The 61,305-nt window shown below is 34.2% G+C and overlaps 5 protein-coding genes across 5 annotated transcripts in view; all 5 read left to right on the top strand.

The window, feature by feature from the left end:
- The first annotated feature begins 14,287 nt into the window (after nucleotides 1-14,287).
- LOC130238875 (parvalbumin, thymic-like) lies at nucleotides 14,288-17,468 on the top strand. Its single transcript, XM_056469992.1, has 5 exons — nucleotides 14,288-14,409; nucleotides 16,152-16,207; nucleotides 16,319-16,451; nucleotides 17,235-17,344; nucleotides 17,440-17,468. The coding sequence occupies exons 1-5, from the start codon at nucleotides 14,288-14,290 to the stop codon at nucleotides 17,466-17,468; spliced, it is 450 nt and encodes a 149-aa protein (XP_056325967.1).
- A 1,152-nt stretch (nucleotides 17,469-18,620) lies between these two features.
- On the top strand, nucleotides 18,621-20,591 carry LOC130238023 (parvalbumin-2). The gene is made up of 5 exons (XM_056468900.1): nucleotides 18,621-18,728; nucleotides 19,198-19,268; nucleotides 19,373-19,505; nucleotides 19,662-19,771; nucleotides 20,335-20,591. Exons 2-5 carry the CDS (start codon nucleotides 19,208-19,210, stop codon nucleotides 20,358-20,360), a joined length of 330 nt encoding a protein of 109 aa, XP_056324875.1. The 5' UTR covers nucleotides 18,621-18,728; nucleotides 19,198-19,207; the 3' UTR covers nucleotides 20,361-20,591.
- Nucleotides 20,592-23,397: 2,806 nt separating this feature from the next.
- pvalb3 (parvalbumin 3) lies at nucleotides 23,398-25,625 on the top strand. Its single transcript, XM_056468901.1, has 5 exons — nucleotides 23,398-23,507; nucleotides 23,866-23,933; nucleotides 24,280-24,412; nucleotides 25,155-25,264; nucleotides 25,357-25,625. The coding sequence occupies exons 2-5, from the start codon at nucleotides 23,873-23,875 to the stop codon at nucleotides 25,380-25,382; spliced, it is 330 nt and encodes a 109-aa protein (XP_056324876.1). The 5' UTR covers nucleotides 23,398-23,507; nucleotides 23,866-23,872; the 3' UTR covers nucleotides 25,383-25,625.
- A 5,412-nt stretch (nucleotides 25,626-31,037) lies between these two features.
- Nucleotides 31,038-33,359, top strand: pvalb9 (parvalbumin 9). Its single transcript, XM_056469573.1, has 5 exons — nucleotides 31,038-31,246; nucleotides 31,535-31,602; nucleotides 31,732-31,864; nucleotides 32,439-32,548; nucleotides 33,127-33,359. Exons 2-5 carry the CDS (start codon nucleotides 31,542-31,544, stop codon nucleotides 33,150-33,152), a joined length of 330 nt encoding a protein of 109 aa, XP_056325548.1. The 5' UTR covers nucleotides 31,038-31,246; nucleotides 31,535-31,541; the 3' UTR covers nucleotides 33,153-33,359.
- Nucleotides 33,360-43,181: 9,822 nt separating this feature from the next.
- Nucleotides 43,182-61,305, top strand: part of ccz1 (CCZ1 homolog, vacuolar protein trafficking and biogenesis associated) — a 30,455-nt gene continuing 12,331 nt past the window's right edge. The window contains exons 1-14 of the mRNA XM_056469709.1: nucleotides 43,182-43,306; nucleotides 43,891-43,966; nucleotides 44,083-44,179; nucleotides 46,450-46,547; nucleotides 46,636-46,729; nucleotides 47,284-47,364; nucleotides 48,160-48,207; nucleotides 48,319-48,402; nucleotides 51,564-51,739; nucleotides 53,907-53,988; nucleotides 55,588-55,649; nucleotides 56,292-56,403; nucleotides 58,866-58,899; nucleotides 59,495-59,612. Coding sequence (XP_056325684.1) covers nucleotides 43,953-43,966; nucleotides 44,083-44,179; nucleotides 46,450-46,547; nucleotides 46,636-46,729; nucleotides 47,284-47,364; nucleotides 48,160-48,207; nucleotides 48,319-48,402; nucleotides 51,564-51,739; nucleotides 53,907-53,988; nucleotides 55,588-55,649; nucleotides 56,292-56,403; nucleotides 58,866-58,899; nucleotides 59,495-59,612 — 1,100 coding nt within the window. The 5' untranslated portion in view covers nucleotides 43,182-43,306; nucleotides 43,891-43,952. The remainder of the gene's footprint in view (nucleotides 43,307-43,890; nucleotides 43,967-44,082; nucleotides 44,180-46,449; nucleotides 46,548-46,635; nucleotides 46,730-47,283; nucleotides 47,365-48,159; nucleotides 48,208-48,318; nucleotides 48,403-51,563; nucleotides 51,740-53,906; nucleotides 53,989-55,587; nucleotides 55,650-56,291; nucleotides 56,404-58,865; nucleotides 58,900-59,494; nucleotides 59,613-61,305) is intronic.

Genomic DNA, 61,305 nt, shown 5'->3' with positions numbered 1-61,305 from the left:
CTTATGTTACCTCTTCTCAGCCAATCAACATGGAGAATGGCTCTGTCTCACGAATTAACGCTCCTGCTGCGCGTGCCCATGGTTAGATCAGTAGTTTTCAGTTTGAGGTTGATCTTTTAAGCAATAATGTTAAAACAATTATTGCTGTAAAGGAAGGTGAGAAGGACAGGGGAGTTTACCTTTGATGTTCTCGTTTTATCCCATTCAAATGCGTCATGTGAACGTGTTTTTTTCCAAAGTTAATCTCATCAAAACAAAGCATGCACACCTCAGAATGTGTTAAAAATTCGGGAGGCAACCAGCACTATTTTTCAGTCCATGACGGCATTCAATTTGTACAGCAAAATGAATCCCTCAACATCTGGCAACATGCAACATTCGATGACAGCAACTCAGAGGTGAAGTTTGAACCTTCCCACTAAGGTATGCATAGTTTTTTTTACGTATTGTGGTTATTTGCATGTTGTGTCAAAACGCTATTTGTTTAGATAATAGCTGTATACTCTCTGTGTGACTTGTATACGATAATTTTCCTCCAAATACGATAATTTTGAGGTTCTGCTATGATATTTTGACATTTCCAATCTGGCAACACTGCGCCCCTACAAGCAAATATCAATGTACGTGTGGACATGGCCTAAGATTCTATTTACTTGACAACATTTTCAGCAAAATGCTGGAAACCTTTTGTTCTTTTACATGACAGTAATGTTTTTGGGACTGAAAACACATTCACTTGAAATCAAGTTCCATGCTGCCATGGGCATGTCTGTGTAAAGAGCTGAAATCAAGCATCTTTAAAAAAAATTATAATGTCATGCGAGTATATGGTATATGTTGAGGGAAGTGTGGAAGGTAAACACGAAGAAACACACAACAATGGTGGAGTACAAATACCTTGCTTATGTACGCCTCACATTGTTTTATGTCACACATACCCAGGGGTATGAATCATTTCGGGCTTGACCGTGTGTGGCTTAGTTATGTTCAACATTTCTCCAGAAAATAAATTTTCTTCTTTTATAAGATCATTTATCTATCAGAAGCTCCAAACTAACTATATTTGGAAAGGTTGTGAATATTAATTCACACAGAGAGAGAGCGTGCAGAGTAATAATACTTCAAAAAATATTTTAACAAATTGAGTAGATGCCTTAATCTTTTCAGCTTAAGAGGTAAAGAGGTTTATTTTCTAGCTATCTTTAATCTACCATTATTGGTCTCTCTTCATCTCCTATTTTCAAAATAAGAGTCCCACATACATTGTAAATTTAATAAAAATAAAAAACCTGAAAAGTCACATGTACATAAGTATTCACAGCCTTTGCCGTGAAGCTCTAAATTGAGCTCAGGTACATTCTGATTCCACTGATCATTCTTGAGATGTTTCAGCAGCTTAATTGGAGTTTACCTGTGGTAAATTCAGTTGATTGGACGTGATTTAAAAAGGCATACACCTGTCTATATAAGGTCCCATGGTTGACAGTGGATGTCAAAGCACAAACCAAACATGAAGACAAAGGAATTGTCTGTAGACCTCCGAGACAGGATTGTCTCGAGGCACAAGGCTGGTGAAGGTTACAGAAAAATTTCTGCTGCTCTGAATGTTGCATCTAGCACAGTGGCCTCCTTTATCCGTAAGTGGAAGATGTTTGGAACCACCAGGACTCTCCCTAGAGCTGGCCGGCCATCTAAGCTGAGTGATTAGGGGAGAAGGGCCTTAGTCAGGGAGGTGATCAATAACCCACCCGATGGTCACTCTGTCTGAGCTCCAGTGTTCTTCTGTGGAGAGAGGAGAATCTTACAGAAGGACAACCAATGGTGCAGCAATCCACCGATCAGGCCTGAAAGGTAAAGTGGTCAAACGGAAGCCACTCCCCGCCTGGAATTTACCAAAAGGCATCTGAAGGACTCTCAGACCATAAGAAACAAAATTCTCTGGCCTGATGAGACTAAAATTCTTTGGAGTATATAGAAGGCATTACGTTTGGAGAAAGCCAGGCATCGCTCATCACCAGGCTAATACCATCCCTACAGTGAAGCATGGTGGGAGCAGCATCATGCTGTGGGGATGTTTTTCAGCAGCTTGAACTGGAAGACTAGTCAGGATAGAGGGAAAGATGAATGCAGTAATGTACAGAGACATCCTGAATGAAAATCTGCTTCAGAGTGCTCTTGACCTCAGACTGGGGTGATGGTTCATCTTCCAGCAGGGACAATGACCCAAAGCACAGCGCCAAAATATCAATGGAGTGGCTTCACAACCAGAGCCCAGACCTAAATCCTATTGAACATCTCTGGAGAGATCTGAAAATGGCTATACACCATCGCTTCCCATCCAACCTTTGAGGTACTGCAAAGAGGAATGCGAAATATTCCCAAAGACAGGTGTGCCAAGCTTGTGGCATCATATTCAAAAAGACTTGAGGCTGTAATTGCTGCTTAAGGTGCATCAACAAAGTATTGAGCAAAGGCTGTGAATACTTATGTACATGTGATTTTTCAGGTTTTTTATTTTTTATAAATTTACAACAATTTCAAAAAAAACTTTTTTCACATTGTCATTATGGGGTATAGTGTGTAGAACGTTGAGGTAATAAATGAATTTAATCCATTTTTGAATAAGGCTGTAACAAAAAATGTGGAAAAAGTGAAGCGCTATGAATACTTTCCGGATGCACTGTATACCTAGGTATATCCAGATTTTCCTTATATGTCACCTTTAATCTTTTCAGTTATCTGTGCTTCAAAACAAGAGAATCTCAATCTCTGAATAAACACACATACAGGATGCCCAAAGTGCTCCTCTGGCAACAAAATCACTGATGCTGGAGTTTCCTTCAACACACTCATTCAGCATCAGGATATTGTTCTCAGCAGGCACCAGAAACACACACACACACACACGCACACACACACACACACACACACACACACACACACACACACACACACAGTCCCATTAAGCCAAGCGTGGGGAGGAGCGAACATGCAGCTGGTACTTTCATAACACACATGCCAAGTAGGTACACGGAGCTTCACGTTTCTTCATGGAGAATTGCATACACTTCATCATAGTTTTCCTCCAATCTTCTAAAACTGATGACCCAACAGCTATTAAAACGAGAGCGAGAGGGCCTCTATTGGAGCAGATTTATGAGGTATTACTTCTAAACAAGCGGTTTATTTTGAAATATGTTTCTTATGAGGAAAATTTGTGAATGAAAGAGACCAGTTGTGCCATCCAAGCTAACTTTTAACTTTTAAAGTGTAATACATTTGAGTACAAGTCTTTGTGAAATGTGACATAATAAAACACCAGACTCAGCGCTCGGCTCATATTCCGCTGTCAGTGAAAAGCTCTTCTCCGTCATGGCTTTATTTTTTCATAAATCACTGGCTGGTATGTGCTCATCCTGAAAGAAGTCGCTACACTGTGGCAACAGACCTTGTAGGGGTCCCGAAGCCTAGCACGCTGCCAAAAAGGGAGGAAGGACACTATTTTAGGTGAATTTGTGCTGATCTTCCCACCGATCGACTAGTAACACTTCACAAAAAAAAGGGGCCCAGAACCTCACGCTATCCTTTTACACTCGAAGAGCAGAATCATCATATCCCTCAAACAGATGATAAGTGACACCAAACAATCCATGAGAGCTGTGTAATTGGATGCCTTTGGGCTTATTCTGAGCATGCAAATCAGAGCCAGTGGCGCTGAGAGTTACATGCCCCACTACAACAGCAGCTCCATTCGTCTGGTGCCCCACAGCATTCTGGGTAGGGGACAAAAATGAAACGTCAGCCTTGGCTGTTGTAGCCTTTTTTGGGAAAGTCGGGAAGTGCCTCGTACAGCAGCTCTGGTGTACAGACGGTCTGAATAGTGTGAGTAATTCAAGAAGGATTTGTAAACACAAATACATTACCACCTCCTGCTTAAATTAAAACGCTGCCTTACATTGCCTCTTTGATTTATGTGCGCAGAAATCGGTTCAAAGACCAACCAGTGAAATTTATGTTTAATGACAATTTTTAATCTGCATGGTAAATTTGAATTGCCATATTTTTAATGAAAAACTAAATTATTTTACATAAATAATTTTATGACACAAACACAATTTCTCTAACGTAATCAATCAAGTACAAAGCAAATTCAAATGCTGTAATTTAAGATCCTGAATTATTAATTTATTAATTTATTTACTTATATATATATATTTACTTATATATATATATATATATATATATATATATATATATATATATATATATATATATATATATATATATATATATATATATAAATATATTTATTTATTTATTTATTTTATTATTTTTTTTTATTTTATTATTTTTTTTTTTTGGACAAATATGGACAAACCCAGCACTGAATGAATTGACAAATGAGCATTTTTAGAGTGATTCCGTTCATGTCATCATGTTTTTAGTTTGTTATTCCTTTGAATTTATTTTCTTGCATAAATAGCTCCAAATTATTTGTAATAATGTAAACTCATATTATATTTTTAAAATACCATATTGTATTTGGTATTGGGTTTTGCTATATTTTAAGGCATTTAAGGTTTTGTTGTATTTAAATCTTTATTTTGAATATTTTAGATTTTTTTATATGTTTATATATTTTATATATATTCCTTTTGTATCCCAACCCCCCCCCCCCAACCCCATCACCCCCCACCACCCCCGGTTTTTCTGTTTAATAAAGAGAAGATTTTTTGAACATATTTATAAACATAATGCGTGTTAAATAACTAATTTCTATTAACTGATTTATTTTATCCTTGCAATGATGACAGTACTTACTATTTTAGACACTAGTCATTCATTCATTCATTTTCTTTTCAGCTTAGTCCCTTCATTAATCTGGGGTCGCCACAATGGAAAGAACCGCCAACTTATCCAGCATATGTTTTACACAGTGGATGCCCTTCCAGCTGCAACCTATCACTGGGGAACTCAAGACACTAGTATTTAGCTTAAAGTGACATTTAAAGGCTTAAGGTTAGTTAGGTTAACTAGGCAGGTTAGGGTAATTAGGCAAATTATTGAATATCAATGGTTTGTTCTGCAGACAATATAAAAATAAGTAAGCTTAAAGGGACTAATAATTTTGACCTTAAAATGTTTTTTTTTAAATTAACACTGCTTTTATTCTAGCCGAAATAAAACAAAAAAACTCCTTCTCCAGAGGAAAAAATATTATCAGACATAATGTGAAAATTTCCTTGCTCCGTTAAACATTATTTGGGAAAATTTAAAAAGAAAATTCGAAGGGGGCAAATAATTCTGACTTCAACTGTATATTATTTTAATCATATAATTTTTCTTAGTTTTTTAAATAAATTATTTCAGTAGTAGTACTTATAAAACATTTCTTCTTGGAAACTTACGTTTTATTTTCTTGAATATATTTTATTACAGTCAAGGTTTATTTTATACCAAGTAAAATTTCTTTCCTGTAATGGTTTAAGGTTTAGTTATTGATAATATCCCTGTTCTGATGGTGGTCTGATCTGGCACAAGGTGTGAACTACTGAACAGTTTAAATTAGACTGGTACAGCAGATTGGCTGGTAGCCACATTAGAGATATCTGGAACAGAGAGGCCAGCTGAGGCAAAGCCACTTGCTATGACATGACGGAGAATGCAGAATTATGAACATTTTCTCTGACACTAACTTACCAGAGGCCAAAAGACCAAACATTATATGCTCTAATAATTAAGATTTATGCAGTTTACACATGCAAATTTAATACATAAAATATATTAAAATTAAATGTGCTTTTTAATTATTAAAAAACACCCAACAAGTTCAAAAATGTGTTTGAAGATGGAGATGTTATATGATAATAAGTCATGTAAATAAAAATGATTAACTTTTTTTTTTTAAGACTCCCCCTGGTGGATCGTAAAGTGAACTGTCAAAGATTTTCATTACACTTCACTTTTTCTATCACTCTTACAGAAGACCAAGAAAACATCTATTTAATATTATAGATCAGCACACTGATTTGGTGTAATACTGATAATAAATCAGACCAAAACTTTACAGATTGAAAAAACTGCATTCTTATTTGTCAGCTTTTCATCCTTAATCTAATCCTGCATGGCAGCTATATAAGGGCAGGGATGTTCGGTAGATTTTGCTATATGCTGTGTCACTATAATTTAAAAATAAAAAAGCTCCGTCAGTCTCGGCAGTCTGCCTGCCTTTGCCCTGGAGTTGTGGATCAGGTTTAGTTGTGCTGCTGTGAGGACAAACTGTACAGGGAAGATGATTTCATTTAAAAGTTCAATTCTATACATTAGATATATGATCTCTCTCTTTCATATATATTCAGAAAGACTTATGAAAGGTGTGCATAAGTTGAGCCATAGATTTTACACTGAAGAAATTAGATAAGAGAAGGGTAAACATAGAGAAAATCTGCTAAAGAAATTGAACACTTAAGTTCCCCAGTTATTTTGGAAGGCACCCAGAAATCATTAAATTCAAATGGATCCCCTTACTTTGTCTGTTGTGAGATTTTTGTTTTTAAATGTATTTATTCTATTGCATGATATAATGCTGATCTCATTAGTTTCATTTAATCTGTTGTATTGGACGAATTATTCCAATTAAATCAAAAATTTATTAATTAATTTTAAATAAAAATAAATAAACTGAGGCAATATTTTGTTATTTTAGGATCACTAAAATACTAATATATTTGTTTTATTTTTTTAACACCTTGAATTATCTGAAATTTTCCTGTTTTTTTTTTTGTCATTTTACTTTTAAGATGTTTTTTTGCCATTTTGTTGTGCTTATATTAATATATATATATATATATATATATATATATATATATATATATATATATATATATATATATATTATCTTAAATATGCATTCTTATATTAATGCAATAAATTATAAATTTACAAACAAACAAATAAGGACATTCTAAAATATTTTATTAAGTGTATTATTTTATATATCAAGAGTTTAGATGCAAAAACCTCTAAATGCCGTCTGAAATTTTCCCCTAAAATGAGCATTTTTTCAGCCTTATATGTGTACGTTCAGTTATTTATCTTTAAAGACAATGAAAATAACTTATTCATCACTATAAAAGTAAAATTACTGAACGTAAACACATGAGTCTGAGAAAAATTATAATTTTAGAAGAAAATATCAAATGATATTTAGAGGTTTTTGCATCTAAACTCTTCATATATATATTAATTGATATCATTCAGTTTATAAAATCTAAATTCAGTATATTTAATAATCACTTTTAGGAGACCAAACCTATCAGCATGTTTGATATTGAGACAACAGTGTTCATTCATGCAGCAGTACACGCTCAGAAATAAAGGTATGCAAGCTGTCACTTTTTCAAAAGGTACACATTTGTACTTGAAGGGTCCATATTGGTACCTCAAAAGTATATATTAGTACCTAAACTTTTTAAGAGAAACACTTTTATACTTTTTACGTGCTAATATGTACCTTTAAGGTATTAATATTGACCTTTTAGGTACACATTTGTACCTTTTCAAAAGGTACTACCCCAGTGACAGCTCATGTACCTTTATTTCTGAGAGTGTACGTATATCTTGCTTGCTTATGTTTAGCTTATTTTCTGTTTGTCCCTCTTCTCTGTGTTTACAGGCTTGAGTTTATGCAGAGAAAAGTGTCATCTTTTTTTAGTCTTGCAGACGTCTCACTTACTGGAGCACTGAAACTGCCACATGAGACCTGTACAAGGCTGACAACATGTATGTGATCTCAAAATAGAGAAAGGAAAAAACATTTGTAAAATACCATAAAAATGTGATGCCTGGTTTGTATCTAGTGTCATTGCTGTATGCTGCCATTCTGCTAAGTGTGAAGTCTATCCAAGAGATACTGTCATACTCATAAAACCAGAGCCAGGGCTCAGGGAAACCCCAAAGACACTGTACAAGCACAGGGACGATTGCAGACTCGTAACGCAACTGGCATCCCTGCTCCTGTTGCAGACGCACTGCATTTCAGGCCAAAACTCACTCAGTGAAAGAGCCTTGCCTACTTGGGACACACATCCACACAAATAAAGTCACACTAAGTCACACGTGTTTAGTGAGTTTAGAGTTTAGTGGGTTAGCACAGTTAGCACAATGCTAAACATTGTGGCATTCTTTAAAATGGTCAAGAATAAAACGGAGAGCATTTCATCTGTAAACATCTTTTCCCATGATGCTTTGTGGTTGCAGCCTGTTTGGTGAGCTGCAAGAGTTGGTAATGTTGATGTTAAGTTGTTCCTCAGCTTAACTGTATGTTAAGCTAAGCGCTGCTGCTAGCAGAAAAAGCTTACAATTACTCATTAACTGTTAAGCCTGTTTTTGCATTGCATCTTTCTCAGCACTCAATATATGTCATCAAGATGTTGTTTAAACCTTATGGAATTCATTCAGTACTAATCCAAACCATTACTGATTCAAAACAATAAACTTTATGATACATTATGAGTATTTTGAGGTCTTATTACTTATATAAATTAAACAACTTTTATTAAATATTATGAAGAATGTGGCATTCAAACACCTTATCAGACTGATAAAACATAAGTTATTTGAATAATATATCATGTTTTGAAAATGGGATATTCCTTATTGGTCTGAATCTTGATCCTGATACTGATAAAAACATGATCTTTTATGGAGTATTATAGAATATTTTGAAGAGCAAAGCATTTATAATTAGTCTAAATAACGATCCAAGACTATTATGTTTTGTAAAATATTATGGGATATTTTGAAGAACTGAGCTGTCATAGTACTATCTCAAGCACTTCACTTACACTTAAGGGAATGTTAAAGAATATTTTGAGGAAGGAATTTTCTTTAATCCATGCTTAAATAGCAGCAGAACAACAGAGCATCTCAACTTTGGTTTCTCTTTTGAATGGGCTTTTTAGTACACAAAAGCTTTTTTTAAATAGCGGATCAGTTCAAAATACATTGGAGAAATTAATTGAATAAAAACAACAAGTTTAAAATGTTTACCAAAACAGGTTTTTGCTTACTGTATTATCTTCTTTTTATTTGTGTATATATAGAAATATGCTGCATATACACATATATATTACATCAAACAAGTTTGGATTTTACATATTTGGATTTTACATATTTCAATATACGTGTCATTTATGCAACATATATTTCAAATTATTACAAAAAATCCATGTATATATATATATATATATATATATATATATATATATATATATATATATATATATATATATATATATATATATATATATATATATATATATATATATATATGTGTGTGTGTGTGTGTGTGTGTGTGTGTGTGTGTGTATGTATGTATGTATGTATGTATGTATGTATGTATGTATGTATGTTTGTATGTATGTATGTATGTATATATACACACACACACACTTAAGCACACACTATTACTATTGGAATTACAAAAATTTATGATTTCATATAGAAATATATTTAATTTATAAAAATGTGTGTATGTGTTCATATATGGCCACATATATAAAATAGCTAATATATTTGAACATATATGTACCTATTTGAATTTCCCAATTGTTGAGAAAATATGTAAATGGACATTTCTGCGATATTTTGCATATATTTTATATATGCAAAATCTAAATTATGTCATACATGTCCCAGATAGCACATCTGGCCCAGATATGGCCCACATCCTCCACATGTTTCTGGCCCACATACCGCAGAGAATGACGGCGATGACTCAACCATGATTGTGGCTGACATAAGAATCCAAAAGTCAGCCACAACTGGACCAGATCTGGGCCACATCTCAGAAAAAGCATGGCGCATATCTGGGCCATCTGCGGCCCATGCACTTACTCAGATCTGGCCAGCTGCTGCCCACGCACTTTCTCAGATCTGGCTCAGATCGGGTTCAGTTGTAGCTGACTTTTGAGTTAGATGTGGCTCACATCTACACTTGGTGCTATTTAAATCACATTAAAAAGGAATGGTTCATTTAAATTGCTTTATTAAAAAAAAGACTTTAAATGAAGCATATAAATTGCTAAATAATATATAATCTGCATATACTACTATATATCAGATTTCAATGAGACCAAAGAACCGATCGAAAGTCATGTATGCTTGCAAGAACATCCGGTTAATAAATGATGACATTTGTTCAGTACTAGTCCAGATCTTTACATTTTGTGAATTATTCTAAATACTTCAGAACAGGACATTTATTATCCTCATCAGTCTGAGTACTAATATAAATAAACTTTATTAAATATTATGAAGAATGGAACATTCATAATCTTTATCTATCTCAATACTGATTCAAAACATCCGCTTACTAAATGATGACAAATCACTCCGTCAATTTTGGGTGAACTATCACAAACATGTGGCAGAACCACACTATAAGGCCTGTACGCATGTTTGCATGTCATTGGGAAAGACTGGAGCTCCTGCGGGGGCTTTTCTAATTTTCAGCGTAACGAAAACAACTGCTCACAAGCTTTGTTGGAGACACGACAGAAGTGTCCAGCTCTGTGAAATGACACATGAGTGGTGTTACACAACCGATCCGAGTCTTGGCCATGTCATTGTGGAGGTCCAGGACACTCGCTGGCCCCTCGCCACTTTTACAGGACCCCAAGAGGCATATCAACCATCAACACAAGGGGAATTCGCAGCCTGGCAAGATATGCTCCTCAATTAGCGCCTTCATGTACTTCACGGAAGTCAATGGGCACATGACTCACGTGCAGTGACGGGTTTGGAGGGACAGGTGTTGCGTAAGGCATCGTTTCGTTTGCGTGTAAATCACACGGAGAAAGAATGCCCAAATGTGCTCTAAATGTGTTTGTTTTGTGGCCACCTTCAGATTTATGGCTAATGATGTGATCTGGGCTGAGGTCGCCTGGTGGTGTCCATACATGCACACACAAACATTCCAACCTACACTTGGTGTTGAGTGATTAATGTTGGGGAAGGGGAGGAGCAGGAACTGAAACCGAGGCAGCCGTCTTGGCTAAATCTGAGAGTCCCATCGGCATGCTTCCATCACAGCTGGTCAGCTGGAAATAGATAGAGATGCAACTGAAGCCGAGAGATGGGGAACAGCGCAATCTCTGCCCTCGTTTGAGAAAGACACGATCAGCCATAATTAGGGCCAGCATTTGAAAGACATTCTCATCACAAGAATTCCTTCATTGTAATTGCCTAAAGCTTTGATGACAATGCTGTTGGCGGATTCGGTGCAAACGATGATACATCAAACGAGCTGTAAATCTATCAAGCGAGGCTTAGTGAGAAATCTCAGTCTGTTACTGAGAAGCTTGGCTTGGAAAAAAGCGTCTCAAAATAAAACAGGGCGTGTTCCAGACGTGTAATGATTTAAATACAGTAATTGCTGCACATTGCTCACTTATCAGCTTATTAATCATGTCTTTTAACTACACACTTGACAAATTTAAGAAGTATTTATTAAAACAACCACAGGAATGAGCGAATGAATGCACACATGCAAAGTGCACAACTTAACCTCATGATTTGAAGAGATATTTCATGCACACAGCTTTTTCCCCAAATCTGTCTTTCATCTGCAAAACACAAAAGAAGGTACTTGGGAAAAAAATTCTGGTTTTGTTTATACAATGAAAACCAGTGATAATAACATCATCGAACACCTCTGACTTTCATTATAATAAAAAAATATGCTTTTTTAATTTTGGCAATCGATTTCTGCAAAACGTTTTGACATTCATAAAGTATTCACACTGTAAAAATGAAGTTGCAAATAATATAAAGAGTATGTTTTACAGAAAAGTACTTCTGTAAAATAGAATTTCAGTTTTTCTACTTACAAAACTAAAAATATTACTATTTTAACTATTGTCAGATGAGTTGGGAACTAGCTTGGAAGCTTACAATTTGGAAACTTACAATTTCCTTGTTCCCAAACCACACTCCTAACACTGCCTCTCATTGGTGGAAGAGCGAACCGTACTAAAATGTACGAATGAGATTGTACAAATTAGCCTCTAAATCAAAAAGCTATAAATTGTATATTTTTATCATCATCAATGTCTGTTTGAAGGGTAGCAAGGGCCAGACAGAATCTTCAGACAATTTTTCTTATTTCTGCGCAGAATATTGTAAAAAAAAAAAACTGCAGATTTATGCGGAATGATTTTAGGAGTATCGTAACTGAAAACTTAATATGTTAAATTTAACATAATACACTTTTTACTTTTATTTAATTTTACAATGCAAATCCAATTAGATCCATTTATTTGGTAAACAAAGCAAGTCTCTTATATGTCTACCACATATCTACTAAAAGACAGAAATTATTACTTTACAAAATATATTGTAAGTAAATCATATAAACATTTTCATATTAGTCAGTAATATTACTGAAATGAATAAAAAAAAAACTGAATAAATTCAAATATACACACATTTACGCACAACTAAATAAATAGACTCAATGACAGGATGAAAATCTGCAGATTTCAGCAGGCGCAGATTCTGTGTGGGCCTAGCCGTAGCACAGAAAAACGTTAGGAAGTTAGAAAACAGTTATGACGCAGAAACACAGTCAAATAATCTCTCTTGTAAACTATTATATTATATAAATATAATAATTGTATTGTAAAGTAATCTACATTTTGTGGTTTGTCTGTGGATTCAACAAATGTATTTGTAAATCCAAAAATATTCCAATAAATCTAAAAAAAATATGAGGTGCAAAAAAAATGAGAAAGCACTGCTTTAAATCACATGAAAGGACAAAAGCAACACACTCTAAAACGTGCAAAATATGTTTTCTTCTCGACACATGTTTGTACCTTATCTACTAATAAAACGTCCATACATACAGTTGAAGTCAGAATTATTAGCCCCCCTTTGATTTTTTTCTTTTTAAATATTTCCCAAATGATGTTTAACAAAGCAAGGAAATTTTCACAGTATGTCTGATAATATTTATTTTTCTGGAAAAAGTCTTATTTGTTTTATTTCGGCTTTAGTAAAAGCAGTTTTTAATTTTTTAAAAAACATTTTAAGGTCAAAATTATTCGCCCCTTTAAGCTACTTTTTTTTCAACAGTCTACAGAACAAGCCATCGTTATACAACAACTTGTCTAATTACCCTATCCTTCTTAGTTAACCTAATTAACCTAGTTAAGCCTTTAAATGTCACTTTAAGCTGTATAGAAGTGTCTTGAAAAATATCTAGTCAAATATTATTTACTGTCATCATGGCAAAGATAAAATAAATCAGTTATTAGAAATGAGTTATTAAAACTAGATATCTGCTCTCCGTTAAACAGAAATTGGGGAAAAAATAAACAGGGGCTAATAATTCTGACTTTCTAACTGTATATTCAAATGTGTGCTCATATGCAACTTTAAGGGATAGTTTTCTCAAAAATGAAGAATTAACCTTTTTTTTCACACTTGAGTTGTTCTAAACTTTCTAAATTTTCTTTCTTCTGTTTCCACACAAGATATTGTTGGGTGGAAAACTCTGCTGGAGGAAAAATGTGGTGGAAAAAAGCCACCGACATCCATAGTAGAAACAAACAAACAAAAAATAATGTGTCAATGGTTGCTTTTTTCCCAGTATTCTTCAGTACATCTTGCTTTGTGTTCAACAGAAAAAAGAAACTTAAAAAGCTTTGGAACAAGTGGCTGAATTCTCATCTTGGGGTGAACTATCTCTTTAAGGGGTAAATAAATTACTGAGTTTTTTGGTAATGTCCCAATCACAAGCTGTTGTACCCTTAAAAGTACAACTTTTTTTATAAGCTCAACATGTTTCAGTATTTAAAAAGCTATAGCATTTTGTAACAGTCATGTAAAAAAAAAACTAATAGTATGAACAAGCACCACTAACACAATATATAATATTCACAATATACTTCCCATCAAATATAGATTTACATAGTCATTAACATTATTCTTTATAATAAAAACAACAATTAACAACAATACAAAATAAAAATTTACAAATTTGAGTCACCAAAAAAAAAAAGAATATTCTAAATCACCTTAACTTACCGGACAAAATCTTTAGTTTATCCCTTTAAGAATATTTCTAACATCACATTGCTCCAGACACTGGTCAGTGCACCTGATGTAGTGTATAAACAAGAACAAAGACAGCTGTATCATTGAGAACACAAAAGTCCAGCCCTGATCTCCTATGATTCGCTGTCACTCAGGAAACACGGCCTTCCTGCAAACAAGAGGTAGTATGGAGCGGGACAAGGCCACAGGGGCAGGTAGCGGGATGTTTTTGTCATTGCTTTGGCCCCTGGTTGGCAGCACACACAAGCAGGCAGCCGTCCATCCTCAGGAAAAGAGCCTGTGGAGGAAGTGAAGCTGACGTCACAGCAGTTCACAGTCTGCCTGCTGTAGATCAGCACGTGCACAAAGACAAAGCTCTCGGTAGAGTAAAGTAAACACACCAAAACAGGTGGACTTCATCTTATTGTGCGATTTAGCTTTCAGCCTTTGATCTTTGAGAAGAATAAACACATTTCTCTGAGCGAAATTCTCCATTTCAGGGTCATCGCCTTTAAAGCATATTTTTCAGGCACACATCCAATAATGACAGCGAAGCAATAACAGGATGTTTACAAAGATATTCACTTTAAAGGAGCACCACTTCTTTTGGACTTGTTTTACAAGTCATGCACAGTTAAACATTTTGTAATCCAGTCAGTCAAGTATGGCGGGAGCACTTTTAGCTTAGCTTAGCATAAATCACTGAATCGGATAAGACCATTAGCATCTCACCCATACTTTTTTAAATCAATTTAATGCTTGTATCTTCTGTAGTTACAGCATGTACTAAGACCGACATAAGATTCTTTATTCTGATTATTCTGGCATAATATTCAAGGAACGTTGCTGCCGTACCATAGCTGCAGCAGGCACTATGATATTATACAGCGCCTGAAAGTAGTCCCCAGGTACACTGTAAAATATTTGACCTTAAATCTACAGTAAATAACATTACTTTCACAGTAAGGTACTGTATGTAAATTCACAGCAAATTACTGTGAGGTACTTCATAATAACAATAATTCTGCCTGTACAAGCATAAACGTTAATGTGTATTAATTTCTATGTTGAATAAAATATTAATGGTGTTTGAATTCCTATAACTAACGTGCAAAAGATATAGCCATTTTTACAGTAATTTGCTGTAATCATGATGCCTGCCTTAATTTTACAATAAAATTCTGAATCCGTAAAATTTAACAGTTAAATCCTGTAAAGTGATACTAATGTAATTTTCTGTGACAAATTACAGTAACATGTTGTGAAATTCTGGGAATTTATTACAGTGTAGGTAACTACGCTGTGTAATATCATTATGCCTGCTGCAGTCGTTGCACAGCAGCAAAGTTACTTGATTATTATGCTGAGATGATGTGAGAATACTTTTAATTTTCTACAGAAGAGTCAAGCTTTAATTTGGAAAATTATCCAAACTTTTTTTTGGCTAATGGTCTAATCCGATTCAATGATTTATGCTAAGCTAAAGGTGCCCCCACCAGACCTGGAGATCGTCTGAATGTATTAAAGAATTGTAATACTCAACTGTTTAATTCTAAGTGACTTGTAAAATAAGTCTATTTTCAAAATAAGTAGAGTGTTCCTTTAAGTCAGTGAAAAATAATGGTTGTCCCACATCATGTTTAATATAAATCATCAGATTTTTGTTCTTCAGTGTGACTTTCTATGTGACTTCAGTGTGAAAATTAAACCACACTGAACTGAACTAAACTGAACTTAAACTCTGAAAACCGGACAGAACGTTTCATTTTACTGTAATCGTTTATGTTACGCTGCTTTGACACAATCTATGTTGTGATAGCACTATTGAATTAATCAGATGTTTCCTTGTTTCATCTGTGAGGTGATTTTCTTGAGTAACAATCACATTGACTTGTCCTGCTGGACAGGTCAGGTGGTGTAAAGTACACAGCTGCAGCTGACATACAAACACGGATGGTTTTTGACATCACATAATGATGTTCAGACTGCAGTATTTTCTCTTAGAATCAGTGAAGATACCATTGCAAGTGAAGGCCTCAGAATTTGGTCAGATCTATTGGGATCTTGGCTGCCTCTGATATTTCGACTGCCATTAATGCATGTAAAGGTGAAGTATGAATAGGTCACTTCTGTGAATCTTCTTAAACTGAACATTGTGGCAGGAGTTATTTAAAAACTGTTTGTGTTTTTTAATGAGATTCTTCACCCCCTCTTGCAGTAAAGGATTCCTTCATCCCAAATGTGTTTTTTGCAACAGTTGGCTTGTCAAAAATGTATTCCCCTGAGATAGAGAAGGTTTTTAAAATGTTGGACCAGGACAAGAGTTGGTTCATTGAGCAAGATGAGCTACAGTTGAGTACTTTCCATTTATTATGTATGACTTTGTGTCTAGAAGGGAAAATGATGTTAAATCCGAATGGATAATAGTGGGCAGTTCTGTCAAATGTCACACATAATGGATACTCCTTTAAAGGCACAATAGGTTAAAGAAATCATTAGAATATCCAAAAACTTCCAAAACAATGTTATATAGCTTGCTGACTTGTGTACTTACATTAGCCAAATGTATCTGGAATGTTCTAATCCAGAGAAATAAGCTATTTTAACTAGTGACATGGACTGTCGCACTTGTCTCTCATCAGCAATTGCTTCAGCACATTTTATTTTGACAGCTTTCAATCTTAATTTGCTTGATACTACCATGATATAAGATTTTAATACGTCAGCTCATCCATACACATCATTTAAGTCCTATAGGGTGTAATGGAGATGACAACTGCCATGATTCCAAGCTTAGTCACAGTCATCAAAATTTACTTCTATTTATATGATTACACGCCCTCTAGTGGCGAATTTTATGCCTTAAAATAATGCCTGTATATTATCTATAAGAAAAAGACAAAATGCCTGAAGATTTCCAATAATTCTGACATGTTTTAGTGTAATCAGTATTCAAAATGGCAGCAGTTGATTGTATGAAACAAGAGGGAGCAAGTATCGAAAGCTGCACAGGTCTAATTTAGATAGATATACGTATACACAATTGTCATGGAGAACAGCAAAATTTAGGATGGATGGATGGATTTATTATGGATGTTGATCAGTAGCACATTGAATTATATCTAATTCTTTAGGTTGTTTCTGCACTACTTCTCGAAAGAGGCTCGTGTGCTTACAGCAGATGAAACCAAGGCTTTTCTCGAGGCTGGAGACATAAATGGAGATGGGAAGATTGGATGGGAGGGTTGGTATCAAAAATACTCAGACAGCTTATTTTATAAATAAGATGTGATATGTATAGATGTAAGAGATTCATCTGCATCTCCTTATTTCCTGTAGAATTATCAGCCCTTGTTAAGGCTTCCTGAGTCCAGCTATGTGTGTCAAACATGGTGTAAAGAAAGGGTTTTCTGGGGCCTTGTCAGTTATCTGAACTGAACTATATCTGCTTTAATGGAATGTTGTTGTGTGACCTTTCTGCAAAAGAAATGTAATACAAAATAAATGATCACACAACACTTGTTGCATGTGCATTGTGAATATGTTATAATATGTACATCTTAGAAATAACTTTGAGTAAAAGGTAGTTCTGCATACCACTGATTAATTTTCTTCTTTAAATGTTGTCATTTAGAACATAACATGACGATTGGTCAGAAAAAGCTTTGTTTTTATATGTTTAAACTCATTTTAGATCACAAAATTCCAATGTTTTAACTTGAATATTTAATTATATGTTATTTATTTAATTTGTTTTTATTTGTATTTTTGTGCATTGGCCATGACAGTCTTGAATTCAATCAAGGTATTGAGAAAGCCTCCTTCAGAGTGAAAAAAATCTTAAGTGTTTAATCATATTTGCCAGTAATGTGAAACTCTGAAGCGTTTGCTTCTGCAGTCCCCCAGCTGTCCCAGAAACTGCTTAGCATCATCTTACTGCATGTATAGAAATTATATATATAGTACAGAAACTGTAAATGCTTTAACACCCGTTCCTAAGAAAATAAAAGAAAAAAGGTATAAAAACAAAATTAAACAATAAACTTGGTGTAAAATACCTGAATGAATGCTGAATTAAATAATAATTTGCAACAAATAATAAGGAATCCCAATGATTTAAGACATATAAAAATACAATGTTGTTGAGAATTAGTTCAATAGAAGAAAAGATAGATAGACAGACAAATAAATAAATACCTTTCAAGCAATATTCACCCATAGACTCCAAATATGTCAACAAAAAATGTGGCAAACATTTACATATGAGGCAATACGCATTTAATTTGATATGACGATGTAAAATTGAAACTAATACGAGAGTTATGTAACAAATAATTAACATAGAGACTAAATGTGATTTAAATGTGCTCTGATTTCCAAGCATATTCTAAGCGCTTATGTGGACTAGGGTGTCTCTGCTGCGTTTCCCATAAGGAATCAGAGCATCATCCCCTTTTGCGAGGATAAAAATAGAGCTATATGACTAGTGGACACATTTTTTCGAGACTTTGCTGAACCTAAGCAAATGGTGTCCGTTACAACACCACAGACAAATGTATAAAAGCAGGGCCCGTAGCTACTTGGGTAGTCGTCGCACATCTGTGGAACAGTAACAGCGCAGCGCAACGGTGAGTTTCCAAGAGACCTCAGGATCATACAACAGGGCTCGATCAATTTCTCTAATCATGGAATACGATAAACGAAAAAGAAGGAACTAAATGAGGATGTAAACGGACTTTGCGGCAGGACTGAAAACGCGAAAGCAACAAAGCAAACAACCAAACCAATCCAAACCGAGGACCTGCTACCTTCTGAGTCTTTGGATGAGCTTGAAATGATTGTTTATCCTTTCAAATAACTTTTTCGTGCTTTTCATTTGGTTGGCATTGCGATGTTTTTACTGAGATCATATAATAACTGTAGGAAGATTTCTTTAATGAATTCTAACTGATGGAGAATTTAGATGATGTTTGTTGGATCAACTTCTTGGTTGCTTTAAAATAGCTTAATTTATAAGAAATGTTATTGGATGTTCAAGTTTATGTGATTTTACATTGATCGACTGAATCCTCATCTTGTTTTTGGTCTTATTTACAGATAAATCAAAATGGCCTTTGCTGGAATTCTCAAGGACGAGGATGTGGCTGCAGCCCTTAAGGATTGCGCTGGTAAGACATGTCCATCATATAACTCTCCAAAAGACGAATGGTCTTTTAATAATGCTAATAAAATTCCTGATTTTTAATGTGTTTTCTTTGTCATGTTTTTCCAGCTGCCGACTCTTTCAACTACAAGAACTTCTTCGCCAAGGTTGGCCTGAGCGCTAAGTCTCCCGATGACATCAAGAAGGCCTTCTTCGTCATTGACCAGGACAAGAGCGGCTTCATTGAGGAGGATGAGCTGAAGTACGAAAGCGCAAACTTACAATTAATGAGCTAATTCTTGCACATTATATTATATTATATTATATTATATTATATTATATTATATTATATTATATTATATTATATTATATTATATTATATAGATCATTAACTAATTCTTCTCTTCAATGTTCCCAGACTGTTCCTGCAGAACTTCTCCGCTGGTGCCAGGGCATTGACCGATGCTGAGACCAAGGCTTTCCTCTCAGCTGGCGACAGTGATGGCGACGGCAAAATTGGAGTTGATGGTACTTAATTTTAAATTCTAAAATACTTTTAAATTATAATCTTTGTTACATAATACACTATTCAGTCTTATCTTGGTGAAGCAATCAAGCTTAAAGGGAAAGTTCATCCAAAAATGAAGATTTGGTTTTTACTCAAGTGGTTCCAAATCTTTATGAGTTTCTATTTTCTGTTGACTACAAAAGAAGATATTTTGAAGAAAGTTGAAAACCTATAACCATTTCTACCATTTACTAAGGAAAAACAAATACTATAATAGTCAATGGTTACAGGATTCCGGCTTTCTTCAGAATGGCTTCTTTTGGGATTAACAGAAAATTTTTCATTTTTACGGGAACTATCCCTTTAACAGATTTTGCATCTTGCAGTTATTTTTCTCAATTTTATAGCTTTTTATAGTTTATTGTTTAAAGTAAACCAATAATTTGATGACCCACGTAAATGAAGAAATGAATAGATGGTGCTAGTCAAGACTTGAAAGCTTAGAGAAGAACTCTAAACTTTAAACTGATATAAAGGAGTTGTTAATATGACTCTAATTGCTTTTCTCCTTTTGTTTCCACAGAGTTTGCTTTGCTTGTAAAGGCCTAAGCATTCATGGACCCTTGCCTTCGGAACCAGAGCTCTGCTTATCATCTTTTTTATATTTATTTATGAATGCCCTGCAAACTCGTCCTCCCAAAGAACCATGTTCAATGTCTTGAAAAGCTATTTATTATTAATGTTGTTTCATTGCATTGTATTGTTCTGTAAAACCCCATCCATGTGCAAACTTACAATCTCATTGCACTTTAAGAAAATAAAAATATATTTGATTTAAAACATTCTCTCCTCCTCATCTTGTCTGAGTCTCACATGTGCAAGAGAAAAAATGCTTAGCTTTAAATTCTAAATTGGTAGAACTCTTTTTGAACTAAAAAAAGGTACAAAGCGGTCACTTTGAAGCTAAAAGGTAAAGAATTTCCTCTAGATGGTACATTTTGGTATCTTAAAACAACATATTTTTAAAAGTAGATATATTATTTGTAAAATTACAGCAACAGTGATAGCTTTGTCTTTTTTTTCTAAGAGAAGAAAGAGTATCATGTACAGTGTTAAGTGATATAAACATGTAGGCATTGTTGAAATGACAGATATAGGGAATGACCTCTGCTTAGCAGCATGAAGATTTGTAAACATGCACAATTAATCATGAAAAACAGAAAGAAAGCTAATGAGCCTTGTGCAGGCGTCACTCTCAGCTCTCTGTGACTGAGTGAGAGTGTCACTGTATACCCAGAATCCACAGGCATATCACATACACATACTGTAACATGACTGAAGCACGACAAGTGAAGCTTACCCTCCCCAAGAGTTTAGCCACTAGCAGCACAGTTCTAAGCACACTAAGAAACATTTAAATGCCTCTTTGCTCTTTGAAAGAAAGTTTGGTCTCTAATATAATGTCAATAAGCACAGAGTAAGAATTCAGAATTACAATTATGGCAGATGTGGTCATCTTTACATAGTTAAGGCTGTCTGTGCTTGATTACAATTCTGTGTAATAACGCAAAGTAGCGTAATCTCCTGACTAAATTATTCCTGCCCTGACACACCTCAGCCCAGAGTGTAATAACAGTATGCAGTTGCTGTACAGCCTAAATGCATTCATGCCACCTCTGAGAATTAAACTGTCTGTAAAGACACTTCATTTGCACTTCAGAGGCATGTTTCACCTTTGCAGTGTAAATCTGCCATTAGAGGTTCACTATTTCATAGAGATATTTCTAATATTATTTTAAACGATGAATAGTCTCTAAATTCACTTTGTCGTAATGTAAAAGACTGCTGAAAGGGAATGTTTTTCCTTCAGATAGTCTCGTTTGTCATTTCATTACACTCTCAGAAAAAAATGGAACAGGGTTGTACCAAAGAAGATTCAAACCCTTGTCACTGAGACGGTACCTTTTTATGGAACTGAATTGTACTTTAAGACAAAGAAACAAATTTGTACCATTGCAGTTTGTACCTTTAAGAACATGATTTGTACCATGGGAAACCAAAATGTACTTTTGATTTTTAAAACCAGCAGATACATTATTGTACCTTTATCAAAGGTACAAATCTGATCCATAAAGGTACCACTACAGTGACAAGTCACTTTGCACCTTAACAGTATCAAAAATGCTCACCAAACATTTATTTAAAATGCCTTAAATGTTTAGTTTACAATACCTATAGTTTGATGTTTTACCAGTTGTTTGTATTATTGTATTATAGAACTAATAATTAGTGTTTTTCAAGTTTCTTTATATACTTTTAAATGATGATTCATGTTTTAATATGGAAATTTCTCATAAAATCACTTTGCCTTATGATCACAGAACATTACCATAAGAGGTCTTTTCTGTGCTATATTAGGTAAAATTTTTACAGAGGTACAAATCTGTTCCTCAAGAAACATTGTTTGTACCACCGTGTACATTTTTTTCTGAGAGTGCAACAAAGCTTATCTTTCCCCAATACACCAGACATTGTCATAATTTTAAATGAGAGTTTTAATATTAGAGACTAATATTATTATTAGAGATTGTATGGTTTTAATCATAGAATTGTACTTTAAGGTATCAATACCATATAGGACATTTTATTTAATTTTTTATTCAGAATTACACGATAACAAACAATAGCAAACAATATTCGCAACACAATTGCCAGCATAAGAACTGAAAAGAAGACTGCAGAGAAGAATAAGAAGTTTATAAATTCAAATCCAGCTTATTGACTGTTTTGCAACATGTGAAAAAGCCTTACAAATCAAAACGCATGTATTGTTTTCATAAATGCAACACGTTTAATTTAAATTCAGAATTACACAATAACAAAGGCAAAGCATCAACGAGCAAATAATACAATTACCAGTATAGGAACTGAAAAGAAAACTGCAGAGAAGAATTAGCAGTTCATAAATTCAAATCCTGTAAAGGATTAAGACAAGTGATAAAGCCATTATGAATCACAACACATGAACTACTATACTGTTTTCATAAATGCAACACGTTTCCTTTTCAATTCACTACAAAATGACATAAGCTATATTCGTCAAGAAAGAGTATCTGTTTGAACAATGCTCAAAGTCTAGACCTATTTTACCATAGGTCTAATCAAAGCAACTGCAATGGCTTCAAATGAAGAAAATATAACTAAGACGCAGAGGAGCGAAACCTGCAATCATTGACTGTTTGCTCGTGTAAAATAAACACACGTTAGAAGTTCTAACGATGCATTTACCTTTCACTACCAAAGCTAACATTTAACGGCCAAAAAAGTAAGTATTATGGGTTCATGGATTCAGGCGCTTCCTCGTTAGACTCCAAGCGCGTCGAAACGATTTGCTCCATTACAAAACTAATGCGAACTCTCTCATGCAAAATGAACTTATCTCTTCCCGTTCGTCTTCAAAATCATCCCACAGCGGGCTTTCATCGATATCAGCATCGTATATTATTAGCCATCGCGAAATTAAGGACTTACACATATACCTTTTAAGCATCTTCATTTTAGAGCATATAAATAGAACAGCCTGACTACTGGACAAGTTTTTTCAACCAACTGCCCCTCTTGCGGTATCCATTACATTATGCCTTATATTTCGTTTGAGTAGAGGTATATAAGGTGGAAGCCACGGAGTTGGTGCTCACTGCAGTAGCCAGTTTCATCCCTGCGAATCCAAACCCAAAACCCCGAAGACAACCAGAGGTGAGTCTCTTCACTGCTGAAAGAAAGAAAACCGAACATGACGAGAAACATCTTCCATATGACTTCTGGAAAGGATGTGTTTGACGTATTAAGTCTCTGCCACCTGGAGTGGGAATCATTTGTGTCTTGGAGTTTGGACGTGTTGGGATATCACTCTTTATTAAGCTGTTTGATTGCGACAAGACTGGGTGGGATTTATTGCAGGCATATGCAATTAATATGGCAGCAAATGGAAGCTAATCTTTTCTGAGTGTTTTGTTGATGGAGAATTTATTCAGTATTCTTGAAATATATTTGTGTATTTGAATTCAAATGTACGTTTATCCAAAAAAAATGAAAACCTCTGACATTTTTATAGGCTAACCATGGCATTCGCTGGTATTCTGAATGAAGCTGACATCACTGCAGCCCTGCAGGCCTGCCAAGGTAACAGGCATAGACTACAACCGAAAGCATGTCATTTTAAACCCACAAGACATTATTTTCCCCATGGAACACGAAGGCAGAATGTTACAAAATGACAGCCTTGGTCACTATTCACTTTCATGTATGGACAAATATTTATTGAAAGTGAAAGGTGACTGAGACATTCTGGCTAACATGAAGGAAAAAATGTCATGTGGATTTGAAACGACATGAGGGCGAGTATTTGATGATTTATTTTTTTTTTTTTTTCATTTTAAGGTCTAAACATTAAGGAAATTTATACTTTTGCATCAACAGATTTGTTCCTCTACTATTTAGCTAAAAATCACATATTATTATCTTTTAGCTGCTGACTCCTTCAACTACAAGAACTTCTTCGCCAAGGTTGGCCTGTCCGCCAAGACTCCTGATGACATCAAGAAGGCTTTTGCTGTCATTGACCAGGACAAGAGCGGCTTCATTGAGGAGGATGAGCTTAAGTAAGCAGAATTTTTGATTGTGCTGGGATACTGAAGTCACCAGGGAATTGAAAATAAAAGATTCTTATCTCCTTATATGCAATATTGGCATATTTATTATAATATTATTATTTGCAAAAATTGTGTGGCCTCATAATCTCTTACTCTTGTAACATGGGAGGGGAAATCTGTCACAACATTGACCATTAGCATTATCTGAAAGTTGATTGAATACACGTTCTATAGATAATCTAATCTAGATAATCTAATCTAGATAATCAATCTAAATACTAAAATGTAATGTTTAAAATAGTCCAAATTAAGTTCTTACCAATGAATATTATTAATCAGAAATTGAGTTTTGATATATTTTCAATAAGAAATTTACAATGTTTTTTATGTTATTTTTTAAGTTAATCTTTGCTTACTATTCTACTGATTTTTGGCATAAAAGAAAATCAATAACTTTGACCCATACAGTGTATTTTCGGCTATTGTCAAAAATGTATCTGGGCAACTTAAGACATAAAAAGGATCCAGGGTCATAAATCAGAATAATCCAATGCTTCATTAATTCCCAAATCAGTAAAATTAAGCCCTGCCATACTTTTTTTTTCTTGCGATTTTACATATACAGCAAAATAGGAAAGAACATACTATGGTGACTTCTGTTTCACACAGACTTAACATACAGATTTCACTGAACTGGTGTCTCAAACAATGGAAGGACGCCTAATGTTGATTATGTGCTTGTGCTCTTCAGACTGTTCCTGCAGAACTTCTCTGCTGGTGCCAGGGCACTCACTGATGCAGAGACAAAGGCCTTCCTGAAAGCTGGAGACTCTGATGGTGATGGCAAGATTGGAGTTGATGGTGAGGAATTTGCTTCTTGTTGAATATATCACATGTATAATGACTGAAATATGATTCTGATAATGATTCATTGTTTCTCCTTGATGTTACAGAGTTCGCCTCCTTGGTCAAGGCATAAATGGGATCTAGCCAACACCTTATTCTGACAACCACAGTCGTAGCCTGAGATCTCCACTTTTTTATCTGGGTGGCTGATTTTTATACACAATTCTGACTGTCCACTCCCATGCTGCACTCCGTCCACAACAACTGTCAACTTCACATGGTCTTTCGCATTGTAGATATGAATGTTGGTTTCTGTAAAATCTTTGGCGATGTTTTGGGGAAAGGACAATGAGAAAATAAATACTATTTTTCATTACTGAGTCTTTGATCTTCTTAATCTGTCGATATATTACACTGACATTATAGCTCAGCTATTTCTACAATACAAAGGATTACATTGGCAGTGACTTTGTTGGGAACATGAAAAAATAAAAATAAAAGAGTTTAGAGAGCAGGTGTAAAATGCTCCTTTTTAAAATAGTAAATGATAGCAGAAGGCTCTGAAACAAAGTAGTAATGGGAAAGTGGAAGCATAGGATAATAGATTAAAGCAGGGGTGGTGAGCCGCTGCATAGTTTAGCTCCAAGCGTAATCAAACACAACCGAACAAACTAATCAAGGTCTACAGGATTCTGGCAGGTATTTTCATTCAGGGTTGGAGCTAAACTTTGCAGAACAATGGCCCCTGCAGGAAGAAATACTAATACTAAACCAAAACCGAACACATAAGTGGCATTAGTATGTTGTTAAATCAACACACTTTAACCTTCCTATCTTGTTCAGGTCAAATCTGACCGATTTACAATTTAAAACACTCTTAAATATTGTGTTTTACATCTGATGGCCTCAAGGCCTTATGATATCTTCCACACTGTGCAATGGAACATAAAAGTTATGATCACCTCTTTCATTGAATTTTGAGTGTTTTAGTCAACCTTGTTACACCTGTGATGTTCCCGCCATAGGAAATGAATGCGTATCCAGACTATATTAATCCATCAGACAGAAAACATCCCCATATGTACACCACTGCAACTCACTTACTCACTATTTGTATTTTCACTGCAGTTATTTTATGTCAAATTCTAAAAATTCATGTTAAACACTACTTTGAGACATTATGAATAAAAATTTGGTTTTGAAAAACGTTGTTTGTGCTAATTTAAAAGCAGGTTAAAACGGACCGATTAATTTTCACCGGGAACACTAAAGGAACACGACAATTACACTTATGAAGACACAATTATTATTACACAATTATTACACTTATTAAGAGCATTGTGGAGTATTTATCGCAGCTGTCTAATTTTGATGTTGAAAATTCAACCAAGCAATTTAACAAAGTGACTTTTATTGGGATTTTAGTATTCAAACTATTAAAAAATGCCAACAGACTTTTATTGGCATTTTTTAATAGTTTGAATAGTAAAATCTCTAAAAAATGTCACATTGTTAAATTGCATGGTTGAATTTTTAACATCAAAATTAGACTTTTTAAAACTTTTTAACATATTACATGCATAAATAAATGGAAAATAAATGTAATTTATGAATATTTTTACTGAGTAGGTATGTTTTGTTTGTGCTGTGTCATTTTATATATTTTTAAGTAAAATCTGATTTAGATAATCAGATAGATTATACTAAATTAAACAAAAATTTCTTAGTTTAAATATTCTAAATAATTACAAAGCTAAATAAAGTTAAATAATCTATATAATATGATCAAAAAGTCATGGCAACATGCAATGTTATAAAGTTTATTATAACTTATTAAACCAAGTTAATCATAACCTAAATGTTTACTCTTTTATTTTTGCCGCCATTTTCTTTCTGGTAAAGTTTTGGCAACCACATGTATATATAAAAATTATTTTTATTACACAAAATAGAAACGGGGCTTCATGGTGGTGCAGTGTGTAGCATGATCGCCTCACAGCAAGAAGGTCGCTGGTTCGAGGCCTGGCTGGGTCTTATGGCATTTCTGTGTGGAGTTTGTATGTTCCCCCATTGTTCGCGTGGGTTTTCCTCCGGGTGCTCCGATTTCCCCCACAGTCCAAAGACATGCAGTATACTGTGAATTGCGTAAGCTAAATTGTCTGTAGTGTATGTGTGTGAATGAGAGTGTATGGGTGTTTTCCAGTGATGGGTTGCAGTTGGAAGGGCATCATCTGCTGCTTACAACATAGCTGGATAAGTTGGCTGTTCATTCCGCTGTGGCGTCGACTGATTAATAATGGAATTTTAATGACTGTAGCATATTTTAAAGCCTGCACAGTGTACATGAAACCAAGATACATTCAAAGTCTTCTGTATGTACATGAGGCCACCACTAGGTGTAGTCTGCGGCCACATTTTATATGCCTCACACCTCTACTAGATTTTCACCTGTACAAGCTTTCTTTTGCATACTTCATGTTCAAAAAAGTGCCCCTAAAAGCAAAAGTGTGCAGTTTGTTTACCATTTTTAACATTTGTCATTCGTTTCAGTAATATTTACATATATTTTTCAACTTAAGACAACAGAAGACACACTAGCTGTACTGTACTACCAAATTAGAGAATGTAAATGGATAGATCACCATACAGTAACACTACCAGTTCGTTCAGTGACATTAGAGTGTATTGGTTTGTCTGAGTGGCTCCAATGTCTTGTCTTCCCATTTCCTTGACAGGTGAAAGCTACTTGGTAATGCAATTTCTTCCCTTTCCAGATTACTATGTTGCAGCGTAATTAATGCACTTTTCAATTTGATGCATGACGTTACAGCATATATTTTTTCCTATTGTAATGTCATTCAACAAATAAAAAAGTACATCAAATGTAATAATAAGCATTATTTAGTAATATGATTCAGTTGTCTGTTTTCTCTGGTACACATATACTTTTTACTCTGAATTCTGACAGATTTTCCTGACCAGCAAATGATGCGTCTGTGCGCTCAATCATTAGTCTGTCAGATATGGGTCAGATCAGTGATAAAGTAAGAGAAAAGTTTCAAGTTGCATGAGTAGATGATTAGTTTCAGTGTCAACTTAAGTGGACTGGACTCCCAACTGTCTTTTAAAGCTAAGATAAAGTCAATCTCATTACATGTAAAGATATTTAAGCTGCTAAAGAAACTTGCCATTACCATCATTGCCATCAATCAGATAAAAACGGAGAAGAGCATTTATAATGGAAAAGCAAATCTTGTATTATATCATCAAACTTCAGGTTTGTTATTAATTAACTATGGGGCTCACAATAATACATGATGATGTTAACTAATCTTGTGAAACAGACCAAAGGTGATTCAGACAACACAGGTCAAGCAGTACATGAGAATAGGAAATGTATAATCAATGTTTGTGCATGTGGCTCATTTCTCAGTATAGGGAAAATGTGAAACATTGCATCAGAATCTTTTTTTTCCACTGTTAATAAATTACATTGTAACACCTCATTTGTAACAAATGTGAAAGTTGCAAAGTTGTTAAATATGTGAGTATATACAGATTATTTAACATATGAGATCAGTTATTAGAAATGAGTTATTAAAACTATTATGTGTAGAAATGTGTTGAAAAAAAATCTTCTCTCCGTTAAACAGAAATTGGGGGAAAATAAACAGGGGGGCTAATAATTCTGACTTGAACTGTATATGTATAGAGAGAGACACACCTAGATAATTATAAATGAATCATTGTAAATTTACTGATTATTATCATTTTTATTACTGTTTTATCCTAAAATGTTGATTGTTCAATGTACAATTTATTCAGACTTTTTAATGATTTTTTTATTTATATTTTTATTTTATTATAATTATAATAATTATTATATATGTTTATATAAATTCCATATATAGTGCAAAATCTTTAAACACATTGACCCCGAGACTGTTTAGATGCATGTCACTGATGAGAAGATGACAAATGTTTACATAATGACCGAAATGGCATTATGACGTCAGATTGACGTTGTACCCCAACGTGGTGGGGACATTGCATTTTGTTTGGAAATTAAAATTGGGTTGACATCAGAACCCAATGTAAGGTCGACCTCAATGTCCAATGTCCAACGTCCAACCTAAAATCAACCAAATATTAGCATCTAATGATGTTACAGCTTGATGTTGTGGACGTTACCACTATGACGCCTATCAGATGTTGGATTTTAGTTGCCATACCTGACGAATAAATGTCATTATTTGACATCAATATGACGTTGGTTTAAGATGTTGACTCGACGTTAGATTTTAGTCACTTTCTAACACCAGCTAAAATCAACCAAACATCAACGTCATTTGACATCATTATTGGACATCAAAATAACATTGCCTTTAGATGCTGACTAGATATTGAATTTTGATCACCTGACATCAGAACCTAAATCTAACCTAATATTAACGTGGTTTTGTGCCTGCTGAGCAATAACTAAATGCACTACAGAATGTTACGTTTACACATATGCACAAATTAGTAAATGCATCAGCTTTTTACAGCGTAATACTCACTACTCTTGAGTACTTTTAAAAGGTCTAATTATTACTCATACTTTGAGTAATTTTTACAACAGATACTTTTACTCTACTTGCACTACATTTTACGCAAGTAATGATACTTTTGCTTAAGTATGGTTTTTCAGTACTCTTTCCACCACTGTATATATGTATGTTCTTTTTTATAAAAGCTTTGGCAATACATTTGTAACATTTGTCATGCTAATAAAGCAATTATTGAATTGAATTAAAATGAACTGAATTGAACTGAGGGAAAGACAGAGAGAGAGAGAGAGAGAGAGAGAGAGAGAGAGAGAGAGATGATATATTGAATAATATGATATATATATATATATATATATATATATATATATATATATATATATATATATATATATATATATATATATATACTGTATATATATATATATATATATATATAGTTGAAGTCAGAATTATTAGCCCCCCCCCCCCCCTGAATGATTAATTAATAATATATTAAATATTAATATATTATTAATTAATATACAAATATTTAACTACCACTATCTTTTATGTGTACTGTTTTATTACATATGTATATTACTTTTTTATGTAAACTATACATGCTTTGGCAATACATTTGTAACATTTGTCATGCCAATGAAGCAATTATTGAATTGAATTGAGAGAGTGAGAGAGAGAGAGAGAGAGAGAGAGAGAGAGAGAGAGAGAGAGATTATAATGTCCATTGTCTAATATTAAACACACTAGCATAAATAATTACAATAATTATTAAATGTACAATGAGAACGAGACGTTGAAAATTAGGTGCCACGCCTCCTTTTTAAAATCGTACAATTTCGTACGACTAAACTCGTACGAATTCGTACGAATTAGCCACTAAACTGACAAAACGTAAAATACTTACGTTTTCTCGTGAGATTTGGCTGAGTAAGACACTGCAAACATTCATGGAGTAAATATATAATGAGCACTAGAGGAATTAATGTGTTCACAAAGTGTTGTAAAAAGGCATTTAATTGTTAAAGTATTTATTATATAAGTTTTATTATTGTTGATGTATAAGTTGTTTTGGTTGTGGGACAAAAAGAAGTGTCCCAAAAAGGTAAAAACCGTCAGGTATTTCTATGTTACGTAGTGGATACCTGAACCACACACACACAGAGAAAGAGAGAGAGAGCGCGATTCTGTCCAAATACCCACTGTTATTAGGGCGAAGTGCAGGCACATGTGCGCGCATTCGGTCCGAGTCTCATTTAAATAGTAAAGGATAATTAGTTGGGCAAGAAATTCAAGTCGATCCGAATTTGATACACTGACAGGTAACCCAAGCATCTCTCATTGTCCGTCCCATTAGCATATACATATATATAAGTAGGTGAGTGGATGAGAGACGCTTATCACACAGCCTTACCTCTGCTCCAGATCAGCGCGAGGAGACTCTTCACAGGTCAGATGCTGCTTTCTGCTTAACATCTAATAATTCTTGTTGAATTTATTAGTGTTACTCCCTGCTGTGTATGTTTTTTGGATTTTTGTTTAATTAATTTTAAAGCTATTTCTGTAACAGCGGATTGACTAGAAAGTAAACTAAGCATTGTAGCATTGGTCATGAAGATGCTAAAGTAAATGTTACAGTTAATCTATAATTTTGATGTATTTTACACTTTTTGAATGTTTTACACACACACACACATGCATCCACACCATGTAAAGGAATGTTTTGTTCTCTCAACAGTTTGAATATGTCACTTACTTCCATCCTCTCAGCTGAAGCCATTGAAAATGCCGTCAAAGACTGCCAAGGTGTGGTAAATATGAAACAAATGTACTGAATAATAGTATAATAACAATTAATCATGATTATAATATTAAGACAAACTACTTTTGTCTGTCAAGATGTTCGCCTTTATCTGATGTAGTTTTCTCCAACAGCTCCGGACTCCTTTTGTTACAAAAAGTTCTTCCAGCTTTGTGGCCTAAGCCAGAAAACTCCTCAGGAGGTGAAGGATGTCTTCCGTATCATAGATGAGGATAACAGTGGATTTATCGAGGAGGCTGAGCTCAAGTATGTCATTTCAGCCGGTGCTGCGTTTATCAAAAATAATGAGATGTGATTTCAGCTTTGCTAATGCTGAAAATACGTAACCATATATTATGCTGATGTGATGATTTGAGGACATCCGAAGCACAGTTTATAAGGATTTAGTTGTTCAGTGTGATCAGAGGAGGCACTTCTTAATGCTTAAAACGTCATGCTTATAATAGGCATGTATGAAATGCGGTGCATAAAGAGAATTGTTGTTTTTAAGCTTTTTACAATATATGTCCATGTCTTACCTGATAATTCCAGAGTTCCATTTAAACTAAATCCTTTCTGAATGTAATCCATGGAGATGCTGTCATTATGTTTTTTATGTGATTTATCTGTATTATGTAAGAACATCAGCAGAGCTAGAACACAGGAGATGACATTCACATCACACTTTAGCAAGAATGTATGAAGGGGAATTTTATTTGATCAATTGATTGAAAGAAATGGAAGAAGAAGAGAATTTTAAATGCTGAATCAGGAGAGTCAGAGTATTGATGACTGTTGCGCAGTACTTTATTGATCTCATCGATGGATTTGTGTCAATCAGGTTCTTTCTCCAGCGGTTTTTCCCGGGGGCACGAACCCTGACAGAAAAAGAGATTAAGAGCCTCCTCACAGCTGCAGATGATGATAGTGATGGCCGAATTGGAGTAGATGGTAAATGTTTTGCTTTATTTATGTATTTATTCATATTTTATTCATTATTTTTTCATTTTCTTGTGTTTTGTGCATTTACTTTTTTTTCTCATTTCATATTTACATCTAGTAGTATTAATTTTCCCTGAAAATTGAGTGATTATTTTACACAGTATTTGTGTTTGTCCTTTTATGTCCTCTGTTTGATTGTTCTGTTATCTGATTTCTCTTATCATTACTTAGATTTAATAGCTGTCTTAGATCATGGAAACTCTAGGAAAATTTATCACTAGATTGCGTAAGAGGATCAAAGATCAGAGTCATCTCATATTATTATAGTTCAATCCCGAGTAACGGTCATGCACATGTTAGACAAAGTCTAAAAGCTGCACGCAAATGATTGAGAATTAACAATTGAGTTTAGCTTTATTATATATTTAAAAAGGGATGTAGTTGATAGAAATCGCCTCTTTTGCATATGTTGAAACACACTGTTTTTTCCACAGGTTAAAGCTATACTGAAAAGTTTCCTTTAGAACGTCTCTGTGAAATCATTACCTAAATTATGCACTCATTTCAATTCTGGTGTTTGTCAACAGAGTTCCAGACTATGGTTTCATCCTGAACGATTCCTCAAGCCCTCGGCTATATGCATCGCAGCCTCTTCTGTCATTTTACTTTTTACACCTGATTTCTTTTCAAAATAAGAATCAGCACATGAAGTAAATCAATGACTTTTGAATACATGTGTCTGTTCGTTGTCCCACATTCACCTCAAAGGACCAATGATAAAACTGTTCAGGGAAAAATAAAATAAAGACACTAAACTGTTGCATCTGTCTTACTGTTTTTTGGATCTGCTTTAGGTTAAAGTGCATGCTTAGATTGATGCTACACTGGAAAAAGTGATTAGTTGACTTCACTTTTTAAAAATGTGAGTAAACCCGATGCTTTTAAAGCCATTAGTTGACTTTACTTAATAAAGTGAGTAAACCCTTTGCCTTAAAATGATTAGGTAAATGTGCATCATTATAAATTAAGTTAATTAACTTAACAGTTCCAAGTTACAACAGGTTTGCTGTCAAATTGTCACTTTTAAGGCAGTGGGTTTACTCACTTTTTTAGGTAAAGTAAAGTAAAGTATGTCGGTTCTGTGGTTTATATATATTTGTAGCTTTTTTATATCCAGGACAACCATCAGCATGCGACTGTGCATGCACTTTGCACTCTGTAAGACATTATATACAGTATATTGTCTGATCTTTAGCTTTGAGCTATACATAATTCACCATGCTGTGTATAAATGAAAACAGTGATTCTTCATACCCAGTTAATTTCAGAATGCATATTAGACATTTAAATTAGACATTATAATTTAACATATTTCTGGAAAGATGTTGGATATTAAGAATAATAATTTTTATGTATATTCATAAATACACAGATTATTCCAAAGTAGAAAATCCAATAGAAAGCAACTTATTTTAGATCAGACATATCAGATGACACCTGATAAAATATTTGCAATATTTGAAGCAAATAAATGAGAATAAACACAGAATAAATGTGATCTTTTTGTAGATAAGTCTTTCAGAAACCAGATTAAAAAATTTCATTTGGTTAAAAATAAAATATATAATATAGTTGGCATTTCTGTGTGAAGTTTGCATGTTCTCCCTGTCTTGACGTGGGTTTCCTACGGGTGCTCCAGTTTCTCCCACAGTCCAAAGACATGTGGTATAGATGGATTGAATAAACTAAATTGGCAGTAGTGTATGTGTGTGAATGAGAGTGTATGGGTGTTTGCCAGTACTGGCTTGCAGCAGGAAGGGCATTCGCTTTGTAAAACATATGCTGGATGAGTTGGCGGTTCATTCCGCTGTGGCAACCCCTGATGAATGAAGGAACTAAGCTGAAGGAAAATGATTTAAACCTGGACATTTTTGCTTTCCAGAAAGTCTCTCTCTGTTGTAACCTTTTTATCCTATCTCCTTTCCTATTGACCTTAATACATTAGCAGTGTACTATTACCAGTGTACTGGTTACCATTTTATCTCTATAATGTAAAGCATTGTGATATTGAGGATTGCAAATTCATAAAACATTTTTATATTCTGCTAATCTCAGTTTCCTAGTCATCCGTATGCTAAAGTAACCAATTAATAATAAATGAATTTATCTTAAAGAGACACAGTTGAAATCAGAATTATTAGTCCCCTTTGAATTTTTTTTTTCTCTTTTAAATATTTCTGAAATGATGATTAACACAGCAAGGAAATTTTCACAGTAATATAATTTTACATTTTTTAAAAACCATTTTAAGGTTAAAATTATTAGTCACTTTAAGCTAAATTTTTTTCCGAAAAAAATATAAAATAATTCATATAAAATACATATAAAATAATTTGCCTATTTACCCTAACCTGCCTAGTTAATTAATCTAGTTAAGCCTTTAAATGTCACTTTAAGCTGTATAGAAGTGTCTTGAAATATATCTAGTAAATTTTTATTTACTGTCATCATGGCAAAGATAAAATTAATCAGTTATTAGAAATGAGTTATTAAAACTGATTTGATTTGATTTGAAATGTATATTGAAAAAATCTCTCCTTTAAACAGAAATTGGGGGGGAAATAAACAGGGGTAAATAATTCAGAGGGGCTAATAATTTTGACTTCAACTGTAGTTCATCCAAAAATAAAAATTCTGTCATCATTTTACTCTCTCAAGTGGTTCCAAACCTGAGTTTTCTTTTGTTTTTGTTTTTTGTCTATTGAACACAAAATACAATAAATGTTGCAACCTCAACCATTGATATCCTTAGTAGGAAAAACAAATACTATGGAGGTCCATGGTTATCAGTTTTTTCAACATTCCTCCAAATGTATTTTTTGTGCTGATGACAAGAAACTCAAACAGGCTTGAAACAAGTGAAGGGTGAGTAATTGGGTGAATTTTTGGATGAACTATCCCTTTAAATTCATGACCTGATGATTAATTCGTTCGATTAATTTCTTTTCAGCTTAGTCCCTTTATTAATGGAATGAGCCACCAACTTATCCAGCATATGTTTTAGGCAGCGGATGCTCTTCCAGCTGCAACCCATCACTGGGAAACATCCATCCACACTCATTCACACACATACACTAGAAATTATGTCTTAACATGTGTCAATAAATCAGTCAGTACAGTTTTTATCCAGGTCAAATTTCATTAATTGCACTGTAGTTGTCGCAAGGCTTCTTCAATATATTGATCTCTGCCCCGAATCACAACAGTCTGCTTCTTTTATCACAAGATCATCATTGTTTGAAAGCCAGTCTAAAGAGTAAACTTCTTATTTTGAAAAATTAATAAAAGATTTAATCAGGTGACTGTCGTGTGCTGAATTGATAGTTTTGAATGAACTCAGAGTGTGTTTGTTTATTGTGTATATGTGTATTGTTTTCAATGTTGGAACCTTGGAGTTATGATTTTTTTAAATGAAAATGTTATATTCCTGTTGATTACAATATGTGCGTTATGCACCAACCTGATTTTACCAAGAAGGACATGATACTGGATAAACCTCTATGTTGATCCTGGAACAACTTTCCAATCAGCCAATCAGAATTAAGGGATACATTTACTGTTTATGTTAGGCTTACGTTTAGGTTTATTGTTATCCAACTATTTTTCCCCTCTGATTTTGGGAATAATTTACAGTTATGGTTGGGTTTAGGGGTAGAGAATAGGTATGGATTACATTTTCGAAAAAAAATGATGTTGCAGGATCAACATAGATGTTAATCCAGGACTGCATCGTACTTGGCAAAATCATGTTATGATCGGTAGGGTTGTTGCTCTTTCAGGCTACAAGAACTACAAGTCCCATCTTGCTCTGCAGTCACACACTGGTTTCAGTTTACCTCCTCATTACACACAGCTGAAGGACATCTTCACTAATTACTAGGCCCACACGAAATCAGATTTCCACAGATTTTTGGCCCATTATTGAGTCTATTTATTTTCTTGTGTAAATGTGTGTAAATTTATATATATTCAGTTTTTTAAATAATTTCAGTAATACTATTGAAAAATATGAAAGAAAATATGTTCCTTTGCTTTATTTACACCACCGTTTGTAAAGTAATATGTTTTGTCTTTTTAGAAGAAATATTATATGATAGACTTGCTTTGTTTATCAAATAACTGGATCTAGATGGATTTGCATTGTAAACTTTGAATAAAAGTTAAAAAGCTATTATTTTTTATTGTTTATTGTTTTTAGCTACGCTACTCGCAAATTAATTCCACATAAATCCGCAGATTACAAAATTCTCTACAGAAGTTGCAAATAGCAAAAAAATGTCAGCAGGTCCTCTCTGACCTCTACTGATTACATGGACAATATATACACCATTCACACATTCATGTCTAATTCTTGTTTCCACATTGAACTTAACAAAGCGGTTTCCTTGTCTTGCTGAGTTTTGATTGTTTGCCGCCTGTCTCAAACACTTCGGCTGTTTGATCGTTTATTCTTCGGATTATCTGCATATTATGGTTTGCACCTGTACTGAACCTTGGCTGCCTTGACACTCGATTAAAGCTGCATTTGGATCCTACCCCTGTTGTTACTCTACAGTTCATGGCAGCGAGAGACTGTTACTTTAAATTATGAAAAAGATTTTCATATAAGTAACTTAAGTGTATACCAAAAAATGTTTCAATGTCCTCAGAAAAATCAAAAGACAGCAAATATACTTGGCTTTTTATTGCAGATTGTTTCAGATATATCAGATGACTAATGATGTTCGTAAACTTGTGAGTATCCATAAAAAAAGAATAAACTTGTAAACATCTTCTATATTTTATATTTCATGAAACATAGCACAAACATCTAGTTCATTGCAGTGTAAATGGAGACATAATAGCACCTGCTGTAGCTTTAAATCAAGACATTTTACTTGTTATTTTGATTCGCAAGCAGTGCATTTGATATTGTTTTTCCTAATCAATAGACAGAATATGAGCCATCAAATCCTAGATGTAACCAAAGCCTTAAAAGAAGAGAGTTCACATTCAAAGCAGAGAAAGTAGGCACAAAAGGCACAGACATTGAGAGGAGGTGTAAGTTTCAGTGAAGAGGGCCTCTCAATACTGAATGGCAAGGATATCCCGCTCAGGTTACCGCTCAGCCCATTAGAACAATGGAATTGAAAATGACGCATCAATCCTGGCTTCTGATTATCCCCTTTCTGCAGTGAAGATGGAGATCAAAATGAGCCTGGCAAACATGTGTTATAATGGCAACAGTTCCAGTGAGATAATACCAGTGTGCATTGCCTAATATGTTGGATTTAACAAACAACTAATGGAGAAGATTACACAGCAATTATATTATGAAGTTTATTCTCCGTGTGCAGCTACATGTTTTTAACTTACAATGTTACAGTCATTACACTTGCAGGTTTCATTTTACAAGCCAACATCTGTAACTTAATCAAGGCACAATGTAAAAAAATTGCTGGGTTTCACACAATCCCTTTATGTTGTCCCAATGCAAATCGATTTAGATTTAGACTTAATTTTTCTTTACAATTTTAAGCTGATTGAACATAAAACAATTAAGTTGTACCAAAAAAAATGAAACAATTGTTATTTCAGCTCATTTCAAAATAAGTAGTTTGATGAAGCAAGAAGGTCGCTGGTTCGAGCCTTGACTGGATCAGTTGCCGTTTCTGTGTGGAGTTTGCATGTTCTCCCTGCGTTCGCGTGGGTTTCCTCCGGGTGCTCCGGTTTCCCCCACAGTCCAAAGACATGCGGTACAGGTGAATTGAGTAGACTAAATTGTCCGTATTGTATGTGTGTGTGAATAAGCGTGTATGTGTTTCCCAGTGATGGGTTGCGGCTGGAAGGGCATCCGCTGCATAAAACAAATGCTGGATGGGTTGGTGGTTCATTCCACTGTGGTGACCCCAGATTAATAAAGGGACTAAGCCGAAAAGAAAATGAATGAATGAATATATATATATATATATATATATATATATATATATATATATATATATATATATATATATATATATATATATATATATATATACTCACTGGCCACTTTATTAGGCACACCTGTCCAATTGCAAATTTCTAATCAACCCATCACATGGCAGCAACTCGATGCATTTAGCCATGTAGACATGGTCAGGACGATCTGCTGCAGTTCAAACCAAGCATCATAATAGGAAAGAAAGGTGATTTAAGTGACTTTGAACTTTTTAGTCAAGGTCAGCACAGTTTATTTCAGAAGCTGCTGATCTACTGGGAATTTCACGCACAACCATATATAGGATTTACAGAGAATGGTATCCAGTGAGCGGCAGTTCTGTGGGCACAAATGCCTTGTTCATGCCAGAGGTCAGAGGAGAATGGCCAGACTTGTTCCAGCTGATAGAAAGGCAACAGTAACTCAAATAACCACTTGTTACAACCGAGGTCTGCAGAAGAGCATCTCTGAATGCACAACACGTCCAACCTTGAGGCGGATGGGTTACAGCAGCAGAAGACCACACCGGGTGCCACTCCTGTCAGCTAAGAATAGGAAACTAAGGCTAATTTGCACAGGCTTACCAAAATTGGACAATAGAAGATTGGAAAAACGTTGCCTGGTGTGATGAGTCTCGATTTCTGCTGTGACATTCGGATGGTAGGGTCAGAATTTGCAGTCAATAACATGAAAGCATACCCTGCCTTGTATCAACAGTTCAGGCTGGTGGTGGTGGTGTAATGGTGTGGAGGATATTTTCTTGGAACACTTTGGGCCCATTAGTACCAACTGAGCATTATCTCAATGCCACAGCCTACCTGAGTATTGTTGCTGACCATGTCCATCCCTTTATGACCACAGAGTACCCATCTTCCAGCAGGATAACGTACCATGCCATACTGCGTGATGCTATCATGTCACCACTTTCCTTCCTAATCTGCAACTGCCTCTCTGGCTATACCACTAACTGTGCCCTCTCTCTCTCTGTGCCCTCTCTCTCTCTCTCTCTCTCTCTCCAAAAAAAAATAATAATAATTAAAAATTTTTACTAATGCTTTGCTTCTTAGACTTTACACAACTGAAACTTGTCTATAGCACTTGTTCACTGCTGCTCTTATAGTTGTGTGAATTGCTTCCTTGTCCTCATTTGTAAGTCGCTTTGGATAAAAGCGTCTGCTAAATGACTAAATGTAAATGTAAATGTAAATATGCACCAAAATCTCTGAGGAATATTTCCAGTATTTTATTGAGTCTATGCCAGGAAGGAATAACGCAATTCTAAAGGTAAAAAGGGGTCCAACCTGGTACCTAATAAAGTGGCCAGTGAGTGTATATTTAAGTGCATATCGCAAAAATGCATTGCTAAATTGGGTCAATCTCTGCAGTACAATAATAAAAAAAAATGCTATTTTCTACAGATAATCATTGATCACCGTTATGATAAACTTTCGATAAAAGCATTAAATGGCTCCTTAACAATAATATCTATAGATTTGAGACCAAAAAAAGACATTTTGAGAGTCTGCTTAAGTTGGTTTAGAAATGTAATCAATTTTGTTTTTACAATAGTTTAACAATTTCATGCTTGCAGTGGATTATTTTATAAAAAATAATTTAATCAGTAAAAAATATAAGCAAGTTTCCAAGTTAAAATTTTTTGACAATACAAGGAAAAAGGTTGTTTTTCCCTTGTAAATGTGTAAATCTGCTGACAAAGATTTTAGCAGTTAACAATCAAAATGCAACATGTAAATTATTCAATATTCAACCATATGTACAAAATCATTTTAAAGGCATAGTTCACCCAAAAATTAAATTCACTGTTTACAGATCTTCTGTATATATTCTAAACACAGTCACCATATTTTGTTTGGGTATTTTTAAGAGATTCAAATTATTAATATTAAATATACCCTAAAAGCATATAAGAAGCAGAACTGTAGTAAGCTAAAACATTTTTTTTAAACACAATGTTAACTATTACACACATTATGCAAACTGACACTGCGATTCTCTTTTCTGACACATAGTAGGTTAATTTATGATAACCTGAAGCAAACTATTCATTACATCAGTGGATACAGTCATACATTGGGGTCATGACAATGATCATTGTGTTTTCCAAGAATTTAATGTGGACAGCTTGACAGAACTTCCCAACTTTTGAGAATTTTGAATTACGCTGTAAACGACAAGGCAATTCCCAGGAAACTGAGCTTGTGTAACACAAAATATAATTGTTTTAAATCATAATATGCTTTTCATTAATGAATACATTTCCCCCCATGAAATGTCATATTTTATACAATAAATCATCAATGGACAAAAAATGAATTTTCATTTTTGAATCATTCTGATGTTTTTCTCACAGGCAAATTGTTTTCAGTAAATGTCTGATCTTTTGCAATGGTTTAAAAGTCATTTTAAAGTCAACTGAAATTTAGTTTGAATTGGACATCAAAATGAAAATTCATTTACTTATTACTCGCCCTTGAGTTGTTCCAAACCAGTATGAGTTTTTTTTTAACACAACAGAAGATTTTTTAAAGAATGTGGAAACTATTGAGTTACTCAATAACAAATACTATGGATGTCAATGGTTTTTGGTTTCCACAATCCATCAGAATTACAACAAAACAAAACAAAACAAAACAAAACAAAACAAAACAAAACAAAACAAAACAAAACAAAACAAAACAAAACAAAACAAAACAAAACAAAACAAAAAAAACTCAAACTATTTTAGAATAAGTTGATGAGACACAATTTTTGGGCTGGGAAATTTTACAAGTCAAATGGAAGAGTATAAGATTGTGACTCTTCACTGTGTGTCAGCCATTTCCTACTAAATTCTGTCTTTGTTGAAGATGGGAAGGACTTCTTTTGGGTTTTGCTGTGGTTGGTAGTGGAAAAGATATCTAGGTCCTTAGGCTGTTGTTGTGCAAAAAAGGTAAAGGCTTTTTTCTTTAATACTATCCTCTCTTGCTTTTCCACTTCCTCAATATCCCTACTATCTCCTTAAGCAGAATCATCAGCCTCATATTCAATTATTCTTCATGGTGTACATACAAAAGTGTTACAAGCAAAACTGTCTCTAACTTGGTGCTAAATCACCACCTGTAAACTTACATTAATCACTTACTAGGTGCTTTTATCTAAAGGAACATATACATTGCATTTAGATTTTTCAGAATCTAAAGAAATATGTATGTTTTTAATTACATTTTTTTTATTTGACAATATTTGACTTAGACAGACTTATATTTACATGAGCAATATCATACCAGTAGCAGTGCGATAGCAATATCACACTAGTAGCAGTGCGATATGGCTGTATATCCGCTTGGTGGAAGGCGTGGAGGGAGGCGTGCGTTTGGCATTAGTTCCCCCCACGAGTGCTGATATACAGACATATAGTACTGCTACGAGTGATAATACATTTATACAACCGTTTCACGGCATAATTGTGTGTTTAAAAAAAGAAAATCAATCACAGAGAGTCTTAAAAACCCATTTGTATGAGGAACTACTTTCTTCCAACCCTCATTCACATCTGCAGCTGACGAAACAGCAGAAATGTCTAAAGTTTTTCGCCCTTAAGGACTTATTATTTGTTCTCTGTCGCCATCTTGTGGCGGAACGTCAACCGTCACTTTCTTTGGTCTGCGCAGACTGGCTGACGGCGGCCGAAATTATAAATATTTAAGAATAGGCACTATCCTTATAACTAAACGGCATAGTTGCAATCTAAACAACAATATACTCGCCAAAAAAAACCCCTCAAAAGCACATTATGTTGTCCAACAGCTTCAATATTTGTCAAACTGTAGAATGTCCTCTGCAGTACTGCAAGTGGGTGGAGTAATACACAAGGGTGAAGGTGGCTGGACGAGTGCTGTTATTTGCAGAATATTGTACGACTATCAGCCAATCAAGATTCAAGAACCAGACAAAACAGTTGTGTGTATATATATATATATATATATATATATATATATATATATATATATATATATATATATATATATATATATATATATATATATATATATATATATATATTATGCCCACATACACAACTCCTTAACTTTTTTGATTTTGGCTGTAATGTAATTACATGCTTTGGAACGACATTTATTGTGAAAAGCTCTATAAATAGCTTGAATTTAACTGAACTAAAATAATGTAATCGCATAGTGTGTTATGTGATGATATATGGGCACTACTGCTAATATTCGCAAAATTTATAGCAAATATTAGTGGTAATGAAAAAAGACTATTTACAGGCTAACAACTGATTTGCACTTGAAGCACTGGATATAGGGTTTTCTTTTCTTTTCCTTTCTATTTTGGACAGTCCTGCCATGAGACTAACTGATGACAGAATTTAAATTTTTGGGTGAACTATCCCTTTAAGAAACGAAACCATTGAAGGCAATATAATAGCAACATATTTTTGACATGACTGTTATAGTACTAGCGTCCTCATCCCACGTAAGTCTTTGTCATTTTAAGAAATATCAATTTTAAGACGTACATTTCCCAAATGATGTTTTTATAAGAAATACTTCGTGACTAACATTAAAACGGATCAGTGTTTGTACAGCTCATGTAATCTACCCGAGCGGATCTAGCTGTAACACGCAGGCGACTGTCAAGAGCAGGAAGTATCTTATTCAGTGATCTCAGCTCTGTTTTCCCTCATGAGATAACAAATCAAGACCTTTGTTTCTGTTGTCATGGTGTAACAGGTAAGCCCCTAATGTGTGAACACCCTAGGTGATAGTTGTTGCTTTTAAAATGTTAAAAGGAAAGCGTCGGATTATTGCTGCAGCTAACGAGCTAGCCTAGAAGTACAAGGCTAATTTTTCAGACCACCGTCTCTCTCTCTCCATTGGAAAGTGACATGCTTTTGGTTCCTGTTTCTGTTTAATTGCATCAGTAATCAATTTCATTTTCCTAGTTCCCTTATAGGTCATATGCATAATTTTGTATCTGTTTTTCTTGTTCATTGTCGTCTTAAAAAGAAACAAACTTCGTTGTCAGCACAAGTTTATTTGACAAGTAAATATGAATCATGCTGTTTATTGACTTTTTATTAGCTTTAATAATTGAACTACATAGTTTTAATTCGACTATAGGCTGCTTTAAAGTACATGTAAAGAATAACATTGTAACTATAAGAACGTGATATCTTACATAACGTAAGTATGTAACGTAAGTAAATTAGGAAGTAGATGTTCATTATCTAATTCTTGTGTTCATGTTATTGTTTCATGTACATTCATGTTCTTTTCATGATGTTGACGGCTGTAAATAATTGCTCTGTTTTTAGGTAAAAGGCATGAATGCCAAGCCCAATGAAAAAAGAGGGAACCGCAGACACAGACCACACTAATGCTGATGATCAGGTATTTCTTCTGTCATGTTGTCATTAGGATATATACAGTATATCATTTTCAAAGATTATGTTTACGTGTGTGTTAATGATCTGATTTCTGTTTTCACCCCATCATTATCTCATTAGCCCAAGAATGGCATCTGGAATGCAAGAGAAACAGTACACACCATCTTTGCTCAGTTTTTTCATCTATAACCCTAAGTTTGGGCCACGGGAAGGAGAGGCAAGTCTTTTTCTTGTTTTGTATAGTGTTGTTGTCGTCTTTTTAAATAGTCTCACATACATTTTGAGGCCATAGACTAGATATGAGCCAGTATAAGATTCTTACAGTATGAAAACCTTAGATAAAAATATCTCAGTTTCACGGTATTGTGATTACTTCTTTAAAATATCTTTTTTTTAATGTCTGGGTAAAAAACAAAAACTTTTTTCCCCTTGAAACACAATATATTTTATTTTGAGAAACTTTTAAAATATTTTGGAGCAGTTAACATGGCTAAATAATGAAAATGAATCCTTGACTTCTGCTGTCTTCATTAGTTTCAAAAACACAGAGTTCTTGAAAATGATTTTGGAGGACATTTCTGCTGGAGATACTGTTGTCCTAAAAAAAACGTAAAACAAATCTTAAAAAAAAAAAAAACTTACATATACACCATAGGAACGGTATATCAGAAAACTCTGGCGGTTTTAAAACCTTGACTTTTCCAAACCATGGTATACCCTCAATACGGTTATTTTCCCATGCCTACCCTAGACTGCAGAAAAGTGTAATTCTCTCTAGTCGTGTGAAAACCAAATTATAATATTGACGATATTGCATCTGTGAAAAGGAGTTCGACTCCTATGTGAAATTGTACAGGGAAGAGACTAGTCAGTAGAGTTTATAGCTAAATATTTAGCATGTTTGCATGTCCTTTATGGCACAATTCATTAAAATAAATGTAAAATATCATTCATTAAAAGTTGATTTAAAAAAAGTACCTGAATTGTTTTACATTTTGTGTTTTTTTTTTCTTCAGTTGAATAAAAATCTATTTTTCATTCATATATTAGCAATTATTTAGCTAATATTTAAAATTGTATATAAACACTATTTTCCGTTCATATATTAGCAAAATATTTTGCAGTGTTTGCATGTCCTTTACTGCATAGAAATTAAAATAGAAATAGAAGTAAAATCACATTTGCATCAAGTTGATTTAAAAAAGCACCTAAATAGTTTTGCAATATTTTCAGCTGAATAAAATATTTTCCATTCATGTATTTCATCATTGAAGATATCTTAAAAATATTGTAAAAATCTCATCTTGTTATCGTAAACCCAATCTCGTGTCTCACCTCGTGAAGTAAGTGTTTCGTCACACCCCTACCAAATTTTGATTGATGTCTTTTGGACCAATATTTTTTGAGAAAAGATGGGAAAAGTACCGCCTTCACATGTGTACGGAAAATGATAGGCATAAAAACTTTATACAGGGTGCATAACTTCATTTCACCTGTAAAATTTGTACATTGTTTTAAGTTTTATAAAAAACAAAGGACAGAAAATAGTACTATTGTATTTAACTTGAAGTTAATGTTATATTTAATAATTTTTTATGAAAGTTGAAATGATATAACTACAATCATTTAATTTTTATATCATGTAGATTTTATTAAAGCATGACAATTTAAAATATTAATATTTATGCAAGTTAATGCAAGTTAACTCTAAATTAACTGACCTTTTATGAATATAAACATTATCACTGCACAAAGATTATCCAAACAGTGTCCCTCAGGCTCTGTCTGACGGAGAGTTGTGCCATGCGGTCATCACCCACAACTGACGTTTAAATATCCCTATTTCAAAGCATTTATTTAATAAAAGATCATTTATTTAACAATTTGTGATGACATAATATTCATTTATTAAAGACTGTAATACTGTGTGATGCACAAATTAAATGCAAATGCCTATTGTCATTGCTCTAAATGTCTCCTTGCCATAGCGACACTCACCCCTTCAGCTTGCCCACTGTCTATTTTCAAGCGTATTAGGTGGACATAGAAAACAGAAAACTTACTGAATTTTCTCAGAAACATATGGTAGGAGGGTCTCTATTGTGCTCGAGGGTGAAGGAGTGAGAGATAAAAATTACACAGATATATAGCTTGTCTACAACCCACAAGTATTTATTCAGAGATTGGTAAAAGGTAATCTGTACGGAACATGGTTAGTCTACATTAGAGTCAAGTTAAGCGACTAACAAAACAAAAGTTTACAAATACAAAACCCAATTTAATTAATCTTTATCTATTTATATAGCGCGTTTGCAATGTAGATTGTCTCAAAGCAGCTTAACATCAAAGTTCTAGCAAATTAAAACTCTGTCAGTCCACTGCGTCAACCCATCTGGCCTTGCTAATGACCTTAAGGGGAACAAATGCAGGTGTGTTGTTTATTATATGTTAATCGGATGTCTATAGAGCTGTTGTTTTGTCTTGTAGGAGGAAAAGAAAATTTTGTTTTACCATCCCATTGAAATAGAGAAGAACGAGAAGATTCGCAATGTTGGACTCTGTGAGGCCATTGTTCAGTTCACCAGGTAAGCACTCTGCTAATAATAGGATCAAGAGCAATGAAAAAAACTTCATTGAAAAAGCATTTTTGACTGAGATTTTCCTCATTTTCAGAACATTCTGTCCAACAAAACCAGCCAAATCCCTTCACACTCAGAAGAACAGACAGTTTTTCCATGAGCCAGAGGAAAATTACTGGATGGTCATGGTATGACTGTGCATCAGTGATGTTTTGGAGTGAATTAGTCAGAATTTAAAAGCCAAACAAAGAAGATTGAATAGAATTAAATCTAATTAGTCTGGCGGTGTATGACTGAAGTACAGTGCTCAGCATATATAAGTACATCTCTCACAAATCTTTATTGTAATAGGAAGCTATACAATCTTATATTTGTGCATATACATTAGATTAGTCAGTACAGAAGCCAGATCTGGAGCTTATCTAACAAAATAACTTATGATAACTGTCCAAAAACTAGTACACCCAAATTTATGTTATAGAAAAATATTAAATACAAATTTTAAAAAGTGGAAAAATCAAGAGAAAACAAAAAAAAAATGGAGTTGAAATTTTGTAGGTTGTAATTTTTTTTTTTTGCAATATTTTGCTAGAATTTTACTGTATTATCTGTTTAATAAATCTTTTTTGTTTAAATGCACCAAAATACATTGCCTATATTCACTGAGTAATTTTTAAAATGTGGTGTACTCAATTATGCTGAGCACTGTATGTATTAAGCACGTTTAAATTCTTTTTTCAAGGTTGTTCGAAATCCAATGGTTGAAAAACCCAACAAAGATGGCAAACCACCCACTGTAGAGTATCAAGAGGAAGAGATTATTGTAAGTAATATGTCGGAGGGGTGTTTTTTTAATGGAGCATTTTTTTTTAACATCGTTCCTGTTTTTAATTAATATTCTTATTCTACAATATTTTATAAAACCAGTCAAAAATGACTTTAAAATGTTTATTTATTTATTTAGCAATCTGAAAATTATTGTAATTACTATTTATAACACAAGTAAAAACTAGTATTAAAAAAATAAATAAGCTTCTAAATAAAACAAATATTTATTAAAATAAAAACATAGAATGGAAGCACCAAATTAGTATGAAATTATTATTTAAGATATTATATGATGTAAAGAGCATGCAAATTTATTGGGTATCTGTACCAGCATGATTCGATAAAATTATTTAAATCTTGTTTTTGTTATCTCAATTATATAGCTAAATAAATACTAATATTGCTAATATAGCTAATAATAAATCAAATAAACATATTTATGGGTTTTTAATATCGACAATTTATAAAATAATAAAAATTAATTAATTACAAATTAATTAACTAAAATGAATAAATTATTAGCAATTTATTATAACATTTATATTAAAAACAGATAGTTCAGCTTTGCCACAACAGAAATATAAATGATATGCCACTACAGAAATAGTGAATAGAAATTGAATGAATAAATACATCAATGTGATCAATATATATATTGATATCCTTATTTTCTGTTCTAATAATATTCCAGTGATACTGTTTCACTCAAATATGAATAAAAACAGCCGTGGTGAAAATAAAACACTACACAGAATGTAGTCTATGAGTCTGACTGTTGTTTGTGTTTTAGGATTCTGTTTATGGGTCTGTACTACAGCAGTGCTACAGCATGTATAAGGTAAACACTGATTAATCTGTTATTTACCCGTTCATTATTCACATTTCTTTCCACACAAGAAAATACTTGATGTTTCTAACAGTTATTTTTGTTGTGGTTGATGATCTTTAGCTCTTCAACGGGACGTTCAGCAGGGCGTTTGAGGCTGGTGGAGTGGAACTGCTTACCCAAAAGCTCGAAAAGTTCTTTTACAGGGTAAATAAAGTATTAATTAAGCGAACTCTATCCTTCAATCAGATAAAAGGTAGACACTATATACCTTTGCTCTGTGAAGTGCGTTTAGATGCGTGTCTTAAAAGCAACACAGATGTTTTTAGGCTTAAGATTGTTTTATTGGTATTATAAGATCGGCCTTTTTTTGTGAGATGCTTAGAGGATTTGGCTGCTAATTTGCTCTTTTTAGTTTAAATTTAAAAAGTTAAGCAAAGGGAAAAAATCTCCAGTATTTCAGATGTGAGATGGTAGTTTTTCTGGTGACGTGTGAGGCCTGACAATATAATTTGTCTGTGTTTGTCTTATTGGTTCTTCGGTTCAGATTTCTTTGCTGAGGGCATCATGCTTACTCACCTGTTTGAATAATTCAGTTTGGGTCAAGGGAAACCCTTGGCGTCACCCCCTCCCTAACCCGAGATCTGCCCTCAAGCTCTCAGTGAAAGTGCAATTTGTGCCTTCGGTTAAATGTCACTGACTGCTGTGCAAAGTCACACCAGGTCTGCAACCAGGCTGTCAAATTACATTTACGTCAGCCTTATCTGGGATGCTTTGGTAATTTTATCCATGTTTGCCGTCATAGTGTTGTTCTGGACTTTCTTCAAAAACTGATTTTTAATCATGCTGTAAAACTGTGCTTATCTGTAGAGTTTTGAATGTGTCTGCTGCTTTGTTATAAGATAGTTATTATGGAAATATACATTACTAACAGAATTGGAACAATCAACTGGCCAAGATGGAATCAGACGGGTTTTTTGTTGTTATTTTTAGCATGATACACTTGACCAGTGACTGGTCTGTCCATATTGTCAGCATCGGCACGAACCATGACTTTACAGAGACTCTCAATTATAGTTTTTAGAAAATGTGAATTGACAAAAATCTGGGCTCTATGCACAGCCAGTGTTTTTCAGCCAATGATGAACTTCCGACAAAAGCTTAATGTGACTATTTTCAATTTCATAAGGTTCCTTTTACAGCATCAATGTTGTAATGTAATTCAAATATAATCCGTTAAATAGACTTCAGCATCCATTTGGTTGTTAATGCTGCACACGTTGCTGTTTCTGTGTGAAGTCAAGAAAGAGGTCTAACTCTGTGCCACCGCATAACTATAAATGTGTTAAAAAATAATGAGTATATATACAGTTGAAGCCAGAATTATTAGCCCCCCTTTGATTTTTTTATTTTATTTTTTTTCTTCTTCTTTTTTAAAATTTTTCCCAAATGATGTTTAACAGAGCAAGGAAATTTTCACAGTATGTCTGATAATATTTTTCTTTTGGACAAAGTCTTATTTCTTTTAATTTGGCTAGAATAAAAGCATTTTTAAAAAAAATCAATTTTAGGGTCAAAATTATTAGTCCCTATAAGCACATTTTTTTTTCAATAGTCTACAGAACAAACCATCATTATACAATAACTTTCCTAATTACAATAACCTGCCTAGTTAACCTATTTAAGCTTTTAAATGTCACTTTAAGCTGTATAGAAGTGTCTTGAAAAATATCTATATGTGTATATATATATATATATATATATATATCAGGAGGTAACGTCGAGTCTGAAACTGCGTGATATTATACATTGTCTGGGTTTTTGTTGTGTGTTATGCTGCAAAAACCTTGTAATAAGCTGCCAGTACATTTTCTGTTATTGTACAGCCTTATTTCTCTATATAGTATTTCTTATACATTATATTATTTCAAACTACCTAAATGTCAATAAAAGTCATTTTGTTGGAGTTGGATTTTAACATTAAAAGTTGACAGAGCAGAGATCAACATCCCATAATGCTATTCACAACGGTAAATAAATGGAAAACTGTTAATTAATAGATATTTTTTAAAAGGTAGTTTTAATTGGGTATTAAGTTTAAGTTAAGACAGGTTTACATGGGACAAGTTCTGATGTTCTGATGTAGGGCTGCACAATATATTGTTTTAGCATTTGGCATATTATATTTGGATTATATAGCCACAGTTCAAAATACTCACTGCAGAGTTTAACCATAATGAAGTTAAAAGTTTATCATTTGCACATGTTTTTAAGCGCTAGAAGAGTTTAAATCATTCACACAAAAGCAATTTTACCATCAGTAGCTATAACAGAAAATCATTTAAAGAGTAAAGCCTTGCAGTGTTATTTTATGTTTGATTTTTTTTTTCTGCACCTGAATACGATTTGACTATTCCATGAAACCCATAAAGCACTGTTTATTTCACTTTTATATTTGCTCTATCGCATTTAGCTATGCTTGTAATTTGTTAATTACATTTCATGCATGATTTGTTCCCCTACACAATCCTGCCAATCAATTGAAAATTAATAAATTGTTTCCCAATAGAACTATTCAATTCATCTGGTTACATTGTATTTATATTGTAATATACATCGCAGAAATACAAAATATTGCAATGTTAGATTTTTACAATATTGTGCAGCCCTATATGTCAATGCAAACTTGATAATTTTGACTTGAGTTTATGGGAAAATCATTCGGGTGCAGCGATATATGACACATTTTAATGACCTGGTGAATTCTAAAACAATTTGCTTGAAATTTTGCAGCAAAACATGAAAAGAGGAAGACGTTGCTTTTAGAGCCGCTCTCTCTTTCACTCTTTTGCCCTCTCTTTCTCACTCATGCTCTCTCTCTTTTCTTCTCTCAAGTTCAACTTCAATTTGCTTTATTGACATGACTGTTTTTTTGCATTACAAAAGCATTTTACCTGTGTAAAATATATGTAATAGACATACATCATCAAATTAATAATATGTACAATAAACGACAGAAAGGAACAAAAACAGACACTACCACTAATACTAATTATATTACTTATAAATAATTTTGATAATTTAATTAAGGCAAATTAATTTAGTGTATTTGATGTGTGTGAATTATAAAGCCTAGACCATGGTAAACTCTCATCTCTATGTAGACCGTTATTTACAACACATCATGCAGTGCTCACTGTTCATTGGGTTTATCTTCCTGATTGGTCAACTTCAGAGACAGTTTGGCTCATTCAACCTCATACACTATTGTTCAAATAGTTTTAAACAGTTTTTTTCCTCCATGTAACATTCTATACTGTTTTAGTTTTATGGTTTAAGTTAAACTACAGTTCTCTCTTCTGTCTTAGTATCTGCAGACGCTTCATCTCCAGTCATGTGACCTGCTGGATGTGTTCGGAGGAATCAGTTTTTTCCCTCTGGACAAGATGACCTATCTGAAGATCCAGTCCTTTGTCAATAGAGTAGAAGAAAGCCTGAGTTTGGTCAAATACACAGCCTTCCTATACAATGACCAGCTGATCTGGTGATTTTCAATCTATTCATCCTTCACATTTGTTTTAAATGAAACTAAAATGATGTCATCTTTTACTTACCTTCAATATATATGTGTGTACAGTTGAAGACAAAATGATTAGCCCTCCTGATTTTTTATTTATTTTTCATAAATTTCCCAAATGATGTTTAACAGAGCAAGGGATTTTTCACAGTATTTCCTATAATATGTTTTCTTCTGGAGAAAATCTTATTTGTTTTATTTCGGCTAGAATAACATTTTTAAAAATATATATATTTTTAAATATTATTAGCCCTCTTAAGCAATATTAATTTTTTTTTTAGATTGGCTACAGAATAAACCATCATTATAAAATGGCTTGACTAACTACCCTAACATGCCTAGTTACCCTAATTGACCTTGTTAAGCCTTTAAATGTCACTTTAAGCTTAATACTAGAATCTTGGAAAAATATCTAGTAAAATGTTATGTACTTTCATCATCGCAAAGATAAAAGAAATAAGATATTAGAAATTTGTGTGTGAAAAAATGTGTTGGAAAAAAACCTCTCCGTTAAACAGAAATTGGGGAAAACATAAACGGGGTGGCGACGCAGTGGCGCAGTAGGTAGTGCTGTCGCCTCACAGTAAGAAGGTCACTGGTTCTAGCCTGGGTCAGTTGGCATTTCTGTGTGGAGTTTGCATGTTCTCCCTGCGTTCGCGTGGGTTTCCTCCGGGTGCTCCAGTTTCCCCCACAGTCCAAAGATATGCAGTATAGGTGAATTGGGAAGGCTAAATTGTCTATAGTGTATGAGTATGAGTGAGTCTGTGTGGATGTTTATCAGAGATGGGTTGCAGCTGGAAGGGCATCCGCTACGTAAAAACGTGCTGGATAAGTTGGCGGTTCATTCCGCTGTGGCGACCCCAGATTAATAAAGGGACTAAGCCGAAAAGAAAATGAATGAATGAATAAACAGGGGGCCTAATAACTCAGGAGGGCTAATAATTCTGTCTTCAACTGTATACATTCCTCTTTTGGCCTGCAAAAGAATCTGTTTGGCAGATTGTTCATTAATATTTTAAGAAAGTCATGATGAGGGGCTGCGATGCTAAAAATGACAAAAAAACACGACAGTTTTAATAGATTCTTATGGTGACCTGTAGCTATAAATTGTTGTTGTTTTATTAAAAACACCTGTAGAAATGGAGCTGCACAATTCTGGTTAAATTGAAAACAGATTTTTTTTAAACAAAAAATTGAGTGAACAGCTATACAGTGGTTCTGAAAAGGTGTTAAATTGATGCAGCCTGTTTATAAATGTCTGATGGACGTTTGTCAATGTACTGATTGAAAAAAACCTAAATTTGAGTAATTCAGTGACACACACTCAAAAGACTATATAGTATTAATATGAGTAGTATGAATGCAATTCAGAAGTACTATATCCGCCATTTATCGCCATGTCTCGTGCCCACATCAGTCCCATTCATAAATTCTGTTAAGCAGACTATAGTGTCTATTGGATGTGCCCTTCAGAATCTCAACAGAAGTAGAATATCATACAGGTATTCCTTGTACACTGTTTTTCACATCCTGTTGGGAAGTATGCAATTTTTGAATGCACCTTTAGCCTATTTTATTACTGATGAATCAGCATTTTTTAACATTATGATTCTATATTTGTTAAATTTTTATATGATTTTTAAAATGGTGTACTTTACTGCATTTAGCATTTAAACTAATTTGATGAACATTAAAATAATGTGATGTTTTTACAAATAACCCGCAAAAGATTTCTGTGATCATTTTGATCGTACTTGTCAGACAAAGCGAAATAATTGTCATTAAGCATCACTCCTACTGCAAATGCCTAACATGAATGAGGGTTTACCTTAAATAACTGAGTGTAGAGGACATGAAGGCTGAGGCTGCAGGGACACGATAAAGCACTGAAGCCAAAGCTTCTTAATCACAAATTGTCTGGCACAGTGGTTCCAGATAGACTTGACAAATATGATTTTAATCCTCTTTTGTTGAATTCACATCATGACTTTCATATCTTGTTTTTAAAAAATTGCTTTCTCAGAAGTACCTGTCTTTAAGCCTGTTGTTTGTCTCATTTCATTTAAAGTGGCTCATTAATAGCATACTACAAGCTACCAAAATTTGTAAGACACCCTTTTTTTTTGTTTTGTAGGAGTGGTCTAGAGCAGGATGACATGCGTATTCTGTACAAATACCTGACGACCTCACTGTTCCCACGACACACTGAACCTGAGGTGAGACAGAATGTCTCATTTTTCTCTTCAATTTAAACTGTTGCTGCTTTATGTTTTTTGGAAATCATGATGATACTTTTTGTAGGTTTCTTTGAGAATAGAAAGTAAAAAAAAATGCATTTCCTTGGAAATGTATATTTTGACATTACTTACTCCATCGTTATTCTGTCATTATTCTGTATTCTCCCGGGCCCTGCCACCCTGTGAATGAAAGTCATTTCGGCCGCTTGTGTCCGAGATCTTGTCCTTTCAGTCATGACCCAAAGCTCATGACCATAGGTGAGAGTAGGAACATAGATTGACCGGTAAATCGAGAGTTTTGGCTCAGCTCTGTCTTTACCAGTACATTGACTGCATTACTGCTGCCGGTGCACAAATCTGCCTGTTAATCTCACGTTCCATCCTTCCCTCACTCGGGAACAAAACCCCAAGATCCTTTCCTCCTTAACAGAAAACATTAACCTAAATTTTAAATATTTAAGTAAGGGAAAATGTACATCAAGATCATACTCAATTCCTGGAGGGTCGCAGCTCTGCACAGTTTTGCTCCAACCCTATTAAACACAGCTGATCCTAATAATCGAGGTGTTCAAAAGAGTCATGAATGCCTTTATTAATTGAATCAGCTGTGTTTGACAAGGGTTGGACCAAAACTGTGCAGATCTGCGGCCCTCCAGGAATTGAGTTTGAGACCTATGATCTCTAGATGATTGTTCTTGCAAAATAAAACAAGACCGGTTCATCAGCAGCCCGATTTGAAGAGGAGGACTGTTGCATAAGACTGAAGGGCTTTATTATGTAAAAACAACTGCTGATATTTTCCTGATTTTAAGACCACAAAACTAAATATTTAGATACAAAACATTGATCTGAGCTGTAATAACATGTTATTAACTCTTTAATTAATTGTAAAAGTGACGGAAACAAAAACTGCTGAATAGAGTACACACTAACCTATGTATTATTCCACATAGTCAAAAACAGCAATGTGAAAGATTAGCATATGAATGTATTCACTAGAAGTCAAGATGATTCAAAGTGCATAGGTGAGCCTGTCCTATTAATTTTAGCTGTTTATTTTTTTCTGGGAATATCATTACCTTGGAATGTTGTGATCTGCTAATCCGAATCAAGTATTCCAGAGAGGCATGTAATAAATCATTTTAAATATCCTTGAACAAATTAGTAGACATAAACATAAAAGTATTTGACATAAAAATGGCAATAGCTAGTCCTCCATCCACCTGTTTTTATGAATTTCATAGGATATAACATTTAAAAAAAGTCAAAGGAATAAAAAATGTAATAAAAATAATAAAAAGTCAATACATCACGAATAATGTGCTACTGCTACTTTTTGAATCATTTTTGAACACTTTGCACTGTAAGCAAATTATTATACAGATAATTACAAGTACTACTTTCTGATTGCATAATCCTGATAACATGTAATCAGTTTTTTCCATTCACTGAGCGCCACACAGTTTAACTGATCACGCAGAAATCATGCAGTGGCTGATTTTTATGATGTGCTATTAAGCCATGCATTGTATACAGCTGTGATGATGAATGATCTCATTGTGTGTAAACATTCGACAGCTTGCAGGAAGAGACTCTCCCCTCAGGCCAGAGGTGGCTGGGAATCTGTTGCACTACGGGAGGCAAGTATCCAAATATTTCCCGCTTTGAATGGAACAGCAGACTCTTGGCCTTCTGCCTGTCTGCTTGAGCTCCATGCTTCAAGAACGAAAGCAGCCAGGCGCAACGCTAAGACAACACGCATCAACCAACACTGCCAAATATCAGATTGCACAAGGGTAATTTAATGGCTTTGGTGGCAAAGAGAAAACAAGGAGCCCAGCAGACTTCACAATAGCCTGTCTGTGCAACCATAGGCTCGCATTTAACTGATTGCAATGGGATTTCTAGATTATTCTGTTGTGATCAGACAAGAAAAGTCTGATTGATAATTGGTGGAAATTTTTTGGTGATATGTTTCAATTTGTGATTTGGGTAAAGGTAGCGTGATGTCTAGTCATAACACTGTTTATATATCTACATAGAAAGCAAAAAAATAATTACAGATCTCGCAGGCTTGGAGATAATTATAGGCTATTATATAGATTATAGATTATTGAAAGAAATATTAATAATTATATATTGATGTTATAATTATGCAATAATAATTATAAAGATTATTGATAAATTGTTTGTGGATTTGAGTGTCTTAAGAGGTTATTTGAATATTTGTATTTAAATTGAAGTGTTCTGAGTTATACTGACATCTTATGTAATTGAAACAGATTTTTAACAGGACCAGCAAATCTTAAAGATCCAGAAGCAAAATTCAGATTTCCCAGGATATTTGTGAACACAGAGGACAGTTACGAGGAGCTACATTTGATTGTTTACAAGGTAATAGGGGAAAAAAAGACATTAATTAGAAAATATATAAAAAAAATTTTACTTATTAAATTTCAGCATGTTTCCAGATACTTATTCTCATCTTGATGTATTACACAAACTAAGAATAAAATGAGGTAAACATATTTTAAAGAAAAAAACAACTAATCAACAAAAATTCTAAAATGTTCACAGATATTTTTAAATACAACCTTACATTAATGGTACCAACTTATTTAAAAGCATGAAGAATTTATTTTTGTTTATTTTACATATACTTTAGCATTATTGCTGTTTTTATTTAAAAAAATTAGTTTTCACTTTAAATTTGATATTTAAATGTGACTAAAATGTCACAATAAAATGAAAACACACCTATTTCATTTTTTTCATAAACTTCAATAATGCTAAAGTATATTTAAAATAAACAAAAATAAATTATTCATGTTTTTTTGAGTTACCTTCTTGAAATCATTCATGCAATGTTGAAAATAAATTGTTGTAATTTTGCTTGTATATATTATGTTCATTAACATGCTTTGTCACATACACTACCTGACAAAAGTCTTGTTGTCGATCCCAGTTGTAAGAGCAACAAATAATAACTTGACTTCTAGTTGATCATTTGCAAAAGAGGCAGAAGGTATATTTTTCTGATGAATTATCTGTTGAACTGCATCCCAATCATCACAAATACTGCAGAAGACATATTGGAACCCGCATGGACCCAAGATTCTCACAGAAGTCAGTCAAGTTTGGTGAAGGAAAAATCATGGTTTGGAAATACATTCACTATGGGGCGTGCAATAATCTGCAGAGTGAATGACAAATTCTTCAGCAGGATCGCACTCCTCATATTTCAGCCTCCACATCAAAGTTTAGCAATGAAGGTCAAGGTGCTCCAGTATTGGCCAGCCCAGTCACCAGGCATGAACATTACTGAGCATGTTTGGGGTTAGATGAAGGAGGAAGCATTGAAGATGAATCCAAAGAACAATGATGAACTACGAGTCCTGCAAGAACGCTTTCTTTGCCATTCCCGATATGGACTTTTGTTAAGTTATTTGAGTCATTTCAGAGATGTACGGATGCAGTCATCCAAGTTCATGGGAGTCATACATAATATTAATTCAACCCAGGCTCATTCTGAGAACGTAGTCCCGGGGACGTTTCTGGAGACCGCGAAATACGTCCCGGGAGGTACGTATTTGTGCAGTTTTTGTCTTCGCGAGTCCGCGAGAGGCCGCTGTGCGCGCTTTTTCCCGCGCCGTTCTCGCGTAAACCACCTAGAGGCCTCTGTCGAACGACCTTCCGCCTGTCTGCCTGTCTTCATGACGGAATGATTGACCGTGCGACCGGCCAATCGGCTGACCCACCCTCCTCTGTCCCTAAACCCAACCAACGACGGTTCACAAAAGCCGTCCAGAAAAAGAAAAGCCCTCGTCCGATTTTTACCACGTTTTCGGATTTTGACCACATTCTCACCCTGTGACGAACTTGTTCGCTTCATTTTTTGGATTTTGTTTTTGTTTTCTTACCTGATTTCTGGAACCGCTCTTCCCCGGACTCGAACCCGGTCGTCGTCGTCGTGGTCAGCCCCTCTCTGCCCCTCGAGTCCGCCAGAGTACACGAAGAGCTAACCGGACAAACTGGCTGCAGCGGGAAAGCCCTCCACACGGAGGCGAGCGGCCGGCTGGCCGGCCGGCCGGCAAGCACCGAAGGGAACGGCGTCACACCGCCCCGCAGCGTTCGCTTAAAAAAATGAAATGCAGCCGTACGTACCCCCGGCCACGTATTTCGCGGTCTCCAGAAACGTCCCCGGGACTACGTTCTCAGAATGAGCCTGGGACAAGACTTTTGTCTAAGCGCAATCAGACCTTACTGTCCTAATTAAATGATTAAAAATCAAGGCATGATTATATTTTATTTTGGTAAAATAAGCATAATCTAGAGGCCTTTGCCTTTCACTTAAGCCTTTTTTGATACCAAATGATCAACTAGAAGTCAAGTTATTATTTGTTGTTCCTAAAACTTGGATAGACGACAAGACTTTTGTCAGGTAGTGTAGATACATATTATCTTACACTGGACAAACTGTTGCATCTCAAATGAGATAACATAACAGTAAGTTAAATTCTTTCAGCAATCCACTAATAATGTTCAATATTTGATAAAAGAAAATTAATTTGGACACATTTTTAATGACTTTTGATAAAAAAAAAATGACTGCAGAAGAACAAAGTAAACTTACTTAAAGAGATATTCAGAAGTTTTACCATGAGAAGTTTTAGAATTTATATCATATATTGACATTAAAAAATCTTATCTAATTTATCTTGTTTATTATTTTCTATTGCATTTGTTTTTAATAAATCGTGTTTTAGCCTTTGTTGTGTACAGGGCATTTAATTTAAAATATGATATGTGCTTAATTCTTTTTTTTTTTTTTTCATATTTTTTAACTTTTTTTTTAGGCAATGAGCGCAGCTGTATGCTTCATGATAAATGGTAAGTTTCTGCTCTTTTCCTATAAAGCAATTTTTGAGATGCAAAAGCCTCTAACTGCCATCTTAAATTTTGTTCTAATATTAGCGTTTTTCTCAGGCTCCTATATTTTGATCCAGTAATTTCACTTTTATGGCAAATAACAGGTTATTTTCATCGCTTTTAACATGAAATAACTGAACATAAATGTAAGAGGCTAAGAAAAATGCTCATTGTAGAAGAAAATTCCAGATGGCACTTCTTTTTTCATCTGAACTCTTCTCATATATATACATTTATTATTATCATCATTTTTTTTCCTCCATATTGCACACAGGTATGTGTGCAGAGTTAATGTAGACTGAACCAGGAATTGTTGGACACTTGCATGGTAGTGCTAAGTGGACTAACACTGCTTTAACATTTACCTTGAGCCTGTTCTGTTGTGCTTATATGTACTACTTGCAGAACCACCTGATGATGAACTCTCTGTCACAAGGACAGTGTTCAAATTATTATGGAGCACAGACAGCTGATGTTTACTTTGAGCTTTATCTGTTAATTTCTTCAGTCATATGTTAACCCTTTCCTCAAACTCTCCTTCTCTCTGTGTTGGTAGCTGCGGTGGATTTAAACCGAGAGTTTTGTGAGAAACTTGACAGCCTGGTTGGACCCCAACTCACCTTGCTGGCCTCTGACATATGTGAGCAGTACAACATCAACCGCAGGATATCAGGGTCAGTGCTAATCCAGAGCTTCATTACAGCAACTGAATGAAGAAAATCTAGTGTTAAATGTGCAGTAAAATCTGGATATATCTAGAGTGTGAACTCCTGGGATAAAACAGGCCAACCAGAATAATATACAGACTCTTGACGATCCACCCAGGATCATTAAAACACATGCCCCATGCTGTGTTTGATTGGCCGCATGGTAGGAAACATTGATTTGAAATTTATGTGATATTACAACAATAATAATTTTTCCCTTATTTTTAAGTTTGTCTTAGCCTCTATTATACTCACTATGTATGTGGGACTTATTTTTTCAAACGGGACAGACTTTAAGGGAGATTAATTAGTCAGCCTTGCATGACCATGAAGCCTCTTCTATGTTTAAAGCTCGTCAGAACACAAAATACAGGATATATGGACTATAAGTTTATTTAATACCTCCCCGAAGAGGCATAAGGTCTGCTTAAATGTATCTTTTATTAGTTTAACGTCTGTATTGGGACATTTGCAACATACGTTTGTAAAGAGGCAACAGACACATGTAAAGTGCTTAATTTGTAACATTCCTGCCTCTGTTTTTATATACGTTAAAAACATAAAATGCAACTCGAAGTGCATTTCTGTTTGTCAGTTTTGTTAAGAATAATTATATTTATTTAACCTATATTTAGCCACAACACATCTCACAAGCAAAGTAGGTTTTTTCTGGGGGCATGAAGATAGCTTACTTATTCCTTCAGTTAAAAAATATTGTCATTTAACAAAGAATCTACAAAATTTGTTACTATATATTTTTGTAAACTGAAGCATGAGTTTTTTTACATTGTCATGTATAGCATCGCAGCGTGATGTGTTTGTGTGTGAACAACAGATTAGAGCTCATAAATTGTGGTGAAACGGATCACAAATCTCACGGTTCGGATCACATTGCGGTTTTTGAGTCACGGATTGGACCGTTTTTTAGATTAGCAAAAAAGTGAGGAAACAAATGTCATTTGCTTTTAATTTATACAAAAATATTACTGCAAAAACCATTGGTTTTTAACAAACAGAACTTAGAACCTGTAATTTTAATAAAAATAAAAATCAAGAAAGAACCAGCTGTAAAAAGGAAAATATTCAATACGAAAAATCTTTTCTACTGTTGCTGATAATGCTAAATATAGAAATCTGACATTTTTTTCATTTATCATATTTATTTTCAATTAATGATTTAACAAGTCACACATAAAACTTAAAGAGCCCATATTATGGGTTTTTGAAAATGCCCTTCCATGTAGTGTGTCACACAGCTCTAAGTGAAGCGAAATATCCAGTTAAGGCTTAAATCTGTAAGTGTACAGTGTTTAAAACTATTGATTCATCTTTAAAGGAGTCGAATCATAGTGCTTCAAATGAGTCGTCTTGATAACGAGTCATTAGGTGTTTCGTGATGACGCGGGTACGAAACACAAGTAGTTGCGCGCACAAACCCGGGAGATTTGAAACCTGCGGCCCCGCCCACTAACACAGAAAAAAAATGAAGTCACGCTGTGCAGATGGATATTATTGACAGTCTTATTAAAGATGAAACCTCAGCAATATAGCCCAACCTTGAGCAGTTCGAGTGCTTCTGGAAATTACATGCTTAAAAGAAGACTTCATCAGTTTGTTAAAGGAAGGATCAGTAAAGACTGTCAGAACATGGATCAGTGCA

Source organism: Danio aesculapii, chromosome 12 (genome assembly GCF_903798145.1).
Source record: "Danio aesculapii chromosome 12, fDanAes4.1, whole genome shotgun sequence".
In the NCBI taxonomy this organism is placed as follows: domain Eukaryota; kingdom Metazoa; phylum Chordata; class Actinopteri; order Cypriniformes; family Danionidae; genus Danio; species Danio aesculapii.
The sequence above is the reverse complement of the archived record's forward strand: the minus strand, read 5'-3'. Positions and strand labels throughout refer to the sequence as shown.

Excerpts from the sequence above, each read along its gene's own strand:
- LOC130238023 (XM_056468900.1), top strand. The coding sequence starts at position 19,208 with ATGGCCTTTGCTGGAATTCTCAAGGACGAGGATGTGGCTGCAGCCCTT. Across the intron at positions 19,269-19,372 it reads AGCCCTTAAGGATTGCGCTG|CTGCCGACTCTTTCAACTAC; the intron begins GTAAGACATGTC and ends ATGTTTTTCCAG. Across the intron at positions 19,772-20,334 it reads CGGCAAAATTGGAGTTGATG|AGTTTGCTTTGCTTGTAAAG; the intron begins GTACTTAATTTT and ends TTGTTTCCACAG.
- pvalb9 (XM_056469573.1), top strand. The coding sequence starts at position 31,542 with ATGTCACTTACTTCCATCCTCTCAGCTGAAGCCATTGAAAATGCCGTC. Across the intron at positions 31,865-32,438 it reads ATCGAGGAGGCTGAGCTCAA|GTTCTTTCTCCAGCGGTTTT; the intron begins GTATGTCATTTC and ends TGTGTCAATCAG. Across the intron at positions 32,549-33,126 it reads TGGCCGAATTGGAGTAGATG|AGTTCCAGACTATGGTTTCA; the intron begins GTAAATGTTTTG and ends GTTTGTCAACAG.
- LOC130238875 (XM_056469992.1), top strand. The coding sequence starts at position 14,288 with ATGGAGCGGGACAAGGCCACAGGGGCAGGTAGCGGGATGTTTTTGTCA. Across the intron at positions 14,410-16,151 it reads GAAAAGAGCCTGTGGAGGAA|ATCTATTGGGATCTTGGCTG; the intron begins GTGAAGCTGACG and ends GAATTTGGTCAG. Across the intron at positions 17,345-17,439 it reads TGGGAAGATTGGATGGGAGG|AATTATCAGCCCTTGTTAAG; the intron begins GTTGGTATCAAA and ends TATTTCCTGTAG.
- pvalb3 (XM_056468901.1), top strand. The coding sequence starts at position 23,873 with ATGGCATTCGCTGGTATTCTGAATGAAGCTGACATCACTGCAGCCCTG. Across the intron at positions 24,413-25,154 it reads ATTGAGGAGGATGAGCTTAA|ACTGTTCCTGCAGAACTTCT; the intron begins GTAAGCAGAATT and ends TGTGCTCTTCAG. Across the intron at positions 25,265-25,356 it reads TGGCAAGATTGGAGTTGATG|AGTTCGCCTCCTTGGTCAAG; the intron begins GTGAGGAATTTG and ends TTGATGTTACAG.